Source organism: Callospermophilus lateralis, unplaced genomic scaffold, assembly GCF_048772815.1.
Source record: "Callospermophilus lateralis isolate mCalLat2 unplaced genomic scaffold, mCalLat2.hap1 Scaffold_72, whole genome shotgun sequence".
Taxonomy (NCBI): domain Eukaryota; kingdom Metazoa; phylum Chordata; class Mammalia; order Rodentia; family Sciuridae; genus Callospermophilus; species Callospermophilus lateralis.
This window is the reverse complement of record NW_027515276.1, coordinates 5,985,704-6,057,792: the sequence shown is the minus strand read 5'-3', so window position 1 is coordinate 6,057,792 and position 72,089 is coordinate 5,985,704.

Here is a 72,089-nt window from a genome sequence, read left to right as displayed (position 1 = left end):
ATCGAAATTCATCATGAAATATATATCATAAAGATGCAAAAACATTCATTTTACTGAACATGGGTTTATGTATAATGTTGTTCTACTGGGAAGCTCACCCATAGGTTGAATTTTCAGTTCCAACAGGGTTTAGGAGGAGTGGTCACTTCTCACACTTTGTATCTGCTAAGTCATGTAACTCACAAGAATGTACGTGTGATATCACGCAGGATTCTATTTGTGCATATAAAAATACATGTGCTGAATAGGCTCCAGAGAATGGGAGACAGTAATTCACATATTTGTTAAGTTTGAAAACACATGGAGAACTATTTCAATTAAAAATTGACTAAATTTATAACATCTACGCTTTATCATGCAAATGGCAAGTCGAACTCTGAACTGCATGTACTTATGTACTGTTTGGGTTATTTTTCTCCATCATATTAGGATTAGTAGTCAGAGTCTAGTAGAATATGGCTTAGTGTCAGGGATTCAGAATTTCGAATGGAAAATAGGAAAATTAATCCAATGTGTATGCAAATATGTGCTACAACAAATCTTCCCAGTCTCATCCAGAACCATGCCTTGACATTACCTTCGCCCCAAGTAAGACACAATTAGAGGAGAAGAGTTACAAAATCTGTGATTACATTTTTGGAATGGAAAATGCTCAAGAGTGCACAAACTTGGAGGTGGAATAGGAGTTTCCAAAAATAAGGACAGGGTACACACTCCACAAACATGGAGCTCTGCTTGCCTAAAACTTTTTGAGAAACTGCCACTGAGGTTGGGCACTGAAATATAGGTTGTTGTCACGAGTTAAGCTTCCTTTGTAGTGAGACCCTCAAAGCTGGGTCTGCATCTATGTGACCAGGAGGACAAAGTTTCTTATTTTACAATGAACACGAGGCAGCAGTGCTGAATTCTCTCTTTGTAGGTAAACTGTGGCCACTGGGGCTCAGTGCCTCCAAGTGTGGACTGTGAAGCCATATGGTCATCCTCCATTTCGTGGTGTTTCTTCCTGCTGCACTGGGAGTTTGGTATTTGCTTCACGAAATACAAGGAGTTCAACTGCGACAAAGTGCAAGAGGGAGTTCTGTCACGTGTGGTGGGTCAGGGTCTGCAGGATGATACAAGAACCAGGCTTCTATCCCACATAGCTTGACCCCTTGACCATAGCAACCTGATTCTGAACAATATCCTGAAATCGCTCGATATAACAAGTTGCCTTTACACAGAAGGTTCTGCTGGCTGTGCCATGTCTGTCACAAGCCATTTGGAAGCCAATGGCAGATCCACATGGCCCCACCACAGAAGTTTTATCACATACCTGCCCAACACTGCTCTAGGCCCACTACTCAACAGAGTCCAACTTACTGACATCTCTGTTCTACACCATTTACATGAAACCCAGTAAAACAAGACACTGAAATATTCATGACCAGCAACAGGTCATCCAAAGGTTCTCCAGTGCCACCTGGTGATGGGAATTTCAAAAATTTCATGGCATTTATCTAGCCATTTTTCAAGGATGAAGTTGGAGGCACTGTGAGTTTCAATTCATTCAGGAACCATTAAATGGTTAGGAAGCTCATTTCAATGAAAGCTCTTGAGAACACTCACAGGTAAGGCTTCCCAAAGAATGGTGAAAAGATCACATGATGTTTAGCTCATTTAGCTCTACAATGTGAGGTCCATATGAGTTTTGACTCTCAACAATGGGTGCCAAGTCTTTCAGAATAAAATCATGTGGTATCCTGGCTGAGAGGCCCAGTGCTCTGTGGAAAGCCACCCTGGGCCTAGAACTCAGTTTCCAAGGGCGACACTCATGCCTGGCTTCCTAAAATCTCAACACTATTCATGGCAATACTTCTCTGAGTTCAGTTGCAGAACTCAGTCTCTAAGGAAATCACACCAGAGTTCAAGCACATGTGGACCAAGTCATCTCTTCTAACCGCCACCCAAATGACCACAATTTAAACCAAAACACTCCAACGTGGCGCTCATCTTCTTCCATATAGACACACATAACAACCTGTGGCTAGTGTTTTCCATGAGGGGCACAGCTCAAGTCCGTGTCCAAAATAAGCTCTCTTGCACCTAAATTGCCTAATTCAGGGTGGCATGGACACCCTTCTTGTGAACCAGGAGAGATCAAATAGGCCTCCCATTAATACTGCTCCACTTCTTCAATTTGAGGTCAACTGACTGTGGGGTTTGGATTCTTTATGTAAATTGGAGTCTTGAGAAAACCCAAGCAACCATGGGCTAGCCTCTGCAGGGCTTCGAAGATCTCATTTGACCCAAAGGATCCCTATTCTGACTTGATGGAGTTCAGGAAAGTTACAGAGGAAGGCGAGAGACTTCATCCACAAGGACTGCTCTGTGGCCATTTTGGTCTTGGATGTACACATGGGATCTTTCTTTATATCCATCAGAAGGTGAGAATCTAAGCCACAGCCTCACACAGGGCAAATAGGCTGATTCAGACACATCCTCTCCAAAGCAATTAAGCAAAGAACCACAGGTAATACCCATTCATTTCCATTTGAAAACTGTTTTCTTCAGGCTTCACAAAGTGGTGGCCTGAGGAAAAGACCTTCCTGACATTCAGGGCAACAGAAGATTAGGTAATCAAAAGGCCCCAAGCAGGGTTTCTCCACTGAGACTTTACTGGTAACACTGATATCTGAGTTTTCTGAGATGCTCGCCATTCCCTTTAGCTATCTAGTACATGGTCATTTCAAAGAGCTTCGTGGTTGTACATATCTTAAACACAAAACCATGAGCCTATTCTGGAGAGTGGCCAGAATTCAGGAAGAAAACAGGATCTTAGAAAGATAGTAAGTGTTGCCCATCAATAAGGCAAGCTGCAGTCCATTAATAAATTGGGAAGGATGAATGCTGGGAAGCTTTCTAGCTGACAGGACATATTCATTGATGCATTCTCTCTTCTAATGTCTACAACCACGGGCACAGTGGGATACACTGACATAGAAACACTCGCGTTGTCAAACGACTTACTAGAAACCGTTCACTCCAAAAAAAAACAAACCTTCTTTCATACCTATTCTCAGAACATGAGACAAAACCACAAACTCACACCCACATCACAAAGGCACCTCCTTCCCCCATGTAGGTCTGTGACTATCCGGAGAGTCCTCTGACTGGTGGGCCATACTATGTTCCAGGAAATGGCCTGTTCTTTCTCAAATCTGGTCTTTTTGGCCAACTCTGTGAAGTTTTTAGGATCCAGTGTTGAGCCAATGCCTGCTTTCTCAGGAAAGCCCCCTCTTCATAGCTTTTCTTGCATTTGGCCATCCTCACATCAGTAGGTCCCAAGAAAGACTGAGTCTGTTCTTGGTAAATCAAAATAAGTTTGACAACTGGGACTGGGACTGTGACTGGCTCTGGGTGCCAGGCTTCCTGGATTCCAAGTTCAGAGAGTTACATCACCATAGAAGTTAGGTGAGGTCACTTTCTTTAGGAACTGAATGAGGTCACTGATTGACAACAACTTTGTCCTAACAGTTGCTTCCAAGGTTCCCATGAGAAGGAGGCTGCCCCTACTTTCTGTGACACTTTCACAAGTTAGAATGGTATGTCACCCATTGGCACGCAGGAGCAGCTCTCAACACATCCCTGCTTTGGTCCATCTTCTCTACATTAAGAAGAGAGTGGCTGATTCAGACACATCCCTTCATCATGAGCAGGTTGTTTGCCATGGAAGACTTTTGCTCTCTCAGGTCCTTCATAGTTGACTACATCTTCTCCAGGGATCATTTCTTCAAGGACCTTTGAGGTTCTCAGCAGGTGGAAGATCCTCTATATTCCTGTATTTTAAGACCAACTCTGTCCCCGCTCTTCTGTAAAATTAGATTGAGAGAACAGTGTATGGTTAGGGTTAATAACAGGTTCAATTTGGGTGAGAAAAGAAACTACATGGTTGAGCAAACAGGGTCCTACAGTTAACAATAATATGAGAATTATTAATGGACCAGCCTGGGTGGATAAAAGTGTAGTTAACTAGGTGGACTATGTGAACCAAGACTCAAACCTCCCTTTGGGGGCCTCTGTCTTTCTTTGACACTCTTCAAGTAATTTTCTTAATTTACTCATAGATTCTTTTACAACTCCAGTATTGTCGGCATAAAAAACATCATTCTTTCCTCAATGCAAGCAAAAAGGCACCCTTCTCTCATGAAGAGGAGGTCCAACACTCGCCTGCTCTGTAAACAACTTCAGAGAGAGAGAGGTTAAAATTCCTGTAAAGCTGTGATGTCGGTTTTTAATGTCTTTAAGCTTTGGTCTATTTCTGCTTCTAATTGTGTCTTTGTTGTGTCTCATGGACTAGGGCAGTTGTTCCTGTGCCCACCCCTTCAGCAACTATTATTCCTAATAGGATGGCTAAAGTGAGGGATACAGGTTCCCGGTGGAACCGGGTTGTATGCCCCCCCTATTTGATCTTTAAATGAACCTGCGTCCTGATAGAGCACTCTGGAAAACATCTGCATCATTACATAATTAATCGCAACTATTGACCACTTTATGAAAACATAAATAATGTTAAAGTGTATAGAATTATACTGTTGTAGAGACGGACAAGGAAAGGCACCTAAGATAGCACCAAAGCAGGAAAGGAGTTTTATTTGTTTGCATCCGTATTGAGAGGGCATTGCTTCTGTTGTAATCAATTAATCCCCTGAACCCCAAGTTTTGGTAGTTTTAGTATTTGTACCCAACATGTAAGGGAAGGGGCTCAGAAGTTCACAGTCTGCAGAAATTCACACAAATCAGTTTTTGATTCTGTTTTTTTTTTCCTCTGTTCTGTGCACGTTAACTTTTCAATTACACCTTGGAATGGGAGAGCTTTTTTGTCTCTTTTTTTTCCTCCTTGCCAGCTGTCACCATGGAGCCCAGTTGGTAACTTTTTTATCTTAGAAATGTAGCAATCTCTCTGAAGCCCCAGCTCAAGGCCAGAGTCCTTGTTCACATATTTTGTGAAAAACTGGTAAGGCGATGTCTAGCTTAGGGGTGGTGATTTTTCCAGCCAGTGGCCAAGTAGAACAGGGCAACATGAAGAGTGGAAGTTTATCTCCATTGAACTTTTTCAGAGGGACTCTTTTGCTGAAAGCCCTAAAGTAAGCCTTGGTAAAGACTTCTGGAGAAGGTTATTTAAGACATTTCTGTGGACCTGGTACAGAGGGGGATGACAGGGAAGGCGATGCTGAGAGCAGCTCCGTGGATCTGAGAATGAGGAAGGAGAGATGCCAAAGAATAATGGGAAAGGGGTTTGGGATTTTCCTAGAACAAAAACTTGAGCAGTAGAACAGGTAGAGCAGAGGGAAAGACGGGAGTGAGTATTCCAAAAAGCCTGTGAGGGACTTTAAATTCTTAGAAACCTGTTTTCAGTGATGACAAATCAACTTTAAAGGTCATTTTCATTACATCTTGGATAGGGGTCTGAGGGCTCTTCTCAGCTGGTTTGAGCTTTGGCTAAGCTTGCTAGAGGACTTGGTGGGACCTAGTGCAGACACTGACAGGAAAAGAGAGGAGTGGGTGGAGGGGTACCTCGGTACCTGCTTCCTCAGCAAGGGGGCAATGTTCTGAGATCCAGCGGAGGTTTGGGTTTTTGATCTAGTAATTGGAGGGGAGAAATCAGGTTGCTGAGGTGGGAGTGAAAGCAGAGAGTCTAGAGCAGAAGGCTGAGGGTGAGGAACTATTGGGGAAGCATAGTACAGGATGTGAGCGAAGGAGGAAAAAGGATTCCACATAGGGGAATTTCCCCCTTTTGAGCACTTGCCGAAGTTAAAAATGTCATGCAGAATTTGAGGATCTAGAGAACCCTCTGGGGGCCATAGTTTTTGGTTGTCTAATTGGTAATATGGCCAATGCTGTGTACTGAATTTGATGAGGAGTTTGGGTTCCACCAGGCAGCCCCTGTATGCTCACATCCCCATGACTTACACAAGAAGTCGGCTTTTCCCCCACACAGCGATGGCTGTTTGTCACTTTGATAGTCTGCCAGGCATACATAGTAATATAGGCTAGCCAACCTGCATCTGGCTCGCGTGTCCCTGCATCCATAATGTTTGTTTCAATTATCTATGGTACGGAAGGGATTTAATGGAATTTTAGTGAGATCCTCTTCATCAGGCATGTCTCAATAGGAAAGACCTATACCGAGCTGAAAAATGTCTGGGTGGAGAGATAGTCACCAGGTCCCTAAGGGGGCCGTTAAGGTCTCTTTAATGGTTCTATTTATTTTTTCTACCTGTCCTGAGTTCTGGGGTATATAAGCATAATGTAACTTCCAATTAATCCACAGGGTCCTGGTTAACACCTGACTTACCTGGGCCATGAAAACCAGTCCATTATCAGTCCATTAGGCAGATCGTATCTTGGAAAAATATCTTTCAGGATCTTCTTGAAAACCATTTGCGCCATTTTCTTTTTTTTTTTTTTTTTTTTTTTTTTTTTGTGTGTGTGTGTGTGTAAGGCTTCAATCCATCCTGAAAATGTATCTACAAAGACTAGGAGATATTTAAATCCATACCTTGCTGGCTTAATTTTAGTAATGTCCACTTCCCAGAATTGTCCTGGTCTGGTTCCTCATAGGTGCTTTCCTCTAGGAAACTTGGAAGGGTAAGCATTACCCAATTGACGGACCCGACAGGCTTTTGTTACCCGTTCAGTTATTTCCTTTCACTGTGAGTTGGTTAGTGGAAAACTCTGTTCTTAATCTTACAGTAATGCCTGCAGTTTCTTTTAACCAAGGTGAGTGAGTTGATGTACATTTTTAACGTAGTGTAGGGCTTGCTCTAATTGCAGGCTGAGCTCAGTGAAGTTGAGGCGTTCAATGTCAGTGTCCTTAGATGTTATCAAAAACTTCCTGGTCCTCAGGGTTTCATTGGAATTGGGCATCTTCCTTTAACAGCGGGTATAATGGAGCAGCTAAGGACGCAAACCCAGGCATCCATAACCTGCAAAAGCCAGCAGTCCCAAGAAATTCTCTGAGTTGTCTGCTGTAAGATGGGGGTGGTATCTACATAATGGTTTGTTTTCTGGGCTCAGTGAGCCATCGTTTACTGCCCCTAAGGGAATAGCCCAGGAAGATTACTTCATGCTAGCAAATTTGGGCCTTTTTGGTCGAAACTCTATACCCGAGTTGAGCAAGCTCATATAATAGTGCTTGGGTCCCAGACTCACAGTTTTCCTTGGTGTTGGCTGCCAGTAGCAGGACATCCACGTATTGAAGCTGGGTAAATTCAGGGTGCGTAGTTCTGAAGTTGTTGAGATCTCTGTGGAGGGCTTCATCAAAGAGAGTGGGGGAGTTTTTGAACCCCTGTGGGAGTCTATTCCAAGTTAGTTGACCAGACGTTTTGGTTTCTGGGTCTACCCACCCGAAAGCAAACAGCAACTGACTATCTTTATGCAGAGGCAAGCAAAAGAAAGCATCTTTTAAGTTCAGAACAGTATATAATCTCCCCTCAGGTATCAGAGTGCTAAGCAGATTGTACCGATTAGGTACCGTGGGGTGAATGTCCTGCCCTCTTTTGTTGATCTCTCTTAGCTCTTTAATGGGGCGATAGTTCCCGGTCCCTGGCTTTTTTTTTCTTGTAGCAGGGGAGTGTTCCAGGCCAATTGAAAGGGCCTTAGGACCCCTAATGCCAGATATTTCTGAATATGGGGCCTTATCCCACCTTTAGTTTTTTTGCTTAGAGGATATTATTTGACATTGACTGGGGAGACTGAGGTTTTTAACTCCACTGTTATTGGAGATTGTTTCACGGCCAGGCCTAACCCAGCAGTTTTTGCCCAGGCATCTGGGTAATCTGTTATCCATTTTTGGGGTAGCTTGCCTGTTTGATCAGACTTGGGGCATGTGAATGGTGGATGTTCATCTTCTACTAATATAGTTAAAGCCGTGACTATAGGAGTTTTTGCTGAAGTATTTAGAAATTTCATTTGGGGGCCTTCATGGTTAAAAGTTATTTTGACCCGGATCTTGATGAGCAGATCTCTGCCCATCAATGGGTCCAGGCATTCTGGGATTCCTAGGAAGGAGTGATGGATTTTTCCTTTCCCCAGGTCCATGATCCTCTTAGTTGTCTAAGCCTGATATTTACTGTCATCATCCCTTTGAACTAGAGACCTTTTATTTGATAGAGGGCCCAATGGGGCCTTAAGGGCTGAGTATACTGCTCCTGTATTCACTTCAAAGTTTACTGGAGTCCCCTCCACTTCAAAAGTTACCCTGAGCTAGGGGATGGGTTCTGAGCCCTGACTTTCTTAGTCATCCTCCAGAGTCAGAATGGCCAGCTGGCGTGGCTGTCTCTTTATAGGGAACTCTATGGCCCAGTATCCTTTTTCTTTAGAGTAGGCACACTGATCTGAGGCCAGGGGTGGCCTCTGGCATGGGCCCTTCCTGTCACCCTATGTCTTAATTTCTGGCCTCTTTCTTGTTGTGATCAGGACCTTAGTCAATGCCTTAGTCTGTCTTTTGGTTCTCTCATCCTCCCTTTGCTCCCTTTCTTTCTCCCTGTTTCTCTCTTATAGTATACTTTCTTGGCTTCTTTGACAAAATCTCTCTTTTAATTTTTTTTTTTTTAATATCCATGGCAGCTTGCTCAATTAAGGCCATCGTGACAGATGCCTTTTAATCTGCTGCCTGAGGATCGAATGGAGTATATCTCTTATATGCCTCCATGATTCTCTCTAGAAACATAAATGGAGATTCATCAGGCCTTTGAATAATTTCTCTTACCATGGCCAAATTAGTTGGTCACCCAGCGGCCACTTGGAGACCCGCTGTTAGAGCCTGGCAATAATTGAACAGATGCTCCCTATCTTCAAAGGTGTTGGGGTCCCAGTTGGGTGGGTTTAAGGAGAAGCCAGCTTTGATTATGTTGGGAAGTTGTGTTGGTCGCCCATCAGGTCTGAGGATATTTTTTTCTACATTCCAGGGGATTTTTCTCTCATTGCTCTGTCATGAAGAGAGTCGCTAAGTGGTGTTGGCAGTCACCTCAAGTAGGCAGGTGTGAAAACGTCGGTGAGTTCTCTGAGTTCTTTTAGCCGGGCCAGCGTCCTCCAGGGAAGGAGGGGCTGTGTGTGCCGCGGGACAGTCATCTGGATGACGCTGGGCCAGCCTAGCTTCCTCGAATGGTGGAGAGGCTGAGTCAGCAGAAGGGGAATCACTTAGAGGGTGTTAGGGGTTGGGAGACGAGGGCAGATGATAAGGAGGGGGTGGTGAGTCCAGTAGAGTCTTGAGACTCAGGGAGAACAGAGGGTGGAGGAGGAGGAGCAGAGAGGTTGAGATAGAATCGTGGGGGAAGGAGTAGGAGCAGGTGCAGGGACAAGGAAAGGCTTGACCCATGGAGGAGATTTGTAGAGGTACTGACAAGTTAAGATATATGGCTGTTGATCTGGATGTCTATGTGGCACCTGCTGAAAGACAATATCTCGGAATTTTCAAATAAGTGCGAAGTTGAAAGATCCTTCTAGGAGCCATCCGACTGCAATGGTGGGTCATTCTGAGACACAGAATCTGCCAGGTCTGGCGTTTTACTGAAAAAGAAAGATTCTGAGCCCTTAAGCAGATTTTGGTCCAGTGATTAAGGGTCAGGGACAGAGGCATTGAAATGATCTGTCCCATAATGAAATATACACAGACAGTGAAAGCAACGACACACAACACAGACAAGACAAGACAATAAAGACAGGCAATGGACGTCCAATACTGAGACCAGGACTGACTAGTCGGCAAAACCTGAAGGGCTGGCAATACCGAATTAGAAACAAAATATCACTTAGTCGAGGAGACTATTGTTCCACGATTTCCCGAGTCTATCCCCCAGGGACATGGCCTGTGGCTCTGTGACATGTGTGTCAGCCACCATGGGAGAGAGCTCACGCTCTTTACCAATAGCCGTTTTGCCATACCCTAACCTGAAGCCTGAAACGAGAAAGATGGGCTTTATTTACCCCCAGAGGAGCCCGTTGGGGGTATTTTGTCTGCAGCTTTCGGATCTTGCTAGGGCCACCAGATGTAAAGGTTGGGCGAGCATCTGCGGCAGAGACCACTAAGAGATTGTCTCATGCAACAGCAAAGGGTTTATTGGGAGTCCGGCATGAAGGGCTCAGAGATCACTTGAACAGAGCAGAGAGCCCTGAGAACAGCTTAAGAAATGGTTATATATTTTTCTTGGAGAGGGCAGGGAGAGAAATTTATTGATGGGTAATGGCGAGTGTCAGTTTGCGAGCAACTGGTTGACGGAGTACATTCTGCAGTTTGGCAGTTTGGGACAGCACATTCTGGGAACAAGAATAGTAAACAGTTCTCAAGATTTCAATGGTGTTTTGTTAAGCATACAGAAAAACAGGAAATGACAAGTATCTATTTTATTAACCTTTCAATATAAATATGAAAATAGAAATCTAGTTAAGATTTGAAGTTCAGAAGTTCATTTGGCCCTTGATTGGTATACTTAGCATTGAATTACGTTCTGTAGAGATGTCCCAGAAATATGGATATACAATGTCATAGGACCTTGTACCTTCTCGGAGGTCAGTTCCAAAACACAGTCTCTAAGGGGAATCACACCAAAGTGCAAGCCAAGTTGGACCCAGTTATCTCTTCCAACTTCCACACAAATGACCGCAGTTAAAACCAAAACACTCTCACATGACACTCATCTTCTTCCATATAGACACTCATCATAACTTCTGGCAGGAGGATTCCATGAGAGGCGCAGCACAAGACAGTGTCCCAAGTAAGCTCCCTTTCCCCTCATTTACCAAAAGTCAGGGTGGCCTGGACACCCTTCCTGTGAACCAGGAGTGATCAAATATGCCTGCCGTTAACACAGCTCTGTTCTCCAATTTGAGGCCTACTGACTGTCGGTTTAGATTCTTCATTTGAATTGGATTCATAAGAAAACCCAAGAACCTATGGGCTAGCATCTGCAGGGCTTTGAATAACTCATTTGACCCATTGGATCCCTATTCTCACTTGAGGGAGGTTAAGAACCTTATGGAGGAATGCGAGAGACTTCATCCACAATGACTGATTTTTTGCCATTTTGATTTGGATCCATACATGGGATCTTTCTTACGATCCATCAGGTGCTGAGAATCTAAGCTCTAGGCTCACACAGGGCCAAAGGGCTGATTCAGACACATCCCTTTCCAAAGGAATTAAGCAAACAGCCACAGGTGATGCCCATTCATTTCCTTTGAAAACTCTTTTCTTCAGGAATCTCGAAGGCGTGGCCTGATGCAAAGACCTTCCTGACATTCAGGGCAACAGAACAATAGGTAATAAAAAGGCCAATTGCAGGGTTTCTCCACTGAGACTATCCTGGTCACACTGGTATCTGAGTTTTCTGAGATTCTTGCCAATTCCTTCAGCTATCCAGTACATGTCCATGTCACGGTGCTTGGAGGTGCTACATATCGTGGACACAAAAGCATGAGTCTATTCTGGAGAGTGGCCAGAATTAAGGAAGAAAACAGGAACTTAGGAAGATAGCAGGTGTTGCCCATTGATAAGGCAAGCCCTAGAGTATTCATTAATTGGGCAGGATGAATGCTGGGAAGCTTTCTAATAGACAGGAAACATCCATTGATGCATTCTCTTTTCTAATGTCTACAACCACGGACACAGTGGGATACACAGACATAGAAACACTCGCCTTGTCCAACAACTTACTAGAAACAGTTCACTCCAAACCAAACAAACCGACTTTCCTACCTATTCTCTGAACATGAGACAAAACCACAAACACACATCCACACCCACAAAGTCACCTCCTTCCCCCAAGTAGGTCTCTCACTCTCCAGAGTGTCCTCTGACTGCTGGGTCATACTGTGTTCCCCCGATATGGCCTGTCCTGTTTCAGATCTGGTCTCCTTGTCCAACTCTGTGAAGTGGTCAGGAGCCAGCTGTGAGCCACTACCTGCTTTTTCAAAAAAGGCCCCTCTTCCTGGCATTTGGCCATCCTCACATCAGTAGGTACCAAGAAAGACTGACTCTGTCCTTGCTAAATCGAAGCAAGTGAGACCACTAGGACTGGGACTGGGATTTGCTCTGTGTGCCTGGCTTCCTGGATCCCAAGTTCAGAGAGTTCCATTACCAAGGAAGTGAGGTGAGGTCGCATCCTTCAGGAACTGAATGAGGTCACTGCCTTGGCAACCACTTTGTCCAAACAGTTGCTTCCAAGAGTACCATGAAAAGGAGGCTGACCCTACATTCTGTGGCACTTTCGCAAATTAGGATGGTATATCAACGATAGGCACCAAGGAACAGCTCTCCACTCAGGCCTGGTTTGGTCCATCTTCTCTATATTAGGAAGAGAGCCTTTAGTCCCGGGAGCATTGCAGTGAACCTCTGCACTAAAACTATTAGCAAGCACATGATGGAGGAGGCCTCCATAGGTAAGTGGCGCCTTTATAACATCTGATATCCGGTTAAGGGAGATTTCTTCTGATGACAGAGATGTGGCCTGGGGAGGCTCACATATACTCCTGTCCAGGACAGTAACAAGAATCGTTCTGTCCTCTGTTCTGTTCTGTAGGAAATTCCTCTGGAAGTGTAGAGAGGTGCCGACGGGCACGCACGCGCTCCTACCCTGGAGCTTTAGCAAGATGTTGCACTGTACCACTGTTTTTCTGTTTAGGCGCCGGGTTTCTGTTTTTCTTTTTGTGTGTGTGTGTGTGTGTTTTGTTCTGCGTTCTATTTTTTTTTGTTTGTTTGTTTGCTTTTGTTCATTTTGTTGTGTGATTTTGGTTGTAAAAACTTAAGGATATTGGACGTGAAAATGGGTAATAAAGAGAGTAAGCCTGACACCCGTTTGAACTGTGTTTTAAGGAACTGCGATGAACATTACCCCCCTTTGTTTAGCAGGATGATAGAAGCCCCTAGCTGGCTGCCTGGAGCACAACCATTGCAGAGGGCAACGCCTGCTGGGGATCTAAGAACTGAGTATCTCCCAGGTTAACAAGTGAAACTCCTTTAAAACCCCTTGTCCCTCCAGATCAAGAGAGTCACAACATTTGGCAGAGTCCCCTGTGTTTCTCCTTTGTTAGCAAAGCAATTAGCCTCCCCTTTTCTTTTTCTCAGAACCCATTCCTCATTATTTAATTGGTATAAATTGGCTTCTAGGTCAGGAACCGAACTTTAAGTTACAAATTTGGTACCCCCCCTCCGCCCCAGAACTTTGTGAGGGCTGTCTACTGAAATGTTAGGAGATGGAGCTTGCTTGGGGTGGAACTGAACCAGAGGAGCTAATCCTGTAAGTAAAAGGAGGGACTGAGGGACCCCCAGCAGCTGCCAAAGCCCTGTTGATTTAGGGAATACCCTCCTTCCTTCCGTGCACTGTAAGGATTATGCCACCTCTGTCTTGTTAAAAAAGAGAAAAAGAAAAAGGGGACACTAAATTCAGTAAAGTCACCATATAGACACTTTATTTTACATTTCAGGTTGCCCCTCTGTTAAAACATCTGGTCCCCCCCGTGGTGCCACTGGTGTAGTAGATTTTTTCTCTTATCTGCTCTGGTTTAAAGGATTCTGTCTGACAACCATAGTCTCTACCTCCTTTCTGTCTGTCTTGTGTCTTTGTTTCTGGTCCTTTAAGACATGTGCAATAATGTGTTGATATTATAAATTTTTTCTTGGGAATGATCTTAGCTGAATGTGTGTCTAAGTGATGATGTTTTATCATAAAAAATCTGGTATCTGAATGGGTTTTTGAAGCATTGCACAATCTTGCAGTTAAAAGTCGGGTTTAGGTCATTGTTTAGTTTAAGATTTCAGGTAATTCATGCCAGAGAACTTAAATACTTAGGATGGAAAACTGAAGAACTCTACTTCCAAGTTGGCAAGTAACTTCCCAATCATTCACTTTTTTTTTTTTTAACCAATTTTGAATTCGGTAGCCAGAGAAAATGTCACTGTGTGTACCAGTGCATTAATTTGGACAAGGATAGTAAACCATAGTATGGTATCTGTTGACAAAATAAGATGTAAAGACATAAAATTTTGTGAATTGTATCTTGAACTTGTATCATAATTTTCAACACCCCAACCGGAAAATTATGGTTAATATGCCTTAGGCCTGAGGTGTCTGCTCAGAATAGCAGTTTTTTTCCTGCTCCTTCCAGACCTCAGCCATGACTCATGTTGAAATGCAAATGAAAAAAGCCTGCAAGCTTAGTAGGAGACTGATTTGATGCCTAACGGAAAAAAAAAGTAAATTGTATGGTATTTACTAATTACTGGCCAGTCATTTTTTTCTAGGACTCTTATTGTTTTCCTTAGATACTTTATTATTTTTGAGCTCATGATTCTGAGCATACAGACCTAGGTTAATGTTTTTCTGATCAGTTCTATCTTTGACCAACTGTGGACTTTTTGAAACATTGCAATAGATATTTAACCTGTGAAAAACTACAAGGCCTTTACTATTATTATGTGTGCACAATTTTGTTATGTGTTGTCTGTCTATATAGACATATATCCGTATATCATATATATGATACACAAATTAACATATATAAGGAGCGCTCATTAAAAAAAGCGCTCATAAAAACAAATTTTAAAAAGTGGATCCAAAGATCTTTAGTTCACGTGGTTTAAATGTTTCAATTTAAATCGGATAAACAGATAAAAAATAAATGTTTTTAAATTTAAGCTTAAAAATTTTTCTAGGTGTTCAAAAATCTAATAAAATATTAATATCTACAAAACGTCTAATGTGCCTTGGTTCTAGAACATTTTCTTCAACATAAAAATGGTTTACACTGTTCAATACATTTCTCTAATATTTTGATAAATAAGTAAAGTAAATTTGATATGGGATTACTCATTCGTGAGTACTTTTGTTAGAAATCTGATTCATTTACTAAGGTCTGTATAAGTTTTTACTAAACTCTATATAAGGTTTTAAAAATCAGTCATGTGTTAATGAGACAAAAATTTTTTGAAACATAAGTTTACCCATAACATTGTGTTTATTAAGTTTTATTTTTTCTAGAGCAAGGAACCATAAAAATTAAAAAAAACTTATTAAATCAGAACTGTTATTTTAGAGCATTGTACTGCCATTTCTTTAAAAGCTAAACTTGGTTAATGTAGAAACATCAATGTAATTGTGATGCTATTAATGTTTTCATATCTTACAGGTATGCAAGTCTGTAAGGTAGAAACTTTAAAAGAGCATTATATCAAGCTGGTGTTCTGAAGTTGTATGGTAAAAAAATATATTGGAGATTTATTTACCTGTTATCAATAAGATATGTAAAGTTTTATGTTACTTTTTACATTGTGGAACAATTTAAATGTATTTTTAAGTTAATGAGAGCCTAATCTATGTAAAAGTTGAAAACTTTCAGGCTTTCTTTAATTCATGTTTTAAATGTGATATCATATGGTGTTAGCTAATGTTCATGAGACCACAAACAATTTATGTAAACTTTGTCAATGTTGCTTTTAATTTTTACTTTTTAATAAAAACAACCCCATACCATTATTGTCATCTGGTAATAACAAAAGGGTAATCAAAGCAATATAAACAAATACTTTAGGATTATACTCCTAAACAAAAACACCTAAAAAAACAAAACTGCCTTCTCAAAAATTCATGACTTCATTGATCATTTCTAGTTAGAGACCCTTGGTAGCAGAGTAATATTATCTCCTTTTGGTACACAGTGACCCAGTTCTGTTCTTTACTTTGTTTTAAATCAATTTCTTCTGCATCATCTGATGAGAGGTTCATATACTTCTTAAAACCAATGATTGAGCCCTCAACCTGCACATTCACTTGCTCATAGAGCCAAACCTGAAATTGGGAACTATTTTGCAAGTGTCTGAAGATGAAGTTGATGGGTTACACCTTCACTGTCTGTACATTTTGACCTTGGCCACAGTACACTAAAATGGAAGTTCACAAACACCACAATGACCTAGAGGCTCCTCACATAGAAACTTACAGATCTGGTATACTGTTTTCTAGAAACCCTTCCAAATTATAAAGTAATTCTAATAATCCATGTTTATCATAATTTTTCCTACCAAAAACCAATCCTGAGTATGAACTATTAGTTTCTTAAGGAGTAGATCTTCCCAGACCCCCAAACAAAAAAAAATAAAGATCAGCTTTAGAACTAAAATGCTTAAGATTTATAAAGAGCCCTGCCTTACCTGAGATAAGGCTGTGTGTCCCATCTTACTATATGTGAGAATGACTATGAAACAACTACGTCAGATAATATTTCTTTAAAGTTATGTTAAAAACATAAAAAATGTCAAGATTCCTAGGATCTCAAACAGGGGATATAAGGTAATACTCAGCCTAAAAATTTAGGGTAGCTATTACACGAACTAAGTATTTTTACTTTTGTTAATTTTAGTTGAAATTTTCTTATAAGTTATCTAAAGATTCCCTGTTAGTGTTTTACAAATGTGTTGCTTTAAGAACACAACATGGGTTAATTCAAGATAATAAGTCATCACCTACAATACAGACAGAATAATACAGATCCCAATTAATAAAAAGATACTTATAAAGTTATAGACATTAAAGTCCAGTACTCTTAATATAAGGCTGTTAAAATTAATTTGCTGGATGTTTAAGATTAGGATTTAAAATTAAAGTTAAATGAAAAGGGCCAAGAAAACCAATATTTGGCTCTTACCCTCTGAGTCAATCTGAATCCAGGGAACAGGGGACTTCTCTAAAGAGCTTTGCAACTCTGAGCCACATAACCTCCTGATCAGGGAGATTAATGAGACCACTGGAGAACAGAAAGCCAATCAGTGCATTTGTTATGAAGAGGAGAGTCATCAGAGAAAGGAGATATCCCTGATGCTTCTGAGGGAAGATAAATGGTCAAGCAAGACCTGGACCCACCTAGCGCAAATGGCACTAGCAGAATTGAAAATGTGCTCTCATTTTTCCAGAATTGACTCCCATAAAGCTCAGCTGACTGTTAACAATAGATGGAAACAAAAATCCGTTTGACTGCTTCATCTTAAACACTTTGGAAAGACAGTTAAGACGAAAATTCAGCCATTCCTGGGCATTTTAAATAATAATAATAATAATAATAATAATAATAATAATAATATTTTAAGGTATGCACTTTATTTTAGCCTCCCAAAATAAGTAAGACTGGAGGCTACAAAGAAGAATTCTCAGACAGGAATGCCTGATACTTATAAAAAGAGACTATCAAGAAGAGCTGCCACAGGCAGAAATTTTTAATTTAAAGCCTGCAGATATTCCTAACCAACACAGGTAGGCTTGGTGTTTGCTAGTACGATTATCCAGCCCTGAGTAACAGAATTAAAGGTTTCTCTATTAGACGCAGAGGTCATACTAGAAAAAGGATTTTACAAGATCAGATGACATTACATTGTTAAACTGTATCTTATGGGGAAGGACAACTGTAACACTAAAAGTTAAATATTAATTTGATAGTCCTGATAACTGGGGATATTAAAGACTGGTGAGGGAACTTCTATACAGTAACATGTTCCGGCTGCTGCAACATTATTCAGTACTCATGGTTTTTGTTTCTCTCATAGAAGAACCCATCCCCAGATGACTTTACAACCTGTTCTTCCCCAACCAGACTTCAATCCGAAATGACTTCTAAAAGGCAACTCATGTCCCCCAACTGACTTATAAAAGGCAACTCATGTCCCTCACGCCATGCCCACTCACTTCACCCTGTCTCAGGTCAGAAGAAGAAATAATGATTGACGCCACTCTTCTTACAACAATGAAGAGAAAGATAAGTAGACTATCAATATAAGTAATTAATTAAGTCTGGTAAAATCAGGGAGATCGGTTTTGGGTAAGTTCTAAAAATTTGGAGAATCTTACCTGAGGGATTAAAATTTCCTCAGTGCTCTTCCCCTAATCTATTAAAGATTTTAAAGGGACACAGAGAAAAGGGGGAAATGATAGACCCAACCTGATCTTTTATTAAAATTGAGAGCCATCTTGCCACAAAGCCATGAAAAGGTAATTTTGGCTTTACCATAAATTACTGCAAATTCTGAACCTGCTTGAAATGCCTGCCCGTGCCTTGAACTCACGCATGCCCGGCTCTCTGACCAGATAGCAGCCCTCTCTGAAACTTTAGTGACACATCATAAATATTTGCCTTCTCTGGCCAGACAACATCCCTCTCTGAGGCTCTAATGGTCCTCTGAATTCTGATGTAGGGACAGCGAAAAAAACCTAAACTACCATTAGTGTGATGCTTGTCAGAGTTCTGTTATCTGTAACACCCCTTTTGTGTAACTTTCTGGGCTATAAAGCTGGGCTGTAGGAAAGCTGGGGTTGCTGTCTTGTTCCGGCTGTTTTGGGAGGGGAGGCAGCATGAAAGGTAGAAATAATAAGATTAATTTAATATGATTTTAATTAGAGTCAGTGGTCTTTTCTTGTGTCGTGGTCTAACAATTAACACTCCAAAAACATGGAGCTCTGACGGCCTAAAGACTTCTTGAGGAACTTCCTCTGAGGTTGGGCACTTGAAATATATGTTGTTGTAAGGAGCTTTAGCTTCCTTTCTAGTGAGACCATCAAAGATGGGTTTGAATCTATGTGACCTGGAGGACATGGTTTCTTGTATTCTAATGAACATAAGGCTGCAGTGCTGAATTTTCTCTTTGTAGGTAAACTGTGGCCACTGGGTGTTAGTGTCTCCCCGTGTGGACTGTGAAGCCATTTTTTCATCCTCCACTTTTCGTGGTGTTTCGTGCTGCTGCACTGGGAGTTTGGTATTTGCTTCATGAAATACAAAGAGTTCAACTGGGACCCAGTTTTGGAGGGAGTTCTGTCACTTGTGGTGGGTCAGGGTCTGCAGGAGAATGCAACAACCAGGTTATATCTCACAGAGCTTGCCCCCTTGTACATAGAAATCTGACTCTGAACTTTGCCCTGGAACCTCTCCATGTAACAAGATGCCTTTACATAGAAGGTTCTGCTGGATGCACAATGTCAGTCACAAGCCATTTGGAAGGCAATGGCAAATCCTCATGGCCACACCACAGATGTATTATCACACACCTGCCCACCACTGCAATAGGCCCACTACTCAGCAGGCTCCAACTTACTGGCATCTTTGTTCTACACCATTTTCATGAAACCCGGTCAATCATGGCATTCTCTTGTACACTAATGATCAGCAACAAGACATCCAAAGGTTCTCTAGTGCCACCTGATTATTGGAATTTCAAAAATTTTATTGTATTTATCTAGCCATTTTTCATGGATGAAGTTGGAGACACTGTGGGTTTCAGTTCATTCAGGAACCATTAAATGGTGATGAAGCTCATTTCAATGAAAGCTCTGGAGAACTCTCCCAGGCAAGTCTTCCCATAGAGTCTTCAAAAGGTCACATGAAGCCAGGCCCATTGAGGTCTTCAATGTGACGTCCAAGGGTGTTCTGATTCTCAACTATGGCTGCCAAATCTTTCAGAATAAAATCATGTGATATCCTAGCTGAGTTTCCAAGGCTCTGTGGAAAGCCACCCTGTCCTTGATCTCAGTTTCCAAGGGCGAATCCCATGCGTGGCCTCCTAAAATCTGAACACAGTTCATGGCAATATTTCTCTGAGATCAGTTCCAGAACTCAGACTTTAAGGGGAATCACACCAGAGTTCAAGCCCAGGTAGACCCAGTCATCACTTCCAACCGCCACACAAATGACCACAATTAAAACCAAAGCACTCCCACAAGGCCCTCATCTTCTTCCATATAGACACTCATCATAACCTGTGGTTCGAGGTTTCCATGAGGGGATCAGTCCAAGACAGTGTACAAAATAACCTCCCTTGCCCCTCATTTGCCTAAAGTCAGGGTTGCCTGGACACCCTTCCTGAGAACCAGGAGTGATCAAATAGGCCTGCCATAAATACTGCTCTGCTTCCCGAATTTGAGGCCTACTGACTCTCGGGTATATATTCTTTATGTGAATTGGAATCATGAGAAAACCCAAGCACCTATGGGCTATCTTCTGCAGGGTTTGAAGAACTCATTTGACACAAAGGATCCCTATTTTCAATTGATGGAGGTCAGGAACCTTACAGAGGAAGGCGAGAGACTTCGTCCACAATGACTGCTTTTTTGGCCATTTTGGTTTTGGAAGCACACATGTAATTTTTCTTTAGATCCATCAGGTTCTGAGAATCTATGCAACAGCCTCACACATTGCCACGAGTCTGATGCAGACACATCCCTTTCCAAAGCAATTAAGCAAAGAGCTACAGGTGATGCCCATTAATTTCCATTGAAAACCATTTTTTCAGGCTTCACAAAGGGGTGGACTGAGACAAAGACGTTTCTGACATTCAGGGCAACAGAACAATAGGTAAGCAAATGGCCCAAAGCAGGGTTTCTCGAATGATATCTGAGTTTTCTGAGATGATCCCATTCCCTTCAGCTATCCAGTACGTGGCCATGTCACAGAGCCTGGAGGTGGTACATATTGTGGACACCAAACCATGAGCCTATTCTGGAGAGTGGCCCGAATTCAAGAAGAAAACAGGAACTTAGGAAGATAGTAGTTGTTGCCCATCTATAAGGCAAGCCACAGTCCATATATAAATTGGGCAGGATGAATGCTCTGAAGCTTTCTACAAGACAGGAAACATCCATTGATGCATTCTCTTTTCTAATATCTACAACCACAGATACAGTGGGATAAACAGACATAAAAACACTCGCCTTATCAAAAGACTTACTAGAAACGATCCAATCCAAACCAAACAAAGCGACTTTCCTACCTATTCCCAGATCATTAGACAAAACCACAAACTCACACGCACACCCACAAAGTCACCGCCTTCCCCCAAGTAGGTCTGTAACTATCCGGAGTGTCCTCTGACTGATGGGCCATACTATGTTCCCCCAAAATGGGCTATCCTATCTCAGATCTGGTCTCCTTGCCAACAATGTGAAGTTGTCAGGTGCCAGTGGTGAGCCACTACCTGCTTTCTCAGGAAAGGCCCCTCTTCAGAGCTCTCTTGGCATTTGGCCATCTTCACATCAGTAGTTACCAAGAAAGACTGACTCTGTCCTTGGTAAATCCAATCATGTGAGACCACTGGGACTGGGACTGGGACTGCCTCTGGGTGCCTGGCTTTTTGGATCCCAAGTTCAGAGAGTTCCATCACCAAGAAAGTGATGTAGGTCACTTCCTTCTGGAACTGAATGAGGTCACTGCCTAGGCAATCACTTTTTCCTAACATTTGCTTCCAAGTGTCCCAATAGATGGAGGCTGCCCCTACTTCCTGTGACACGTTCACAAGTTAGAATGGTATATCAAACATAGCACCCGGAAGCAGCTCTCCACACAGACCTGGTTTGGTCCATCTTCTCTACATTAAGAAGAGAGAGATTGCTTCAGACACACCCATTCATCCTGACCAGGTTGTTTGTCGTGGAAGATGACTTTTGCTCTCTCAGGTCCTTCATAGCTTCCTCTATCTTCCCCAGGGTTCATTTCTGCATGGACCTTTGAGGATCTCAGCAGGTGGAAGATCTCTTATGTTCCTGTATTGTAAGACCAACTCTGTCCCTGCTCTTCTGTAAAGTTAGATGGAGGGCAAAGAGTATGGTTAGGGTTAATAACATGTTTGATTTGGGTTAGGAATCATTCTGCTGGATGAATAATGGTATTGGGAACCTGCGATATTTGTAAGTATATATAGAGGTGAAATATATGTATGAAAACAGAAATCTAGGTAAGATTTGAAGCAAAGAAGGGCATTGGATCCTTGATTGGGATACTTAGCTTTGAATTATGTTCTGCACATGTGTCTCAGATAAATCTATACACAATGGTATAGGATCTTGTACTTGGATGATTGAATGTCGAAGAGAACATCCAGTCTAAAAAGGATAGTTGGTAGGATTAGGAAGATAGTTGGTAGAATTAGAAAAAAAGAGTGAGTATAGGATTTGAAAAAAAAGTTCTTTAGCAATAGGGTTTCAGGTAGAGAGAAAATGTAAATGTCAGCACATGTGAAGAGTTGGTCACAATGATGAATTGGGGAAAATATGTAGGAAAGCAGATATCAATAGAGACATAGGAAATCAGGCAAATGATAAAGTGATTTATTGGATTAGACATTTTCAGCAGGCTTGAAGTTGAATATATAATCTTAGGAAGAAACACATATGTAGTCACCAATAGGATTGACATTTGAGAGAATTAGCCAACCTGGACACGGGTGATTTTTATAATCCATACTCATATTCCATTTAGGCTTTGGTACAATCGTAAGTGTGACTTTGCATTTTCTTGCCAGAATATTACTGTGATAAAATGTATATGTAGATCAGGTGACATGAGTATTTCTTGCACCATTTCTGGGAGCAATATTTTGAAGAGGTATAAATTAGTATTGGGGGCACAAATAGGTGTACCATGTGTGTATGAATATAGAGAGAATGATTGAATAGACCATACTGTGAATAAATAATATAACTTGTTCCAACTTTACAAATTGGAATAAATTAATATCTCAAAATACATAGCAAATCTTATATTGATATACATACATTCATTCCAACCAGTTATACATCTAATGGTAATATTAGGGTTGTAGTTTATCATAAATTCTGTGTGAGTTTTGCTTCAAAATTGATTATGGAAATCGAAAATAATGTGTTTGGAAAGAAGTCTCATGAAATGAGCAGTCAAAAACAAGTAGGAATATATGTGTTCTGAAGCAGGAAGTGATTGAATGTGTTACAAATGTCTTTAAATTTGTGAACTTGTGGATGAAATGTACATTTTATGATGTACAAAAACTGAAGAAATAGAAATGTACCAGTGTTGAATAAAATTGAACGTCAAAATACACATCATGTCCCGTAGGAATCTACTAGCATTGATGTTAAAGTGGGTCAGTTACTGTAGAAATATAAGGATTTGTTTGCACCATTCACTGAAGTAAGTTTTCAGTACTAGAAAACAAATATGTATTTCAGGTGGATGAATGTTTCTGAAAATAATCTCATGAAAAGTTGATTATAAAACCACATACATGAACATTAGTGAATTTAGGGAGTGTATAATAAGACACATGTATTTCATATTTTGAAAAATCTAGAGTGTATATATATATATATATATATATATATATATATATATATATATATATATAAATATATATATATATACACACACACAAATACATTGGAAAGTAGAAAATATATGCCAATCAAAATTCATCATGAAATATATATCATTCACAGATCCAAAAATATTAATTTTACTGAACATGGATTTATGTATAATGTTGCTCAACTAAAAAGCTCACTCATAGTTTGAATTTTCAGTTCCAAAAGCATTTAGGAGGAGTGATTTCTTCTCATACTTTGTATCTGCCAAGTTAGCCACCTCACAAAAATGTACGTGTATTCCAGGTAGGATTTTGTATGTGCATATAAAAATACATGTGCTGAATTGGCTACAGAAAATGGGAGACAGGAATTCACATGTGTGTTAACTTTAAAAACACAGGGAGAACAATTTCTTTTTTTTTTTTTAATTAATTTTTATTGTAGGTTGTTCAAAACATTACATAGTTCTTGATATATCATAATTCACACTTTGATTCAAGTGGGATATGAACTCCCATTTTTACCCCATATACAGATTGCAGAATCACATCAATTGCACATTGATTTACATATTGCCATTCTGGAGTCTGTTGTATTCTGCTGCCTTTCCCATCCTCCACTATCCCCCCTCCCCCCTCCCCTCCCCTCTTCTCTCTCTACCCCCTCTACTGTAATTCATTTCTCCCCCTTATATTTTCCCTCCTTTCCCCTCACTTCCTCTTGTATGTAATTTTGTATACCCCTGAGGGTCTCCTTCCATTTACATGCAATTTCCCTTCTCTCTCCCTTTCCCTCCCACCTCTCATCCCTGTTTAATGTTAATCTTCTTCTCATGCTCTTCTTCCCTACTCTGTTCTTAGTAACTCTCCTTATATCAAAGAAGACATTTGGCATTTGTTTTTAAGGGATTGGCTAGCTTCACTTAGCATAATCTGCTCTAATGCCATCCATTTCCCTCCAAATTCTATGATTTTGTCATTTCTTAATGCAGAGTAATACTCCATTGTGTATAAATGCCACATTTTTTTTATCCATTCGTCTATTGAAGGGCATCTAGGTTGGTTCCACAGTCTTGCTATTGTGAATTGTGCTGCTATGAACATGGATGTAGCAGTGTCCCTATAGTGTGCTCTTTTTAGGTCTTTAGGGAATAGACCGAGTAGTGGAATAGCTGGATCAAATGGTGGTTCCATTCCGAGCTTTCCAAGAAATCTCCATACTGCTTTCCAAATTGGCCGCACCAATTTGCAGTCCCACCAGCAATGTACAAGAGTACCCTTTTCTCCACATCCTCGCCAGCACTTGTTGCTGTTTGACTTCCTAATGGCTGCCAATCTTACTGGAGTGAGATGGTATCTTAGGGTGGTTTTGATTTGCATTTCTCTGACTGCTAGAGATGGTGAGCATTTTTTCATATACTTGTTGATTGATTGTATGTCCTCCTCTTAGAAATTTCTGTTCAGGTCCTTGGCCCATTTGTTGATTGGGTTATTCGTTATCTCATTGTCTAATTTTTTTAGTTCTTTGTATATTCTGGATATTAGGGCTTTGTCTGAAGTGTGAGGAGTAAAGATTTGTTCCCAGGACGTAGGCTCCCTATTCACCTCTCTTATTGTTTCTTTTGCTGAGAAAAAAATTTTTAGTTTTAGTAAGTCCCATTTGTTGATTCTAGTTATTAACTGTTGTGCTATGGGTGTCCTATTGAGGAATTTGGAGCCCGACCCCACAGTATGTAGATCATAGCCAACTTTTTCTTCTATCAGACGCCATGTCTCTGATTTGATATCAAGTTCCTTGATCCACTTTGAGTTAACTTTTGTGCATGGTGACAGAAAGGGATTCAGTTTCATTTTGTTGCATATGGATTTCCAGTTTTCCCAACACCATTTGTTGAAGATGCTATCCTTCTTCCATTTCATGCTTTTAGCCCCTTTATCAAATATAAGATAGTTGTAGTTTTGTGGATTGGTTTCTCTGTCCTCTATTCTGTACCATTGGTCCACCTGCCTGTTTTGGTACCAGTACCATGGTGTTTTTGTTACTATTGCTCTGTAGTATAGTTTGAAGTCTGGTATAGCTATACCGCCTGATTCACATTTCCTGCTTAGAATTGTTTTTGCTATTCTGGGTCTTTTATTTTTCCATATGAATTTCATGATTGCTTTCTCTATTTCTACAAGAAATGCCGTTGGGATTTTGATTGGCATTGCATTAAACCTATAGAGAACTTTTGGTAATATCGCCATTTTGATGATGTTACTTCTACCTATCCATGAACAGGGTATATTTTTCCATCTTCTAAGATCTTCTTCTATTTCTCTCTTTAGGGTTCTGTAGTTTTCATTGTATAAGTCTTTCACCTCTTTTGTTAGGTTGATTTCCAAGTATTTTATTTTCTTTGAGGATATTGTGAATGGGGTGGTTGTCCTCATTTCCATTTCAGAGGATTTGTTGCTGATATACAGGAATGCCTTTGATTTATGCGTGTTGATTTTATAGCCTGCCACTTTGCTGAATTCATTTATTAGCTCTAATAGTTTCTTTGTAGACCCTTTTGGGTCTGCTAGGTATAGAATCATGTCATCTGCAAATAGTGATAATTTGAGTTCTTCTTTTCCTATTTTTATGCCTTTAATTTCTTTCGTCTGTCTAATTGCTCTGGCCAGTGATTCGAGAACTATGTTGAACAGAAGTGGTGAGAGAGGGCATCCCTGTCTTGTTCCAGATTTTAGAGGGAACGCCTTCAGTTTTTCTCCATTCAGAATGATGCTAGCCTGAGGCTTAGCATAGATTGCTTTTACAATGTTGAGGTATGTTCCTGTTATCCCTAGTTTTTCTAGAGTTTTGAACATAAAGGGATGCTGTACTTTGTCGAGTGCTTTTTCCGCATCTATCGAGATGACCATATGGTTCTTATTTTTAAGCCTGTTGATGTGGTGAATAACATTTATTGATTTCCGTATATTGAACCAACCTTGCATCCCAGGGATAAATCCTACCTGATCATGGTGCACAATTTTTTTGATATGTTTTTGTATCCGGTTCGCCAGAAGTTTATTGAGGATTTTTGCATCTAGGTTCATTAGAGATATTTTTCTGTAGTTTTCTTTCTTTGAAGTGTTTTTGTCTGGTTTAGGAATCAGGGTGATGTTGACCTCATAGAATGAATTTGGAAGTTCTCCCTCTTTTTCTATTTCCTGAAATAGCTTGAAAATATTGGTGTTAATTCCTCTTTAAAGGTTTTGAAAAACTCTGCTGTATACCCATCCGGTCCTGGGCTTTTCTTAGTTGGTAGTCTTTTGATGGTATCTTCTATTTCCTCAATTGATATTGGTCTGTTTAGGTTGTCAATATCCTCCTGACTCAATCTGGGCAAATCATATGACTTAAGAAATTTATCGATGCCTTCACTATCTTCTATTTTATTGGAGTATAAGGATTCAAAATAATTTCTGATAATCTTCTGTATTTCTGAAGTGTCTGTTGTGATATTGCCTTTTTCATCCCGTATGCTGGTAATTTGAGTTCTCTCTCTTCTTCTCTTTGTTAGCGTGGCTAAGGGTCTGTCGATTTTATTTATTTTTTCAAAGAACCAACTTTTAGTTTTGTCAATTTTTTCAATTGTTTCTTTCGTTTCGATTTCATTAATTTCAGCTCTGATTTTAATTATTTCTTGTCTTCTACTTCTTTTGCTGTTGTTTTGCTCTTCTTTTTCTAGGATTTTGAGTTGAAGTATTAGATCATTTATTTGTTGGTTTTTTCTTTTTTTAAGGAATGAACTCCAAGCAATAAATTTTCCTCTTAGAACTGCTTTCAATGTGTCCCATAGATTCCGATATGTTGTGTCTGTGTTTTCATTTATCTCTAAGAATTTTTTAATTTCCTCCTTGATGTCTTCTATAACCCATTGATCATTCAGTAACCTATTGTTCATTCTCCAAGTGATGCATGATTTTTCCTTACTTCTTTTATCGTTAATTTTCAATTTCATTCCATTATGATCAGATAAGATGCATGGTATTATCTCTACTCCTTTATATTGTCTAAGAGTTGCCCTGTGACATAATATATGATCTATTTTTGAGAAGGATCCATGTGCTGCTTAGAAAAAAGTGTAACTGCTTGATGTTGGGTGGTATATTCTATATATGTCAATTAAGTCTAGGTTATTAATTGTGTTATTGAGCTCTATAGTTTCCTTATTCAACTTTTGTTTGGAAGATCTGTCCAGTGGTGAGAGAGGTGTGTTGAAGTCTCCCATGATTATTGTATGGTGGTCTATTAGACTCTTGAACTTGAGAAGAGTTTGTTTGATGAACATAGCTGCACCATTGTTTGGGGCATATATATTTATGATTGTTATGTCTTGTTGGTGTATGGTTCCCTTGAGAAGTATGTAGTGTCCCTCTTCATCCCTTTTGATTAACTCTGGCTTGAAATCTATTTTATTTGAAATGAGTATGGACACTCCTGCTTGTTTGCAAAGTCCATATGAGTGATATGATTTTTCCCAACCTTTCACCTTCAGTCTATGTATGTCTTTTCCTATCAGATGCGTCTCCTGAAGGCAGCATATTGTTGGGTCTTGTTTAGTGATCCATTCTGCTAGCCTGTGTCTCTTAATTGGTGAGTTAAAGCCATTAACATTTAGAGTTATTATTGAGATATGGTTTGTTCTTCCAGCCATATTTGTTTATTTATGTTACTAAACATGGTTTGTTTTCCTCTTTGATTATTCCCCCCCACCTTTACTGTACTACCTCCCGCTGTTGGTTTTCATTGATATTTTCCATTTCCTCTTCCTGTAATATTTTGCCGAGGATGTTTTGAAGAGCTGGTTTTCTAGCTGCAAATTCTTTTAACTTTTGTTTATCATGGAAGGTTTTAATTTCATCTTCCATCCTGAAGCTTAATTTCGCGGGATACACAATTCTTGGTTGGAACCCCTTTTCTTTCAGTGTTTGAAATATGTTATTCCAGGATCTTCTAGCTTTCAGAGTCTGTGTTGAAAGATCAGCTGTTATCCTGATTGGTTTACCCCTAAATGTAATCTGCTTCCTTTCTCTTGTAGCTTTTAAAATTCTCTCCTTATTCTGTATGTTGGGCATCTTCATTATAATGTGTCTAGGTGTGGCTCTCTTATGATTTTGCACATTCGGCGTCCTGTAGGCTTCTAGGATTTGGGATTCTGTCTCATTCTTCAAGTCTGGGAAGTTTTCTCGTATTATTTCGTTGAATAGATTGCTCATTCCTTTGGTTTGGACCTCAATACCTTCCTGTATCCCCATGACCCTTAAGTTGGGTCTCTTTATGTTATCCCATATTTCTTGAATGTTCTGCTCATGGTTTCTTAACAGCTTTGCTGAGCTGTCTATGTTCTTCTCCAGTTGAAATACTTTGTCTTCATTGTCTGATGTTCTATCTTCTAAGTGTTCTACTCTGCTGGTAGTAATCTCAATTGAGTTTTTAAGTTGGTTTATTGTTTCCTGCATTTCCAGGATTTCTGTTTGTTTGTTTTTTATAACCTCTATCTCCCTGTATAATTGATCTTTTGCTTCTTGGATTTGTTTGTGTAATTTATTGTCGAAGTGGTCGAAGTGGTCTTTCATTGTCTGATTTTGCTGTCTAATGTCTTCCTTGAGACTCCAGATCATCTGAAGCATGTATATCCTGAATTCTTTATCTGACATTCCATCTGCTGCAGATATTACCTCTTCTAAAGTTGAGTTGACCTGCATTGCTTGTGGTCCTTTCTTTCCTTGTCTTTTCATACTGATCGCGTTTCTTTCTGCTTGGTGAAACTGTTGTGTTATTGATTTTTCCCCCTATATATTTATATTGCTCTTGTATAGCTGCAAAGTCTCCCTCGCAGGCTTTGGCGGTGGCTCTGCCCCTCCTCCAATTGAGGCAATGTGCCTTCCACGCCAGGAGGCCGCTGTACCTGTACTTTCGATGGGCCTGTTCTTTCGGTGGTCACAGGTCCGCCTACCTTGCAGGCGTGAGCAGCAGCTTTGCCCCTCCGCTGGCCACTAGGCCTGTTCTGTCTGTCGGTTGCAGATCTGTCTAACTGAAAGGCGCTGGTGGCGGCTCTGCCCCTCCCCCGACCATGGCGATATATCTGGCGGGCCACTGGGCCTGTTTTGTCGGTGGTCACAGTTCCGTCTACCTTGCACACGCGTGGAGCAGCTGTTTCATTAGTGCCTGGGCACACTCTCCTTGTTTGCCTCCCTCAGGCCCTAAGTTTGTAGAGCTTGGGGCTGAGAACCCCAGCAAATTTGCTTACCTTCTGGTAGCCACGCCCCCGTATCTGGTGCTAGAGACCTCAGTTGTCAGCACTGGTGGCGGCTGTAGCTGGGAGACCCGCGCCGCGCGGCTCCCGCCGGCTCCTGCGTCAGCGCCGCCTCAGCTCCCGCCGGTTCCCGTGCCGCTGCCGCGGTTCCCGCCAGCTCCGTCCGGCTCCCTCGCCGCTCCTGCTAATTTAGAGTCCGCTGGGAAGGAATCTCTTTGGCCGATCTTTGGTGACTTCCCCTCTCTGCTATGGCGGGCCCCTGGCTCCTTGCAGGAGTGACCGAAGGGAGAGGTGGAACTGGCTTGTCTCTGGTCTGATACAATCTCTGGTTTTAGATCCCAGTTCGCTAATTCATAGAGGCTTGGTTAGATTTCCTTCCCATCCTCTCAAGGGGGGGAGCCCTTTCCTGGGTGGGCAGGGCCGTTAGCAGAGCCGGAAGGGCACGTGCCTTCTGTCGGGCCAGGCGGGGACCCTTCTGGCTGCGCTGGGCCGCCGGGGGCGCCCACAGAGCCAGGCAGATGGCGCCCGCGTGGCTAAGAGCCGGGCGGGGTAACCCTTCGCAGAGCGGGCGGGCCGCCAGTAGTGCCGGGATGGAGGGAGCTGTCTGCCGGCCGGGCAGGGACCCTTCTCGACCAGCAGGGCCGCTGGGGGCGCTTGTAAAGCCGGGCGGCTGCAGCCTCGTGGCTAAGAACCAGGCGGGCGGGGTGGCTGTTTGCAGAGCAAGAGTGGAATGGCGGGAGCTGTCTGCCGGCAGGGCGGGGACCCTTCTCGCAGAGCAGGGCCGCCGGGGGCGTTTGTAAAGCCGGGTGGCTGCCGCCGCGTGGCTAAGACCCAGGCGGGCGGGGTGGCTGTTTGCAGGGCAAGAGCGGGACCGCCAGGGTAGCCGGTATGGCGGAAGCTGTGTGTCGGCCGGGCAGGGACCCTTCTCGCCGAGCAGGGTTGCCGGGGGCGCTTGTAAAGCCGGGCGGCTGCAGCCTCGTGGCTAAGAACCAAGCGGGCGGGGTGGCTGTTTAGGGAGAACAATTTCAAGAAAAAAATTGACAAGATTTATAACTCCTACCCTATATCATGCAAAAGGCAAGACCAACTATTCACCATGCCTCCTCTGAACTGCTTGTATTTCTATTCTGTTTGGGTTATTTTTCTCCATCATATTAGAATTAGTAGTCAGAGTCTAGTAGGGTATGGGTTAGTGTCAGAGTTTCAGTATTTCGAATGAAAAATTGCAAAATGTATCCAATGTGTATGTAAATATGTGCTACACAAAAGTCTTCCCACTCTTATCCAGAACAATGTCTTGACAATACCTTCGCCCCAAGTAAGAAACAATTAGAGGAAAAGAGTTAGAAATTCCGTGAACACATATCTGGAATGGAAAACAATCAGGAGTTCACAATCTTGGAAGTGATAGAGGAGTTTTCAAAAGTAAGGGACAGGGTAAACACTCCACAAAAATGGAATTCTGCTGGCCTAGAGACTTCTTGGGAAACTCTCTGTGAGGTTGGGCACTTGAAATATATGTTGTTGTCAGGAGCTTTAGCTTCCTTTCTAGTGAGACCATAAAAGCTGGGTCTGCATCTATGTGACCTGGTGGACATTGTTTCTTTTTTTCCCAATGAACATGAGGCAGCATTGCTGAATTCTCCCTTTCTAGGTAAACTGTGGCCCCTGGGGGCTAAATGTCTCCCCATGTGGACTGTGAAGCCATATGGTCATCCTCTATTTTCGTGGTGTTTTTTGCTGCTGCACTGGAAGTTTGGTACTTGCTTCACGAAATACAAGAAGTTTAAATGGAACACAGTACGGGAGGGAGTTCTGTCACGTGTGGTGAGTCAGGGTCTGCAGGAGAATACAAGAACCAGGCTTCTATCCCACATAGCTTGCCCCCTTGACCATAGCAACCTGATTTTGAACAGCGTCCTGAAACCTCTCCATATAAAAAGATGCCTTTACATATAAGGGTCTGCTGGTTTGACCATGTCAGTGACAAGCCATTTGGAAGCCAATGGCAGATCCACATGGCCCCACCACAGATGTTTTATCACACACCTGCCCACCATTGCTCTAGGCCCACTACTCAGCAGGATCCAACTTTCTGGCATCTCTGTTTAACACCATTTTAATGATAACCAGTCAATCAAGGCACTGTCTGGTATACTCATTGTTGGAAAAAGTATAAACGGCAGCCATACCCCAGAGAAAAACCCCAACATGGCGCCTAAGGACTTCTTCTTCCTACCTTCTTCTTTTCTGAAGTGGCGCGAAAAGTTCCCGCCCGGGTGAACTCTCCCACTGGTGCCAATTTCAAATCTCACTGGCGGGGAACCTTAGCCCCAATGAGAACTAACTCCTGGGCTCCGGAGCTGATATCTGAAAGAACTTGCCAATAAACGGGTTGCCTGCCATTTATCTAAGTCCTTTCATCTCCTCCTTAGTTCTATATAAGCACACAGCTTTTTGCAATAAAATTGGAATTCTCCCGGAGAAGTGCCTTTGAGTGGGGAGTTCTTTCATTCTGGTGCCCCGTTTGAGGATACGGGTGAGCTCTTTCCAACAAGAGTCCCGTCCCCCCTTCCGCCCAGACACTCCGTCCTGGTCCGCTCTTTTCAGACGCCAGCTTCCTGCACTCACCACTGATCTGATGTATGTAAGCTTCCCCTGACCCCGGCTCGCCAACTTCCTTCGGGCTACCGCTAGTTTTGTGACCCTGATCCTCCAGCACACTCTAGACGCCCGGTAGGGGAGAGGGAATTCCTCCCACCAAGACCTTTACTGGTCACAGTGGACCCTCTAGTGATCCGTTTCCCTTTGGGGCATGAGGGTTCTGAGTTTACACGAGAGGCTCTGTGGTTTTTCCTCCTTTGCTGCCACTGCTGCTGCCGGCTAGATTTGCTGTTTCCTGCAGGGCTGCTGTGTCTGGCTGAAGCTGCCTCTCTGCTCAGGGAAAACTGAACTCCCGTCCTAGAACTGCATTCTGCTGGAGCTGGAGTTCTGTTTTCATTACTGACTTCTTCAGCTGCGTTCGAAAACTTTCCTGCCGTCAGGTTGCCCATGGCTCCAAACCCATTGGGTCTTCCAGATCGCACTTCACTGGTGACGACCAGGTAGTACCCTCTGTATTTCCTCGCGACAGCTGGTCATTTTGGGGATACCCACGTGACCCCCATTCGCCCTGAATTTCCTGGAAGCCATTCCAGCTCGGGTTTTCTCTTTGTCTCTCTCGCTTACTCTTATTCTCTCTCTCTCTCTCTCTCTCTCTCTCTCTCTCTCTCTCTCTCTCTCTCTCTTCCATCTCTCCCTGTGACAATGGGCACCTCTTCATCTGTACCTGAAGCCTCACCTCTCAAATGTTTAATAAAAAATCTGGCCACACTCTCCCTCACACCAGACATCGAGCCCAAACTTTTAATTAAATTCTGTACCCAAGATTGGCCTCCATATCCACTGGATAATGGCAATCATTGGCCTCCAGAAGGCTCCTTAGATCCAAACCTCCCCTGGGACCTTTTTAACTACTGCCAGCGTCTGGAAAAGTGGAGGGAGATTCCCTGCATTGAAGGTATTAGCCTTCCCACACAGCACCTTGTCTCTGCTCCTCCTGCCCTCCCCCTCAGGTCCTCCTTGCTTGCAATCCCCTCTCTTTCCCTACTTCTACTTCTGACTTCACAGATTCTTCCTCATTCAACCCAGCAGATGAACCCCCACCTTCTCCCCAGCCCCATCTGCCCCTTCTCTTCTGCAATACCCTCCTCATCCTCTGCCTGATTCCATGGATCCTCAGCCTTCCATTTTATCCCCCTCCCCTCCGTCCTCTTCTGCCTGCTCCACTTCGTCCTCTTCCAAAGAGACACTCCCTTCCCCTCCCTCTCCTTCCTGTCCTCCGCCTGCCTCTCTCAGTCCTCCTTTTACCAGGTCTAAAGGACTCCTTCCCACCCCTAAGACAATTGCACGCCTTCGTGAGGTAGCTGGTCCCGAGGGTGTCATCAGAGTCCACGTGTCCTTCTCCAGGTCAGACATTACTCAGCTAGAGAGCAAGTTAGGCTCAATCACCACTAAACCCACCACTTACATTCGGGAGTTTCAATGGGTCCTGCAAGCATATAGCCTCACTCATCATGACATATACATGCTCTTGGCGAATACACTTCTCCCCGAGGAAAGGCAATGGGTCTGGGAGCTAGCCCAAGCCCATGCTGATGAAAATCATAGGACCAATCCTGACCACCCCACGGGCTCTCATGCTGTCCCAGAGCAGGATCCCTATGGGATTACAACACCCCTGAAGGCTTACAGACTCATGACCTTTTTACATCCTGCCTCTTGGCGGGCCTGAAAAAGGTGACCCACAAGGCTGTTAACTTTAAAAAGGTGCAGGAGGTCATTCAAAGGAAGGAGGAAACACCTTCAGAATTCCTGGATAGACTAACCAAGGCCCTTCAACACTGCACATAACTCGACCCAGAAACCCCTGATGGCCGTCATCTCTTAATGACAAATGTTCTGGCCCAAAAATACTCTGACATTAAAGCCAAGCTTAAAAACTTGAACGGGGCCCTGCTACTCCTCAGACCGAAATCCTCGCTGTCTCTTTAAAGGTTTTTCATGGTAGAGAGGATGAAAGTGAATGCCATAGGCAGAGAGCTGAAAATGCCAAATTCCAAATGTTGGCCCAGGTCATTCAGAGAAGGCCATCACCACGCCGTCCCAATGTGACACCCCCTGGAGCTTGCTTCAAATGTGGTAAGGATTGTCCTTCGCCGAGAACACCCTACAACCCCTGCCCAACATGCCATCAAAGGAGACACTGGGGGGCAGACTGCCCAACAACCCGGAAGGGAGGTTGGTCAGCCACCCGGCAACCCCAGCCTCTTCTGGGCTTGGCAGAGGAGGAATGATGGAGCCCTGGGCCTTCCCTCCAGACTATTACCATCAAGAATCAAGAACCTAGGGTCACCTTCCTGGTGGATGGACGCTTCATTACCTTCCTTTTGGATACTGGTGCCACTTTTTCGGTCTTGAGGGAGTATTGGGGTTCTACCACACCCTCAAAAACTCCTATTGTCGTGGTAGGAGGTAAACATATTTTCCCTCAAAATCCCTTTTGTCCTTCACTCACTCCTTTCTCGTTATGAGCCATTGCCCCATTCCCCTTCTGGAAAGGGACATACTCTCACTATTAAAAGTCACCATTCACATATCACCCCACACCTCTCCTACCTCTCATTTCCTCATGATGTTCCTAGGGGCAGATACACCTCCTCCATGCACTCTCCCACGATTATCTAAACCAGTTAACCCTGAGTTTTGGGACACAACTACACCTTTTATGGCTAAATGCAGTCCTATTCATATTGTCTTACTGGACCCTTCAAGATATATTAGTCAACCATGATATCCACTCACAACCACAGCCTTCCTCGGATTAGAAGCCATCATCCAGGATTTATAATGAAAGGGGTATCTTAGGCCTACACACTCTCCTTTCAACACCCCCATTCTGGCAGTTAAGAAACCTAACGTGTCCTACAGGCTGGTTCTAGACCTTCCCCTTGTCTACTCCTCTGTGGTCCCCATCCACCCGCTAGTGTCCAACCCTTACACCCTCCTCTCTCAGATCCCTGCCACTACTACCCACTTCTTGGTTCTAAATTTGAAACATGCATTCTTTTCTATTCCCTTGTTCTCAGAATCTCAGGATATCTTTGCTTTTACTTGCACTTACTCTCACACCCGCCATTCTCATCAGCTTACCTGGACTGTCCTCCCACAGGGATTCAGGGATAGCACCCATCTCTTTGGCCAAGTTCTTGCCCAGGACCTCACATCCTTTCACCCGACCTGTCCTGACTCTACTCTCCTTCAATATGTCGATGACCTTCTTCTATGTAGTCCCTCTGGGAACACTCTCAATCCCACACTGCTCAGCTTCTTAATTTCCTAGCAGACAAGGGAAATAGGAAGTCTCCCCACAAGGCCCAGGTTTCCCAGTCTTCTGTCACCTTTCTTGGTTTTTGCCTTACACCCAGAAAAAAGGAAATAACACTGGATAGGAGGCAACTCCTCTCTGATCTTCCAGTGCCCCATACAAAAGCCAAAATACTATCATTCCTAGGACTAGCAGGTTATTTTAGGGCCTGGATCCCAAATTATTCTCTTCTATACAAATCCTGTATGAACTAGCAATGGGACCCCTTAGTGAATCTCTTGCCTCCTCCCCAAACTACCACTTGCGCAGGCTTCAGCAACTTGTCTTAAAGGCACTTGCCCTTCACCTTCCTGATCTTTCAAGACCATTTCATGTATATGTCCATGAAAAATGGAGGCAAGAACTTGGGGTCTTAGGTCAAAACTATGGGCCTACATTTGCACCTGTGGCATATTTGTCCAAGCAAATTGACCCTACCATCCGTGAGTGGGCCCCTTGCTTAAGAGCTCTGGCTGCTGGACAAATTTTACACAAAGAAGCCTCTAAGCTTACTTTTGGGGCCCCTTTAACTATCCACTCCCCACATCACTTGAAGGATCTTTTAGCTTATAAGGGCTTTCAAACCCTTCCTCCATCCAGAGTTCTGTCACTCCTCACTTCCTTTCTGGAAAACCCTAATATTACTTTCCTCCCCTGCTCTGCACAGAACCCTGCCTCACTGCTCTCAATGACTCCCACGTCTAACACACCAACTCATAATTGGTTGGAAACCTTAGATGATTTCCTCCCCTGTCATTCTTCCATTTCTGAGAGACTACTAGCCAAGCCTGACCTTATCTGGTTTACTGATGGCAGTTCCTTTAGGCAGAATTGCACTCATTACTTTGGATACACTGTAGTTTCAGCCACTGAGATTATAGAGGCCAAAGCTCTGCCTTCAGAAACTACCAACCAGCAGTCTGAACTTATAGTAGCCACTCGTGCCTGCCTTCTAGCACAAGGCAAATCCCTAACCCTTTATACTGATTCAAAATATGTCTTCCATATCTTATCCCATGCTGCAATATGAAAGGAGCGAGGCCTACTTACCACCAAAGGTAATGTGATCACTAATTCGGCTCTTATAACCAATCTGATAAAGGCCTCCCACTTACCCACCCAGGTGGGAGTTGTCCATTGTAGGTCTAATTAGAAGGACATCTCTCTTATCACTGAGGGCAATGCCAAAGCTGACCAGGCGGAACAAATGGCTGCTACCACTTCCAATGATGGACCCCCTGGGGGACATATAATGGCCACTTTAGACAGCTCATCTGAAGCCCCTACTTCTTCCAGTAAGAAAAAGGATCTCTTCAAGTTCCTTCATACTCTATTTCTTTCCAATTCTCAGTCTTTGACCCTCTTTTTACAGAGCTTCTTCTCGCTCACCCTCTCTGACAAAGCCATGCTACAGAATATAGCCTCTAATTGTCAGATCTGTCAGTGGACCAACACTTATACTCCTTTAAGGCCCAAACCTTTTCCTTCCCACCAAGCCCAGGGACACATTCCCACTGCTGACTGGCAGGTAGACTTCACCAACATGCTCACAGTATGGCGCACTAAATACCTCCTTGTCTTTGTGGACACTTTCTCTGGTTGGATTGAGGCATTTCCCACTTCCAATAAAACGGCTTCCACTGTAGCTTTAATCTTACTGACAGATATCATCCCCAGGTTTGGTATGCCCACTTCTCTACAATATGACAATGGCCCTGAGTTTATTTCTAGAATCACACAAAAGGTCTCTCAAGCCCTCTCCTTCAAGTGGCATTTCCACTGTCCATATTATCCCCAAGCTTCAGAGAAAGTGGAAAGGGTAAATTGTACTCTAAAGGAAGTCCTTACCAAATTGACAATGGAATTAAACTTAGACTGGGTCAAACTCCTTCCCTTGGATTTGCTTCGAATCAGAGCTCTCCCTAAAAACCATCTTTACTGTCTCCCTTTGAGATAATGTATGGAAGACCTCTTATACCCCCTGGGTTGGTCATTTCACAAGGACCTCTCACCCGAGATTTGTCTTTGCCTCTTTTGTATCATCTCAGCTCGGAACTCTGGAAATATCAGGACTGGCTTCATCCGGACCCAGTGTCCTCTCCAAACACTCCTCCCTTAACACCTGGGAGTCTAGTATATTATAATACCCCAGAGGAGAAAGGGACTCTTGCCCCAAAATGGGAAGGCCCCTATCCTGTCATTCTCTGTACCGCCACTGCCGCCAAACTCTCCTTACCAGACAACCGTCTAACTCCCTGGATTCACATTTCCAGGTTGAAGCCATATCACCAGGAGGCCCCACCTGCTGACGACAGGACCAACCCAGAGGAACTCCAAGAATCACCTCCTGAACCTCCCATTAACTCCTGCTCTCCACACTCATCTCACCCATTTAAGTTGCGGCTCACACGGTGTTCCATGCAGCCCAATTCCTCTTAAAAAAGTCACAATGGGCTCTCTCAACACCCTAATCTTCTGTAACTGCTTGTTTTTTGTGCTCTGCTTATTTTCTGTGCTCTATCGGGACTGGTCTTTACCCTCCTCTCCTACCATGTATTTATTCACTCTTCAGGAACGATACTCAGAACATGGCATGTAGAAGGTCCGTGCAGTGGATGCAACTACTTGCTTCATCCACAACTGCACCTCTATTTCCCTAAAATTGTCACCTTCAAGGACCTTCGTCCCTGGTAGCTGGAACTGGCTTTTCATTTGCTTCCTTTTTGATCAAACAAAAGACTATTGTCATTGGTGGCCTGAGATATATAATGGGTGCCCCTATTGGTCATGCAGGTTCCATGATGAACATGGTAGCTATTCTTACCACTCACTTGGTTACCCTAAAGTGTGGACTTCTAGTTACCTAAAGTGGGATAAAGTCTCTTTATCTGATAACAATGGATGGTATACTTTAGATATACCTGACCCCATGGCCAAACGTTGGGACTATGTTGAGTTTGCTGTCTATGCTCGGACAACCTCAGCCAGACCCACAGGGTGGATGACAGTTGGCCGCACCCTGATTATGCCACCTAAGGCAACCATCCAGGTAGTCGAACACATTAAGGAGTCAGAATCAAAACTTTTAGATCTTATCCATAGCTCATCCACAAAGGATTCAGACCCTTCAACCCCCTCAGGTCCCCCTGACACATGGCTCAATTTGTTACACCAATCTCTTCGATTATTAAACTCCACCCCTCTTTCTGTGCCTCCTTCTCAGTGCTTTCTCTGTGCTTCACTTAGTCCCATTAGCGGCAGGAAATATTTCAGCAAAAACCTACAATTTCTCTAAGAAAGGACAACCCCTACATGTGACACGTATCCCACTGTGGGAAAGTTATTTCACCAATACTTTATTTGCTTTCATCTGTTTCCACCTGCCAATAATGAATCCTTTACCCATTTGTTCCTTGAGCTTAAGCACCCAATCGAGCCCTGCATTTATGCAACCTGGACATTTCCTCTGGTGTAATGGGTCTTTAAGTACCTCAACGATCAATGTCTCTGGCACCTGTTTCTTGGTTACTGTAGTTCCTCAGCTGTCTTTGTATACTCCCACCAAATTCCGACAGTTGGCCCTACCTTCCTGAACCGGTAGGGCAGTCTTTCTGCCGGTTCTGGTAGGCCTCACTTTAACAACCTCAGTGGCGGGTCTCGGACTCTCTGGTGGAGCTATAGGTCATGCTCTATGGGCATTCAAAGACCTGCAACAAAAACTGCAGGAAGCACTCGATACCACTGCTGAGTCTCTGGGCTCCTTGCAGCGCCAGGTTACTTCATTGGCACAAGGGGCTTTACAGAACCAAAGGGAAATTGATCTTCTCACTGCAGAAAAAGTGGGTACATGCCTATTCCTCAGAGAGGAATGTTGCTCTTATGTTAATGAATCTGGGCTGATAGAAAAAAATGTTGTTAAATTGCAGAAATTATTGACCAAATTGCTCAAACCTAGCTCCTCCAATCCCATAACAGGGTTCTTCCAATCCTATCTTGCCATGTACTTGCTACCTATCTTGGGGCCCCTTATTGGGATGCTCCCTTTTTTTGCTCTCTTGCCATGCATAATGAAGTTCCTTCAAACCCAACTGCAAAAAATTTCTAATCAAAATTTCAACCAGCTTTTGCTTAGGCACTACCATCCTCTGATGACCGATGAACCCCTAACATCTCCAAGAGAACAGTTCACTCAGTGATGAAGCTCACTACCAGGCACGATGGAATGCAACGTACATCAGACAGCGGGAGGCAACGAGCTTGGAGAACCTCTTAATCTGCCATCCTGGATTCATGAGTCTTTATGACCTTCTAAGCTTCCTCATGGCCCTTGGCCTCTTCTATGTCAGTCCCCCAACATGGAACTTCTGCCAAAAATTGACCTTTGCTTTAATTTTTATCTTCAATCTGTTTTTATTCGCTCTGATCTTCTTCAAGTGCTGGTGACGCCATGACCAGGCAACGCTTCCAGTATTTCCTAGAGTCTCTGTTACAGGACCAGTAGCTGATACCAACAATCTCCTCCATCCAGAACTGGTTTCATGCCATCGACATCTTGTGGCATCAGGGAACTTTCATAGACTTTACCCCTACTGAAGTAGCTATCTATACCACTGGCTTTTATTTCTGGCTGCCATGATATCCCCAGACCTAGCCCCCGAGCATTTGTCCACTTCCCTTTCTAGGCCCCACAGCACCCCCACACAGCAGGCAGCAGCCAGAAATGACAAACAATGCCCCACTTTCTAAGAAAACAAAAAGGGAGCAATGTTAGGAAAAGTATAAATGGCAGCCATACCCCAGAGAAAAACCCCAACATGGCACCTAAGGACTTCTTCTTCGTACCTTCTTCTTTTCTGCAGTGGCGTTAAAAGTCCCCGCCCTTGTTAACTCTGCAGCCAGCGCCAATTTCAAATCTCACTGGTGGGGAACCTTAGCCCCAATGAGAATTAATTCCTGGGCTCCGGAGCTGATATCTGAAAAAACTTATTCTCAGAACATGAGACCAAATCACAAACCCACAACCACACCCACAAAGGCACCTCCTTCCCCCAAGTAGGTCTGTGACTATTCGGAGTGTTCTCTGACTGCTGGGCCATACTATGTTCCTCCGAAATGGCCTGTCTTGTCTCAGATCTGGTCTCCTTGGTCAACTCTGTGAAGTTGACAGGAACCAGTGGTGATCCACTACCTTCTTTCTCAGGAAAGGCCCCTCTTCAGAGCTCTTCTGGCATTTGGACATCTTCAAATCAGTAGGTACCAAGAAAGACTGACCCTCTCCTTGGTAAATCCAAACAAGTGAGACAACTGGGACTGGGACTGGGACTGGCTCGGGGTGCCTGGCTTCCTGGATCCCAAGTTCAGAGAGTTTCAACACCAAGGAAGTGAGGTGAGGTCACTTCCTTCAGGAACTGAATGAGGTCACTGCCTTGGCAACCACTTTGTTTTAGCAGTTGCTTCTTATGGTCCCTTTAGATGGAGACTGCCCCTACTTCCTGTGACCCTTTCATAAGTTAGAATGGGATATAATCCATAGGCTCTCAGGAACAGCTCTCCAAAAGGCCTGGTTTGGTCCGTCTCCTCTACATTAAGAAGACAGAGGCTGATTCAGACACCAAACTTCATCCTGCCAGGTTGTTTTCCATGGAAGATGACTTTTGCTCTCTCAGGTCCTTCATAGCTGCCTACATCTTCTCCAGGGATCATTTCTGCACATACCTTTGAAGTTCTCATCAGGTGGAAGATCCCATACATTCCTGAATTGTAAGACCAACACTGTCATTGCTTTTCTGTAAAGTTAGATTGAGGGAACAGTGTATGGTTAGTGTTAATAACATTTTCAATTTTGATTAGGAACCATTCTGCTCGATGAACAATGGTATTGGGAACCTGTGATATTTATAAGAATATAGAGGTGAAATATATGAACGAAAAGAGAAATCTAAGTAAGATTTGAAGCCCAGAAGGTCATTGGGTTCTTGATTGGGATACTTAGCATTGAATTACGTTCTGCACAGATGTCTCAGATAAATCGATATACAATGGCATAGGACCTTGTACCTTGGATGATTGAATGTAGAAGAGAACATCCAGTCAAAAAGGGATAGTCGGTAGGATTAGGAAGACAGTAGGTAGGTTTAGAAAGAAGAGTGAATATAGGATTTGGACCAAAGTTTTTTAGCAATAGGGTTTCGGTTAGAGAGTGAATGTTAGTGATAGCACATGTGAAGATTCAGTCACAATGATGAACTGGGGAAAATATGTAGGAAAGCAGATATCAATAGACACATTACAAAATCATTCAAAGTGTAAAGTGAGTGACAGCTTTAGACGTATTCAAAGGGTTGAGTTTGAATATATAATCTTTGGAAGAAACAAATATATAGTCACCAATAGGATTTTCATTTGAGATCATTAGGCAACCTGGACATGGATGTTTTTAGTAATCCAGGATCACTTTCCATTTAGGTATGGTACAATCATAAGTGAGAACTTTGCTTTTTCTGTTCAGAATATTACTGTGATAAAATGTATATGTAGATCAGGTTACATGTATTTGTTCCACCATTTCTGGGAGCAATATTTTGAAGACGTATAAATTAGTATTGGGGGTACAAAGAGGTGTACCCGGTGTCTATGAATATAGAGATAATACATGAATAGACCATACTGTGAATAAATAATATAACTGGTTCCACTTTAAATAATGGATTGAATTGATGTCTGTAACTAAGTAAGAAATCTTATATTGATATACAATCATTCTTTCCAACCACTTATACATTTAAAGGTAATATTAGGGTTATGGTTTATCATGACGGGTGTTTTGCTTCAAATATGATAAAGGAAATCGAAAATAATGTGTTTGGAAAGAAGTCTCATGAAAAGAGCAGTCAAGAAACATGGAGGAATACATGGGTTCTGAAGCAGGAAGTGATTTGAAGTTAAACAAATGCGTATAAATTTGCTAAATTGTGGATGAAATATTTATATATCCTCTGATGTGCATAAACTGAAGAAATAGTAATGTTCCAGTGTTGAATAAAAATGAACGTCAAAATGCACATCATGTCCCATAGGAATCTAATCTACTTGCATTGATGTTAAACTCGTGTCAGTTACTGTAGAAATATTATGATTTGGCTTTTTTTTTTTTTTTGGTGTTATAATACAATTTATTTTAGTACTAGCATGCCACAGAATGTAGAGGAAGGAACAATCGATTATTATTATCATTGTGATAATTTAAGGTTTTATATCACATTAAGCTATAATATGGCATAATATATCTTATGAATTAGAGAAAAATTTTTTTAAAAAACCTATTATTTAAGGACCATATGCACTGATAATTTAAATGACTTTCTCGTGATTTCAATTTCTATCAATTGTGTATTAATTGCCAAATATTTATTTTAGTACTTTTCATATTCATAATTGATATAAAGTCAATTGTTTAATTCTTCTTGTAAGTAGTTACTTATTACAGCAGGGACATTATTAATAATTCTAAATCTTTATAAGAAAAATGGTACAAAGTTATTTTCATGCAAAATTAAGAATAATTGCCTTCTCTGAATGTTTGATTGTTAATACATATAACAAAGAGCTTTTGATGAGTCTCTTCCCCAGTAAAACATAAAATGCAAAGATATAGTTGGGTATGTATGTCCAAATAAAGATAAGAAGAAATACACATTATTAGCTAGAAACAATTAAATAAAAGATGAAAAGAAAAATCCAATACATTGTACGAACTTGTCAGATGAGGTAGTATTCTGGAAGAATAGCCTAAGGCTAGACATGGTCCATGACAAAATATTAACTAAAAAAATGAAATATGAAAAATATAGGAAATGCTATGAACTTTTCATGAAGGTAGGTGAATTATCCTTTAATCTCATTTTATGTGCATTTTCAAAAGCCAAATTTCTGGTAAAATAAATTTGTGATAGTTACAACTACACAAAACAAAGTTTCTGCTTAGCAAAATGAATGCATCTCAACCCTTTTTTAGCTGATTTCTTCCCACTCAATTTTAAACCTTTATTTATTTATTTATTTTTATTGGTTGTTCAAAACATTACAAAGCTCATGATATATCATCTTTGATACATTTTTCTCATTTGGTTTATGAACTCCCATTTTTTCCCCAAATAAGAATTGCAGAAACACATTGCTTACACATTCACATTTTTACATAATGGCATATTAGTGACTGTTGTATTCTTCTACCTTTCCTATCCCCTACTATCCCCGCTCCCCTGCCCTCCCATCTTCCCTCTCTACCTCATGTGCTGTTGTTTAATTCTCTCCATTATTTCCGCCCCATTTCCCCTCACAACCTATTATGTGTAATTTTGTGTATCATTGAGGGTATTCTACCATTTCCATATGCTTTCTGTTCTCTCTCCCTTTCTCTCCCCCCACACGTCTTTGTATAATGTTAATCTTTTCCTCATGCTCTTCCTCCCTTTCTGTTCTTAGTTGCTCTCTTTATATCAAAGAAGACATTTGGCATTTGTTTTTTTAAGGATTGGCTAGCTTTGCTTAGCATATTCTGCTCTAATGCCATACATTTCACTGCAAATTCTATGATTTTGTAATTTTTTAGTGCTGCGTAATACCCAATTGTGTGTAGATTCCACATTTTTTTTTATCCATTCATCTATTGAAGGGCATCTAAGTTGGTTCCACAGTCTAGCTGTTGTGAATTGTCCCGCTATGATCATTGATGTGGCAGTATCCCAATAGTACCCTGTTTTAAGATCCTCAGGGAATAGTCCAAGAAGTGTGATAGCTTGGTCAAATGGTGGATCCATTCCCAGCTTTCCCAGGAATCTCCATACTGCTTTCCAAATTGGCTGCACCAATTTGCAGTCCCACCAGCAGTGTACAAGTGTCCCCTTTCCCCACATCCTTGCCAACACTTACTGTTGTTTGACTTCCTAATGGCTGCCGATCTTACTGGAGTGAGATGGTATCCTAGGGTGGTTTTGATTTGCATTTCTCTGACTGCTAGAGATTGTGAGCATTTTTTCATGTACTTGTTGATTGATTGTATGTCCTCCTCTGTGAAGTGTCTGTTCAGGTCCTTGGCCCATTTGTTGATTGGGCTATTTGTTACCTTACTTTTTAATTTTTTGAGTTCTTTGTATATTTTGGATATTAAGGCTTTATCTGAAGTGAGAGGGGTAAAAATTTGTTCCCAGGATGTAGGTTCTCTATTTACCTCTCTTATTGTTTCTCTTGCTGAGAAAAAAAAAAAAAAAAAAACTTTTAGTTTAAGTAAGTTCCATTAATTTATTCTTGTTATTAACTCTTGGGCTATGGGTGTCCTATTAAGGAATTTGGAGCCCGATCCCACAGTATGTAGATCGTAGCCAACTTTTCCTTCTATCAGATGCAGTGTCTCTGATTTGATATCTAGCTCCTTGATCCATTTTGAGTTAACTTCCTTGCTTGGCGAGAGAAAGGGATTCAGTGTCATTTTGTTGCATATCGATTTCCAATTTTTCTAGCACCATTTGTCCTTCGTATATTGCAGGTTTTTAGCCCCTTTTATCAAATATAAGAAAGTTGTAATTTTGTGGAATGGTTTCTGTGTCCTCTATTCTGTACCATTGGTCCACCTGCCTGTTTTGGTACCAGTACCATGCTGTTTTTGTTACTATTGCTTTGTAGTACAGTTTGAAGTCTGGTATCGCTATACCTCCAGATTCAAACATCCTGCTTAGAATTGCTGTTGCTATTCTGTGTCTTTTGTTTTTCCATATGAATTTCATGATTGCTTTATCTTTTCTACAAGAAATGTCGTTGGGATTTTGATTGGCATCAATTTAAACCTGTAGAGAATTTGGGTAATATCGCCATTTTGATGATGCTAGTTCTGCCTATCCATGAATTGGGTATATTTTTCCATATTCTAAGATCTTCTTCTATCTCTTTATGTTTCTGTAGTTTTCATTTATAAATCTTTCACCTCTTTTGTTAGGTTGATTCCCAACTATATAATTGTTTTTCCAATTATCTTATTTTCTTTGAGAATATTTTGAATGGAGTGGTTTTGCTCATTTCCATTTCAGAAGTTTTGCTGCTGATATACAGGAATGCCTTTGATTTATGCGTGTTGATTGTATATCTTGCCACTTTGCTGAATTTATTTATTAACTCTAGCAGTTCCTCTGTAGACCCTTTTGGGTCTGTTAAATATATTATCATGTCATCCGCAAATAGCGATAATTTAAGTTCTTCTTTTCCTAGTTTTATTCCTTTAATTTCTTTTGTCTGTCTAATTGCTATGCCTAGTATTTCAAGAACTGAATTAAATAGAAGTGGTGATAGAGGGCATCCCTCTTGTTCCAGATTTTAGAGGGAATGCCTTCAGCTTTTCTCAATTTAGGATGATGCCAGCCTGAGGTTTAGCATATATAGCTTTTACAATCTTGAGGTAAGTTCCTGTTATCCCTAGATTTTCTAGTGTTTTCAACATAAAGGGATGCTGAACTTTGTCGAATGTTTTTTCTGAATCTATCGATACGATCATATGGTTGTTGTCTTTAAGTCTATTGATGTGGTGAATAGCATTTATTGATTTCCGTATAATGAACCAGCCTTGCATCCCAGGGATGAATCCTACATGATCATGGTGCATAATTTTTTTGATATGCTTTTGTATTCAATTCACCAAGATTTTATTGAGAATTTTTGCATCCAAGTTTATTAGAGATATTGGTCTGTAGTTTTCTTTCTTTGAAGTGTCTTTGTCTGGTTTTGGGATCAGGGTGATATTGGCATCATAGAATGAATTTGGAAGAGTTCCTTATTTTTCTATTTCTTGAAATAGCTTGGAAAGTATTGGTATTAATTCCTTTTTGAAGGTTTTGTAGATCTCTGCTGTATACCCATCCGGTCCATGGCTTTTTTTGGTTGGTAGTATTTTGATGGCTTCTTCTATTTCTTCCTTTGTTATTGGTCTGTTTAAATTGTGTGTGTCTTCCTGACTCAATCTGGGCAGATCGCATGACTTAAGAAGTTTATTGATATCTTCACTATCATCTATTTTATTGGAACATAGGGTTTCCATATACTTTCTAATTATCTTCTTATTTCTGTAGTGTCTGTTGTGATATTGCCTTTTTCATCCCGTATGTTAGTAATTTGAGTTCTCTCTTTTCTTCTCTTCCTTAGCATGGCTAAGGGCCTGCAAATCTTATTTATTTTTTCAAAGAACCAACTTTTAGTTTTATCAATATTTTCAATTTTTTTTGTTTCAATTTCGTTGATTTCTGCTCTAATTTTAATTATTTCTTGTCTTCTACTACATTTGCTGTTGTTTTGCTCTTCCATTTCTAGGTTTTTGAGGTGTAGTGTGAGTTCATTTATTTGCTGATTTTTCTTTTTTTTTTTTTTTTTTGAGGAAAGAACTCCAAGAAATGAATTTCCCTCTTAAAACTGCTTTCATTGTGTCCCATAGATTCCAGTATGTTGTGTCTGTATTGTCATTTGTCTCTACGAATTTTTTTATCTCCTCCTTTATGTCTTCTGTAAACCATTGATCATTCAGTAGCATGTTGTTCATTTTCCATGTGATGTAGGATTTTTCCTTCCTTCTTTTATCATTGATTTCCAGATTCATTCCATTATGATCAGATATTCTGCATGGTATTATCTCCACGACTTTATATTTACTAAGAATTGCCCTATGGCATAATATATGGTCTATCTTTGAGTAGGATCCATGTGCTGCTGAGAAGAACGTGTATCCACTTTTTGATGGTTGATATATTCTATATATGTCGGTGAAGTCTAGGTTACTGATTTTGCTGTTGAATTCTATAGTTTCTTTATTCAGTTTTTGTCTAGAGGATCTGTCTAATGGCTAGAGCGGTGTGTTGAAGTCACCAATAATTATTGTGTTGTAGTTTATTTGACTATTGAACTTGAGGTGAGTTTGTTTTATGAGTGTTGCAGCTCAATTGTTTGGTGCATACAAATTGATAATGGTTATGCATTGTTGGTGCAAGGTTCCTTTTAACAGTATATAGTGTCCTTCTTTATCCCTTTTGATTAACGTAGGTTTGAAGTTGATTTTATTCGATATGAGTATGGCCACTCCTGCTTGCTTCCGAGGGTCATGTGAGTGGTATGATTTTTCCCAAACTTTTAATTTCAGCCTCTGTATGTCTTTACCTATCATATGAGTCTCCTGAAGGCAGCATATTGTTGGATTTTTTTTTTTTTTGATCAAGGTTACTAGCTTATGTCTCTTGATTGGTGAGTTTAGGCCATTAACATTTAAGCTTACAATTAAAATATGATTTCTACTTCCAGTCATGTTTGTTTGTTTGTTTATTTATTTATTTATTCATTTACTTATTTATTTTGGTTAGTTTTTACTTTTTGGTTATTTTCCTCTCCCTTTACTGAGATACCTCCTGCTGCTAGTTTCAGGCATTACTTTTCAAATCCTCTTCTTGTAGTATTTTGCTCAAAATGCTTTGCACTGCTGGTGTTCTGGCTGTGAATTCTTTTAGCTTTTGTTTATCGTGAAAGACTTAAATTTCATTGTCAAATCTGAAGCTTAATTTTGCTGGATACAGTATTCTTCGTTAGAATCCATTATTTTTGAGCGTTTGAAATACTTTGTTCCAGGATCTTCTTGCTTTCAAAGTTTGTGATGAAAAAAATCAGTCGTTAACTTAATTGGTTTACCCCTGAATGTAACCTGCCTACTTTCTCTCGTAGCTTTTAATATTCTCTCTTTGTTCTGTATGTCCTTGTTCTGGCTATCTTCATAAATATTTGTCTTGGAGTTGGTCTATTATGGTTTTGAATGCTTGGGGTCCTGTAGGCTTCCAGGATTTGGCAATCCATTCCATCTTTCATCTCTGGGAAATTTTCTAGAATTATTTCATTTAATATGTTGTCCATTCCTTTGGTTTGAATCTCTATGCCTTTTTCTATCCCGATGACTCTCAAATTTTTTTTTTATGACATCCCATATCTCTTGAATAGATTGCTCATGGGATTTAAGCATCTTTTCTGTGTTTACTCTATTCTTTTCAAGTTGATAAACTTTGTCTTCATTATCTGACGTTCTAACTTCTTCTTGATCTAGTCTATTTGTAATACTCTTCGTTTGAGTTTTTAATTTGGTTTATACTTTCCTGCATTTTTAGGATTACTGTTTGATATTTCTTTTTAATGTCTCTATCTCCTGGTAAAGCTCATTCTTTGCCATTTGAATTTGTTTGTTTATTTGATTTTCAAAATATACTTTTATTGCTTGGACTTGCTGCCTCATGTCTTCTCTAATATTCCTTTCCATCTGAGTTAGGTATGCCTTGAGTTTTTTCCCTATCCCTATTTCTGATGCTTCACGGTCCTCCTTTAGAATTTAGTTGTCCTGCATTTTTTGCACACCTTTTTTTCCCTTGTTTTTTCATGATGTTCACGTTACTTTTCAGCTCAATTTGATTGCTGTGTTTCTGCTTTCTTCAATAGATTTGTTTTGGTTTTATATATCTCTGTTGTCTCTCTTTTGTGTTTGTAGACTATGCCTGCAAAAGTGGATTCCACTTGGAAGGAATTCCGACAGCTGAGCTCCAGTGATGTCACCTGTCTGCTATGGCGGGCCCCAGGCTCCTTGCCGGGGTGTTTGAATGGGGGGGTGGGACTGGACTGTCTCTGGTTGGTTTCACCTCCCGGTCGCTGGCGGGCGGGCGGTCTCCAGCCATCCAGTCGTGCAATCAGCGAATGGGCTATCACCGGCGGGCGGGTGATCTCTAGCTGCCCAATTGCGCAGGCAGCCAGCGGGTGATTGGTTGCTGGTGGGCAGGCGTTCTCCAGCCTCCTAGTCACGCGTGTCTGTCCTCTGGTCCCCTGGTTTCCTCTGCGAGTCCTGATTTCCCCTGCTACACCAGATTTCCCCTGAGTGATGCCTCTTGGCAGCTCAAACTGTACTCTTTGCCTGCCGTTCCTTGGGTGTGGAGGGTGTCTATTGGGAACACTGGCACTCTATTGTTTTGATTTTTTCCGCTTGCCCCACCCATTGCGCTGGCTAGACAAGTTTTGTTTTCACCGGTGATGGGAGGAAGGTTGAAGGTCAGGTGCCACTAGTTTTCCCCCCGTCTTTATGAAGGCTTTCTCTGGTAATCCCTCCCCCGGAAAGCCTAAGAGAGAATTTTTGCGAATTACCTGCTGTATGGGAGATAAGCTGAGTAACACACACCTGTTTTAATGTTGCAATCTGTCGGAGAGTGGTGGTGGATACTTCAGCTCTCCAAGATGGTGGCCGTTGGTTTCCTCGGTGGAGTTTCAGTTGTGGGGGATAGAACTGTAACACTTTCTTCCCCATCTGAAATCCCGAACTTAGCCCCGGGCTCAGTGGTGGGTGAGCCAGCCGGATTCCACAGAATCCGCAGCAACGTTTCTCCCTGCATGCTGGTTGCTTCACGGTGGAGGCCCGCCGTCTGTAGCCACGGCATGGGCCGCACGGATCAGCCACCCCATATCTTCGGTCGCATAGTTGGCTCTTGTTTGAGACTCAATTACAGGACCTCGGTGGTGGAAATCATTCTTCTAGGTTCCAGGCACACCCATTTTTCTGTAAGATCCTAACAAGATACTTTTTCGTCATTCTAACTCCTTATTCACATGTGAAGTTGCGCAGTACAAAGGGTGTGATGCACTCTATTCATGGCCATCTTGCAATGTCAAAATATTAGGATTTCTATGCACCATTTACTGAAGATAGTTTTCAGTACTAGTAAACCAAAATGTTATTTCAGGTGGATGAATATTTCTGAGAATAATCTTTTGAAAAGTAGATTATAAATCCACATACATGAATATGAATGAAATTTGGGAGTGCATAATAAGACACATATATTTCATATTTTGAAAAATCTGGAGGATATATATATATATATATATATATATATATATATATATATACAGACACACACAGAGAGACATTAAAAAGTAGCATTATATATGCCAATCGAAATTCATCATGAAATACATATCATCCACAGATTCAAAAATATTTATTTTACTGAACATGGATTTATGTATAATGCTATTTAAATAGGAGGATCACCCATAGGTTGAATTCTCAGTTCCAACAGCTTTTAGAAGGAGTGATATCTTCTCACAATTTCTATATGCCAAGTCATCCAACTCACCAAAAATATACGTGTGACACCAGGTATGAATCTATATGTGCATATAAAACTACATGTGCTAAATAGGCTACAGAGAAAGGGAGACAGGAATTCACATATTTGTTAACTTTAAAAAAACATGGAGAATTCTTTCAACCAAATAATTGACTAGATTCATAACTCCTACCCTATATAATGCAAAAGGCAAGTCCAACTATACACGATGCCTCCTCTGAACTGCTTGTATTTCAATTCTGTTTGGGTTATTATTCTAGTCAGAGTTTAGTAGCGTAGGGGTTAGTGTGAGGGATTCACTATTTTGACTGGAAAATTATAAAATGAATCCAATGTGTATACAAATATGTGCTACAAAAAATTGTTCCCACTGTCATCCAGAACAATGGCTTGACATTACCTAGTCCCCAAGTAAGACAAAATTAGGGGAGAAGAGTTAGAAAATCTGTGAATACATATTTGGAATAGAATATGCTTAGGAGTTTCCAAAAGTAAGGGACAGGGTAAACACTCCACAAACTGGAGCTCTTCTGGCCTAAAGACTTCTTGTGGAACTGCCTCTGAGGTTGGGCACTTGAAACATATGTTGTTGTCAAGTGCTTTAGCTTCGTTTCTAGTGAGACCAATAAAGGTGGGTCTGCATCTATGTGATCTGGAGGACATGGTTTCTTATTTTCCACTGAACATGAGCAGCAGTGCTGAATTTGCTATTTGTAGCTAAACTGTGGGCCCTGGGGTCTAAGTGTCTCCCCGTGTGGACTGTGAAGCCATTTTGTGATCCTAAAGTTTTCATGGTGTTTCTTGCGGCTTCACTGGGAGTTTGGTATTTGCTTCACAAAATACAAAGAGGTCAACTGGGACACAGTGCTGGAGGGAGTTCTGTCACGTGTGGTGGGTCAGTTTCTGCAGGACAATGCACCAACCATGCTTCTATCCCACATAGCTTTCCCCATTGACCATAGCAACTTGATTCTGAAACTTTCCCTGAAACTTCTCAATATTACAAGATGCCTTTACATAGAAGGGACTGCTTGCTGCACCATGTCAGTCACAAGACATTTGGAAGCTAATGGCAGATCCACATGGCCCCACCACAAATGTTTTATCACACACCTGCCCACTACTGCTCTAGGCCAAGTACTCAGCAGGCTCCAATTTATTGGCATCTCTGTTCTACACCATTTTCATGAAACTCAGTCAATCAAGGCACTGTCTGGTATACTCATGATCAGCAACAGGACATCCAAAGGTTCTCCAGTGCCACCTGGTCATGGGAATTTCAAAAATTTCTTGGTATTTATCTAGCCATTTTTGAAAGATGAAGTTGGAGGCACTGTACGTTTCAAATCAATCCAGAACCATTAAATTTTGAGGAAGCTCATGTCAATGAAAGCTATGGAGAATTCTCACAGGCAAGGCTTCCCAAAGATTGGCTAAATGGTCACGTGAATCCAGGCCCATTGAGGTCTACAATGTGAGGTCCATGTGTGTTTTGACTCTCAACTATGGCTGCCAAGTCTTTCAGAATAAAATCATGTGATATCTTGGCTGTGATTCCCAGTGCTTTGTGGAAATACAACCTGGGCATACATCTCAGTTTCCAAGGACGACTCTCATGCGTGAACTCATAACATCCCAACACAATTCATGGCAATACATCTCTGAGGTCAGTTCCAGAACTCAGTATCTTAGGGGAATCACACCAGAGTTCATGTCAAGGTGGACCCAGTCATCTCTTCCAACCACCACACAAATGACCACAATTAAAACCAACACACTCCCACATGGCCCTCATGATCTTTCATATAAACACTCTTCATAACCTCTGGTTGAATGTTTCTATGAGGGGTGCAGACCAAGACAGTCTCCAAAATAATCTCCCTTGCCCCTAATGTGCCTAAAAACAGGGTGGCTTGGACACCCTTCCTGTGAACCTGGTGTGATCACATAGGCCTGCTGTTAATACTTCTCTGCTTCTCCAATTTGAGGACTACTGACTGTGGGGTTTAGATTCTTTGTCTGAATTGGAGACATGAGGAAACCCAAGCTCCTACGGGCTAGCCTCTGCAGGGCTTTGAAGAAATTATTTGACCCAAAGCATTCCTATTCTAACTTGATGTAGGTCTAGAACCTCACAATGGAAGGGGAGAGACTTCATCCAGAATGACTTCTCTTTTGGCTATTTTGGTTTTGTATGCACACATGGGATCCTTCTTTAGATCCATCAGGTGCTGAGAATCTAAGCCTAAGCCTCACACAGGGCCAAAAGGCTGATTCAGACACATCCTTTCCAAAGGAATTAAGCAAAAAGCCTCAGGTGATGCCCATTCATTTCCATGTGAAAACAGTTTTTTTCAGGCTTCAAAACGGGGTGGCCTGAGGCAAAGACCTTTCAGACATTCAGGGCAGCAGAACAATTGGTAATTAAAAGGCCCAAAGCAGGGTTTCTCCACTAAGACTCTCCTGATCACACTGATACCTGAGTTTTCTGAGATGCTCGCCATTCCCTTCAGCTATCCAGTACATGGCGATGTCACAGGGATTGGAAGTGGTACTTATATTGGACACAAAACCATGAGCCTATTCTGGAGAGTGGCCAGAATTCAGGAAGAAAGCAGAAACTTTGAAAGATAGCAAGTGTTGCCCATCGATAAGGCAAGCTGAAATCCATTCATAAATTGGGCAGGATGAATGCTGGGAAGCTTTCAACTAGACAGGACATATCAATTGATGCATTCTCTTTTCTAATGTCTACAACCATGGACACCGTGGATACACAGACATAGAAACACTCGCCTTGTCAAACGACTTACTCGAAACAGTCTACACCAAACCAAACATACCGACTTTCCTACCTATTCTGAGAACATGAGACAAATCCACAAATCACACCCACACCCACAAAGGCACCTCCTTCCCCGAAGTAGGTCTGTGACTATCCAGAGTTTCTCTAATTGTGGACCATATTTTATTCCCACAAAATGGCCTGTCCTGTCTCAGATCTGGTCTCTTTGGTCAACATTTTGAACTACTGAGGAGCCAGCGGTGATCCAATACCTGCTTTCTCAGTAAAGGTGACTTTTCAGAGCTTTCTGGCATTTGGCCATCCTCACATCAGTAGGTAAAAAGAAAGACTAAATCTGTCCTTGGTAAATCCAAGCAAGTGAGACCCCTGGGAGTGGGACTGGGACTGGATTTTGGTGACTGGCTTCCTGGATCCCAAGTTCAGAGAGTTCTGTCACCAAGGTTGTGAGGTGAGGTCACTTCCTTCAGAAATTGAATAAGGTCACTGCCTTGGCAACCACGTTGTCCTAACAGTTGCTTCAAAGAGTCCCATGAAATGGAGGCTGCCCCTACTTCCTGTGACACTTTCACAACTTAGAATGGTATATCAACCATAGGCACCCAGGAACAGCTCTCAACACAGGCCTGGTTGGGTCCTTCTTCTCTAAATTAAGAAGACAGAGGCTGATTCAGACACATTCCTTCATCCTGACCAAGTTTTTTACAATGAAAGATGACTTTTGCTCTCTCAGTTCCTACATAGCTGCCTACAACTTCTGCAGGGATCATTTTTGCATGAACCTTTGAGTTTCTCAGTAGTTGGAAGGAATCCTACATTTTTGTATTGTAAGACCATCTCTGTCCCTGCTCTTCTGTAAAGTTAGATTGAGGCAACAGTGTATGGTTAGGGTTAATAACAGGTTTGATTTGGGTTAGGAATCATTCAGCTGGATGAATAATGGTATTGATGACCTGCGATAATTACAAGAATATATAGGTAAAATATAAGTATGAAAACAGAAATCTATGTAAGATTTAAAACCCAGAAGTGTATTAGGACCTTGATTGTGATACTTAGCTTTGATTTATTTTCTGCACAGATGTCTCAGGTACATCGATATACAATTGCATTGGACCTTGTGCCTTGGATGATTGATTGTCAAAGATAACTTCCAGTCAAAAAGTGATAGTCGGTAAGATTAAGAAGATAGTCGGTAGTTTAGAAAGGAGAGTGAGTATAGAATTTGCACCAAAAGTTCTTTAGCTATAGCTTTTCGGGTATAGAGTAAATGTAAATGTCAGCACATGTGAAGAGTCAGCCACAATGATGAACTGGGAAAAATATGTAGGAAAATAGATATCAATAGATACATTAGGAAATCTGGCAAAGTATAGTCGTTAGTGAAAAGTTAGTAAAATAGGTAGTTGTCTCTTCATGTTTTTCTGTATACTTAACTTCCCTCCCTGCCCTCCCCAAGGAAAGTATATAAGCCCTGTTTGAGCTGTTCTCAGGACTCTCTGCTCTATTGAAGTGAGCTCTGAGCCCCAGCATGCTGGACCACCAATAAACCCTTTGCTTTTGCATGAGACAGTTTCTTAGAGGTCTCTTCGCCTGACACTCATCCGACCTTTACATATGGAGGTTCCACCGAGTTCTGGCAGCAGCGGACGAGAGACCCCAACTGGCTCCTCAAGGGATTTGTAAGGCGCCTCTTTCTGGTGTCAGGTTTCAGGTTAGAGCTGGGCAAAATGGCTGTCAATGAAGAGTGTGAGCTCTCTCTCACGGTGGCTGACAGATGTGTCACAGAGCCACAGGCCACCACCCTGAGGGACACCCCAGAGGACTCTGAAAATCAAGGAACAATAGTCTCCTCAACTCAGTGATATTTTGTTTCAGATTCAGTATTGCCAGCCCATCAGGTATTGCCGGCTACTCAGTCCTCGTCTCAGTGTTGGACGTCCATTTCCTGTCTTTATTGTCTTGTCTTGTCTGTGTCATGTGTCGTTGCTTTTACTGTTTGTGCATTTTTCATTATGGAAAAGAGCACTTCAATGCCTCTGTCCCTGACCCTTGATCACTGGACCAAATTCGGCTTAAGGGCTCAGAATCTTTCTTTTTCAGTAAACCGCTGGACCTGGCAGACTCTCTGTGCCTCAGAGTGGCCCACCTTTGGATTCGGATGGCCCTTAGAAGGATTTTTCTACTTCTCACTAATTTAAAAAGTCAGAGATATTGTCTTTCAGGAAGGGCCACATAGCCATCCAGATCAAAAGCCATATATCTTAACCCGGCATTACCTCTGCAAATCTCCTCCATGGGTGAAGCCTTTCTTTGCCCCTGCCCCCGCTCCTAATCCTTCCCCCACGATCTCTCAAACCCTCTGCTCCTCCTCCTCCTCCACCCTCTTTTCTGCCTAAGTCACAAGATTTAACTCTACTGGACTCTCATCCCTCTCCTTATCCCTTGCCCTGGTCTCCCAACCCCCAACACCCTCTAAGTGATTCCCCTGCTGCTGACTCAGCCTCTCCGCCATTGGAGGAAGCTAAGCCAGCCCAGCACCCTCCAGAAAACTCCCCCGCGGCACACACAGCCCCTCCTCCCCTGGAGGAACCTGGCCCAGCTAAAGGAACTCACCATCAATGAAAGATTGAAAACCCTGGAACTCCCGTGATGCTCCCCCTCCGTCCCTATGTGCCAATGATTGATGATGGCCATGGGGAAAAATTGCAAGCCTACCAGTATTGGCCTTTCTCCTCTTCAGACCTATGTAACTGGAAAAATAACAATCCCCCCTTTTAAGAGGACCCCACTCGTGTCTCAGGTGTGGTTGATTCATAGATGTTTTCACACCAGCCTACTTGGAATGACTGCCAACAACACCTAGGGACTCTCTTCATGACAGAGGAACAAAAGAGAATCCTCCTGGAAGCTAGAAAATAATATCCTCGGACCAGATGGGTGACTGACACCACTTCCCAACATATTCAACCCGGCTTTCCCTAGAATCGACAAAACTGGGACGCCAACACCTTTGAAGGTAGGGAGCATCTGTCCACTTATTTCCGGGCTCTAATAGCGGGTATCTTAGTGGCTGCTAGGCGACCAACTAATTTGGCCAAGGTAATAGAGTTTATTCAAGGGCCTGATGTATCTCCCTCTATGTTTCTAGAGAGAATTATGGAGGCATATAGGAGATATACTCCTTTTGATACTCAGGCAGAGGCTCAAAAGGCATCTGTCATGATGGCCTTTATTGGGCAAGCTGCCATGGATATTTAAAGAAAGTTACAACACTTAGATGGATTACAAGATATGACTTTGAGAGATTTAGCCAGAGAAGCCAAAAACGTATAATATACGAGAGAAACTGAGGAAGATAAGGAAGCAAAGGGTGGATAAAAGAAACAAAAGACAGACTAAGGAATTGACTCAGGTCCTGGTCACAACAACAAATAGGCCAGAAATAAGAAACATGGAGACAGGAAGGGATACCTGGGCCCAAACTAGAGGCCACCCCTGGCCTCAGATCAATGTGCCTACTGTAAAGAAAAAGGACACTGGGCCAAAGAGAGCCCTAGAAAGAGACAGCCACGCCAGCCAGCCATCCTGACTCTGGAGGATGACTAAGAAAGTTGGGGATCAGATCCCCTCCCCGAGCTCAGGTTAACTTTTGAAGTGGAGGGCACCCCAGTAAACATTGAAGTGTATACAGGGGCAATATACTCAGCCATTAAGGCTCCCTTTTGCCCTCTATCAAATAAAAGGTCTCTAATTCAAGGGGCTAATTGCAGTAAATATCGGGCTTGGACAACTAAGAGGACCTGGGACCAGGGGAAAGGAAAAATCCATCACTCCTTCCAAGTAATCCCAGAATGCCCGGCCCCATTGATAGGCAGAGTTCTGCTCACCAAGCTCCGGGCCAAAATAACTTTTAACCCTGAAGGCCCCCAAGTGGAATTTCTAAATCCTTCAGTAAAAACTCCTATATTCACAGGTCTAACTATGTCAGTAGATAATGTACATCAAATCACTCACCTTAGTTTAAAGAAACTACATTCATTTATGAAGGATCAAGAACAGAGTTTTCCACTAACCGACTCACAGTTAAAGGAAATAACTGAATGGTTAACAAAAGCCTGTCAGGTCCATCAAATGGTTAATTCTTATCCTTCCAAGCTTCCTACAGGAAAGCACCTATGAGGAACCAGACAAGGACAATTCTGGGAAGTGTACTTTACTGAAATAAAGCCAGCAAGTTATGGACTTAAATATCTCCTAGTCTTTGTAGATACATTTTCAGGATGGATTGAAGCCTTTCCCACCAAAAAAAAAAAGAAAGAAAAGGAAAAAAAGAAAAAAAAAGAAACAGTGCAAATTGTGGTGAAGAAGATCCTGGGAGATATTTTTCCAAGATACGGCCTGCCTAAAATAATAGGGTGTGATAATGGACCGGCATTCATAACCCACATAAGTCAGGGGTTAGCCAGGACCTTGGGGATTTATTGAAAGTTACATTGTGCTTATAGACCCCCGAGTTCAGGACAGGCAGAATGAATGAATAGAAACATTAAAGAGACCATAACGAAATTAAGCTTAGAGACCGGCATAAAATATTGGACTATGCTCCTGCCTTATGTACTATTTCATGCAAGAAATACTCCCTCTGTTTCTTTGTGTAACCTCACCCCCTATGAAATTTTCTATGGTGCCCCTCCTCCAGTAAGGGACCTAACCCCAACTCTAAGACCTAACGATTTCTTTCACACCCATTTGCTTTACAGACTTAAAGCTCTTGAAAGAACTCAGGATACCTGTGAAAACAGATGGCCACTGCCTAACAACCTGGGGATGAGAGGACTCCAAATCAACATCAATTAAGATACTTCTTCTATGTAAGATGACATCAGGTGTCATCCCTGGAACCCCGCTTGAAAGGACCATACCAGGTGCTACTTATAACACCTACAGCGGTAAAGGTAGACAGAATCATTTCCTGGATCCATACCTCTCATCTCAAGCCTGCGGCCTGTTGAGACTCTGGCTGGAAACTGGAAAAGACTGGTAACCCTTTCAAATTGTGTATTCGCCATGTGGATAAAGCTATAGACTCTCCCCTTGACCACCAGTAGTTCTAACCCTCATCAGCCCGTTCAGCAGCGATGGCTGATCACAAATCCTACTGGAAAAGAATTATGGTCTATCTCGTATACAGCCCAATTAGGTAACTAGTGACCATCTCTCTACCCAGACATTTATTAGCTGGCTATACGTCTTTCCTATTGGGATATCCCTGATGAAGAGGATGCCACTAAAATTCCATTAAATCCCTTCCAAACCATAGACAATGGAAACAAACCTAATGGATGTAGGGACAAGTGAGCCAGATGAAGGTTGGCTAGCCTAGATTACTATGATTGCCTGGTGGACTATCAAAGCCACATGAAATCACGGCTGTGTGGGGGGAAAGCCGACTTCTTCTCTAAGTCATGGGGATGTGAGCATACAGGGACTGCCTGATGGATCTCAAGCTTCTCATCAAATTCTGTAGAGAAAAGGGAAAGAAAAGAGAAATTGGATGGAAATGGAAGGAGACCCTCATTGTTATACAAAATTACATATAAGAGGTTGTGAGGGGAATGGGAAAAAAAATAAGGAGAGAAATGAATTACAGTAGATGGGGTAGAGAGAGAAGATGGAAGGGGAGGGGAGGGGGGATAGTAGAGAATAGGAAAGGTAGCAGAATACAACAGTTACTATTATGGAACTATGTAAAAATGTGGATGTGTAACCAATGTGATTCTGCAATCTTTGTAATGTTTTGAATAACCAATAAAAAAAAAATTCTGTACACAGCATTGGCCATATTACCAATTAGATAACCAAAACCGATGGCCCACAGTGGGGTCTCTAGGTCCTCAAATTCTGAGTGACATTTTTAACTTCTGCACATGCTCAAAAGGGTGAAAGGAGATTCCCCTATGTGGAGGCCTTTTCCCTCCTTCGCTCACATCCTGACCTATGTTTCTCCAATAGATCCTCACCCTTAGCCTTCTGCTCCAGTCTCTCTGCTGTCACTATCACCTCAGCAACATGATTTCTCCCCTCCAATTACTAGATCAAAAATCCAAACCTCTGCCAGTTCTCAGACCATTGCCCAATTGCTGAGGTAGCAGGTAATGAAGTACCCCTCCACCAACTCCCTCCTCTCTTCTGCTATCAGTGTCCGCACTGGATCCCACCAGGTCCTCTTACCAGCTAACCCAAATCTCAAACCAGCTGAGGAGAGCCCTCAGACCCCTATCCAAGATGTAATGAAAATGGACTTAAAAGTTTCTTTGTCATCACTGAAAAACGGTTACTCAGAATTTAAAGTCCCTTACAGGCTTTTAGTGATACTAACTCCAGTCTTCTCCTCTGCTCTACCTATTCTACTGCTCAAGTTTTTGTTGCTAGGAAAATCCCAAACCCCTTTCCCATTATTCCTTTACATCTTTCCTTCCTCATTCTCAGATCTTCAGAACTGCTCTCAGCCCCACCTACCCCATCTGCCCCCTCTGTACCAGGCCCACCGAAAAGTCTTATCTGACCTTCTTCAGAAGTCTTCATCATGGCTGACTTTAGGACTTTCAGCAAAAGAGTCCCTATAAAAGACTTCAGAGTAGATAAAATTCCTCTTTACGTGTTGCCCTGTTCTACTTGGCCACTGGCTAAAAAATCTGCACTCCTAAGGTAGACACCCCCTTACTAGTTTTTCACAAAATATGTGTACAAGGCCTCTGGCCATGAGCTAGGGATTCACAGAGATGGCTACATTTCTAAGATACAGAAGTTACAAACTGGGCTCCATGGTAACAGCTGGCAGGGTGAAAATTAAAGGGAAGAAAGAGCTCTCCCTAACCCAGGTGTCCTTGAAAAGTTAACTTGCCAAGAACAGAGGAAAAAAACAGAAAAATAAACTGCTTTTTGTGAACTTCTGCAGACTGTGAACTTCTGCGCCCCTTCCTTTACATGTTGGGTACAAAATTCTGAAACTACCTAAACTTGGGTTTCAGGGGATTTATTGATTACAACAGAAGTAATGCCCTCTGAATCTGGTTGCAAACGAATAGGACTGTTTCCCTGTCTTCGGTACTATCTTAGGCGCCTTGCCTTGTCTGTCCCTACAGCAGTATAATTCTATATACTTAAACATTTTTTATGTTTTCATGAAGTTGTCAACAGATATGATTAATTGTGTAATGGTGCAGATGTTTCCCAGAGTGCTTTATCCTGATGCATGTTCATTTGAAATTCAAATAGGGGGAAATAAAACCTGGTTCCACTGGGCACATATATCCCTCACTTTAGCCATCCTATTAGAAATAGGAGTTGCAGCAGAGGTGGGCACAAGAATCACTGCCTTGGTCCATGGGACACAACAAATGACACAATTAGAAGCAGCAATAGACCAAAACTTAAAGATATTAGAAACCTCCATCACAGCTTTGCAGAAATCTTTAACCTCTCTCTCTGAAGTTGTTTTACAGAACAGTCAAGGGTTGAACCTCCTCTTCATGAGAGAAGGGGGCCTTTGTTCTGCATTGATGGAAGAATGTTGTGTTTATGCTGACCATTATGGAGTTGAAAAAAAATCTATGAGTAAATTAAAAGGACAACTTGAAGAGTGTCAATGAGAGAGAGAGGCCAAAAAAGGGTGGTTTGAGTCTTGGTTCACACAGTCCCCCTGTTTAACTACGTATTTATCAACCCTGGCTGGTCCAATAATAATCCTCATATTATTGCTAACTATAAACTCTGTTTGTTCAACCATGTAATTTCTTTTCTCCAATCTCAAATTGGACAAGTTAAACTTATGTTAATACCCCACTAGCAGACATAAAATGTGACACCCCCCAATGATCACTTTTATGACTAAAAGTAGCCAGAAGAAAAAGTGGGGAATGAAAGGTTAATAAAATAGGCACTTGTCACTTTCTGTTTTTCTGTACGCTTAACAAAACACTGTTGAAATCTTGAGAAATGTTTGCTAATCTTGTTCCCAGAATGTGCTGTCCCCAACTGCCAAACTACAGAATGCACTCCCTCACCCGGTTATGCGCAAACTGCCCACTCGCCTTGATCCATTAATAAAAATCCCTCCCTGCCCTCTCCAAGGAAAGTATATAAGCTCTGCTTAAGCTGTTCTCAGGGCCCTCTGCTCTATTCAAGTGAGCTATGAGCACCAGCACGCTGGACCCCCAATAAACCCTTTGCTGTTGCATGAGGTAGATTCTGGGTGGTCTCTTCCTCCGACGCTCACCTGACATTTACTTGGATGACTGAATGTAGAAAAGAACATCCATTCAAAACGGGATAGTCAGTAAGATTAGGAATATAGTTGGTAGGTTTAGGAAGAAGAGTGAATATAGGATTTGGAAAAAAAAGTCCTTTAGCAATAGGGTTTCATATAGAGAGTGAATGTAAATGTCAGCACATGTGAAGAGTCAGTCACAATGATGAACTGGAGAAAACATGTAGGAAAGCAGATATCAATAGAGACATTATGAAATCAGGCAAAGCATAAAGTTAGTGATAGGATTACACATTCAACATGTTTGACTTTAATTATATAATCTAAGGAAAAAAGAAATATGTAGTCGTCAATAGGATTGACATTTGAGAGCATTAGGCAAGTGGACATGGATGATTTTAGTAATGCAGGTTCACTTTCCATTTAGGTTTTGGTACAATCATAAGTGTGACCTTTGCATTTTGTTTTCAGAATATTACTGTGATACAATGTATATGTAGATCAGGTGACATGAGTATTTCTTGTACCATTTCTGGGAGCAATATTTTGAAGACGTATAAATTAGTATTGGGGGTACAAAGAGTTGTACCCTGTGTCTATGAATATAGAGGTTTCCTGGCCTAAAGACATTTTGAGAAACTGCCTCTGAGGCTGGGCACTTGAAATATATGTTGTTGTCAGGAGCTTTAGCTTCCTTTGTTTTGAGACCATCAAAGCTAGATATGCATCTATGTGACCTGAAGGACATGTGTTCTTATTTTCCAATGAAAATGGTGCAGCAGTGATGAATTCTCTTTTTGTAGGTAAACAATGGCCATTGGGGCTAAGCGTCTCCCCGTGTGGACTGTGAAGCCTTTTGGTCATACTCCACTTTTAATGGTCTTTCTTGCTGCTACAATGGGAGTTTGGTATTTGCTTCACAAAATACAAGGAGTCCAAATGGGTCGCAGTGCTGCACGGCATTCTGTCACATGTGGTTGGTCAGTGTCTGCTGGAGAACGCACCAACTAGGCTTCTACCCCACATAGCTTGCACTCTTTTCCATAGCAACCTGATTCTGAACATTTCCCAGAAACGTCTCCATATACCAAGATGCCTTTTCATATAATTGTCTGCTGGCTGCACCATGTCAGTCACAGGACATTTGAAAGCCAATGGCAGATCTACATGGCCACAGCACAGATGTACTATCACACACTTGCTAACCACTACTCTAGGCTCACTACTCAGAAGGCTCCAACTTACTGGCATCTCTGTTCTACAGAATTTTCATGAAACCCAGTCAATCAAGGCACTGTCTGGTATACTCCTGATCAGCAATAGGACATGGAAATGTTTTCCAGTGCCATCTGGTCAAGGGAATGTCCAAAATTTCATGGTATTTTTCTCGCCATTTTTCAAGGATGAATTTGGAGCCACTGTGTGTTTCCCATTCATCCAGGAACCATAAAATTTTGAGGAAGCTCATTTGAATGAAACCTCTGGAGAACTCTCACAGGCAAGGCTTCCCAAAGAGGGGGCAAAAGGTCACATGAAGCCAGGCCCATTGAGGTCTACAATGTGAGATCCATGTGTGTTTTGTCTCTTAATTATGGCTGTCAACTCTTTAAAAATAAAGTCATGTAATATCCTGGATGAGATTTCCATGGCGATGTGGAAAGCCATCCTGGGCCTAGAACTCAGTTTCCAAGGGCGATTCTCATGCGTGGCCTCCTAAAATCCCAACACGACTTCATGGCAATACTTCTCTTAGTTCAGTTCCAGAACTCAGTCTTATGGGGAATCACACCAGTGTTCAAGCCCAGCTGGACCCAGTCATCTCTTCCAACCACAAACAAATGACCACAATTAAAACCAAAACACTCTCAAATGGCCTTCAGCTTCTTCCATATAGACACTCAACATAAATTATATAACTGGTACCAACTTTAAATAATGGATTGAATTGTTATCTGAAAATATACAGGAAATCTTATATTGATATACAATCATTCATTCCAAAAAGTTATACATCTAATGGTAATATTAGGGTTATGGTTTATCATGAAGAGTGTGGGAGTTTTGCTTCAAATTTTTATGGAAATCGAAAACAATGTGTTTGGAAAGAAGTCTCATGAGAAGAACAGTCAAGAAACCTGGAGGAATACATGTGTTCTGAAGCAGGAAATGATTGAAAGTGAAACAAATGCCTATTAATTTGTGAACCTGTGGATGAAATATATATCCTTTGGTGCGCATAAACTGAAGAAATAGTAATGTACCAGTGTTAAATAAAATGAACTTCAAAATACACATCATGTCCCATAGGAATCTATTTGCATTGATGTTAAACTGGGTCAGTTACTGTAGAAATATTAGGATTGTATGCACCATTTACTGAAGTTACTTTTCAGTACTAGGAAACAAATATGTATTTCAGGTGGATGTATATTTCTGAGAATAATCTTGTGAAAAGTTGATTATGAATCCACATACATGAACATGAATGAATTTGGGTAGTGTATATAGGACACATATATTTTATATTTTGAAAAATTTGGAGAGTATATATATATATATATATATATATATATATATATATATACACACACACACAAAACACAAACACAGACAATGAAAAGTAGCAATATATATGCCAATCGAAATTTTTCATGAAATATATATCATCCACTGATGCAAAAATACTAATTTTACTTAGCATGGATTTATGTATAATGTTTTTTTTTTACTAGGAGGCTCCCCCATAGGTTGAATTTTCAGTTCCAACAGCGTTTAGGAGAAGTGATCTCTTCTCACAATTTGAATCTGCTAAGTCAGCCACCTCACAAGAATATACGTGTGATACCACGTAGGATTCTATATGTGCATATAAAATACATGTGGCAAGTAGGCTACAGAGAAAGGGAGACAGGTATTCACATATTTTTTAACTTTAAAAACACATGGAGAACTATTTCATTTAAAAATTAGCTAGATTTATAACACCTACCCTAGATCATGCAAAAGGCAACTCCAACTATACACCATGCCTCCTCTGAACTGCTTGTATTTCTATTCTATTTGGGTTATTTTTCTCCATCATATTAGGATTAGTAGTCATAGTCTAGTAGGGTATGGGTTAGTGCCAGGTGTCCCGGCCGGCAGGACACATCAACGTGGGCATCGAACATAGTTGGGAAGGAATGAAGGGACAAGAGACAGGACAGATGACACACAGACAGGAGTTCTGATCAAGCTGCAAACTTTTATTGTTCTCACAGGGTGTTTATATGCTGCTGATGGGAAAGCTCTCTTATCGGCAGTTGCTGGATGTCTTCACAGGGTTAGATAACCTCAGGATATTTCAGGAAGACAGATGGCGACAGGATGTCTCAGGGAGATAGATGGTTGTGGGATATCTCCCAGGCAGGATGTCTCCCAGGGGGCTGTTTCTTGTAAGTGTCAGGCTATTCTTTGAAGGAGAACTTCCTTTTAGCCCCTGACATCTCCCCCTTTCTTATATAAAATATTTGACCTACCTTACCGGCCATGTTTTTAGGGGGGGGGTTAGAGGCTCTGTTTCTCTAGGAGGCCTTAGAATATCTCCTGATCCGAGCGAGCATCTTTACTAACAGATTTCGTGGTGGCCTTGGCATGTTTTTGGAGGAGATGGCCTTGAAGGGGAAGCATGCCAACCGCCATGCACCAGAGCATGTCACTCACAGGTCTTGTGTTTGGGGATCCGTGGATCCATCCTTTTGCAATCCTTCCTGCACCCTCCGATATTATGGCCTAACATCCTCACTCCATGGGTGCGTCTTCCCCCAAGCCAAAGGGCCCATGTAGACGAACCCTTATGACAAGGCCAGAAGATGGTTTGTCAGAGCTGTTACTTATAGTTTTATGTAAGAAAGAGAGATTTGTGGGGATGTAAACTTAAGAAATAAGCCTGTGAGAAGGGTAGAACATCCTTTTAAAAGTTGACAGCGTGGTCTTCCATCTCCAGATGATGATAGTGAATTTGTAGGGGCTTAGAGGCCATAATATTAATGTGTTCTTTAATAAATTGTACCACACTGTTTATAATGCAGGGTCCTATGGTCACCATTAAACGTAAACCCAACAAAGGGCCTAATAGGGGAAGAAGGTAGGGTAGAAATCCATTAAGCTTTGTCCAGAAAGGATTTTCAAATAGTTCCCTTCATCTCTTTTCTAGATCTTCTTGAAGCTGCTTAAATTTAGTGCATACTATGACTGATTTATTGGCATAAAAGCAGCATCGTTCCCCTAAGGCCAATCAAATATCTCCCTGGTTAGCAGTCAGCAAATCTAAGCCTCGTCTGTTTTGAAGGAACACTTTTGCCAGGAAGTCTATTTGGTCCTACAAATCTTTAATGGTTTCTGATAGAGTTTGTACATCATTTTAAGTTGTTGAGACAGGCGATGGTAAGGGTGTATTGCCGTGCCTAAGCCAGTGTACCTGTGCCCACAGCAGCTGTTATTCCAAGGCTGGCAATAAGTGATAAGGCCTGTATCGCCCGCCTCTGTCTTTTGACTAAGGTGTCTAGGCTAGAGGTTCGTCTCCTGGGACAATAGTTATATCAGGGAGTAATAAGGCAAGAACACAGTCACTGTTCAAATTCGCTGGAAGCCTGGGGAAGGCCACATTTCCTCCACACATAACAACTGTGCCATTGGGGGGACAAAGAGATGGGATGGGTGGGGAATAATTTTGTACTGTTGAGCAATTTCCAAAGGAAGCAATTCCAAAATCCATATCATAGGTATTATTCTGCATCACGCCTAAAAGACGTAATGTAAAAGTGCCTATAGGCTGTACTTTAAAGGGAAATCCGGGTTGGCATGTATTATCATTGTCCATAGTAGAATTAATAGGAACTGCCATAGGCATGCTTGCCCCTGTTGTCATGCAGAGCCAGCAATTACCAGCAAGGGTGGGGTTGGAATTATTAAGGAATGAGAAGGTAGTTTGCAAAATATCTAACGTATTGGTATCTAAACCTGGGAACTGGGATTTCGGCTACATTAAGGGATGATATGTGAGCTCAGGGATTTGGGGTTTCAAATCTGAGGATGCTTGACTGCATCAGTGGGTCCTCTACCATCAGAGACCCCTGTAGGGGCCTTAATGGGCCAGTAGGAAGTTTTTCCGACAGTGCCTTGGCACCCAGCTGACTGTAGCTTGGTGTATTTGCCTTCTCCTCCCCGGTCAAAGAGAACGGGGGTATAATGAATAGTGGTCCACCCTGCTTCATGAGTTTTAGTTAGGGAGGCTTCAAAAAATCATTCTCCCTGCTTGTTAACACAAATTGAGGCCGACAAAAAACAAGAGACATGCATCGCCTGGGTATGCGTACGGGTTGCAGAACAATTTTGAAGAGCTTTACTTGTACTAGGAGGAATAATCTTTGGCTTGTTAACACATACCCATTTAGGCTGATGAACTCCTCTGAATTTATGGTCAACCTCGGCACGGAGGTAAGCCACCTTAGTCATGCAGTCAGCAGTCTGGTTCCAACTAGTGGGAGCCTGAGTCCAAGATCCTCCCTTGCCTTCACGGGGGGAGGGGGGGGAAGGTACTCCATGATGTTGGAAGGTGGAGGGCCCAGGCCTCCGTGCACAAACCTGTTCAGCAGAAGTGCCTTAAGCAGGATCCTCACACAGATTGTTGGATGGATCCGAAAAAGGGGAAAATTTGTACTCAGGGAGAGGGCCTCTGTCCCCGTTTTGAGGTAAGTCATTAACCTGTTTAACCAGACATTCTGGTAACCATCTTGGGGCTGCTAGCTCTTGGTCCAAAACACAAGCTGAGCCACATTCCCAGATGAGGACAGGATGTGGGCATTTCCATTTATTTGTAAGGGGATTTCGCCACATAACAGGTGGCTGATCAGAATTGGAAAAGGGATGCCAGTGTGTGTCTGCAGCCGAAAGGCCTTCACTATCTAGGGTAAGAAAAGAAAGGGCAAATAATGCATGGTTAAGGCAATGCCTGTGAGTGGTAAATACAAGGGCGGAAGCCTTAAGGCGAAATAGCCAAGTCTTTAAGGTAAGGTGGAATATTCCACAATGCCTTGGCCCTGAGGTTTGTATTGAATTCCAGTAGGATGACAAAATTGCAAGGTAGCACAAAACTGTTTAAACTTGGCACTGGTATATGGAGGACAATTATCTGTTTTAATATGTATTGGTTTACCCATTATGGAAAAGGCTGAAACAAGATGAGAAAGGACATCTTTGGTAGCCTCTCCAGAATGTGGTGATGCAAAAATAAAGCTGCTGAAGGTATCGATAGAAACGTGTATATATTTGGTTTTTCCAAATTCAGGAAAATGAGTAACATCCATTTGCCAAACCTGATTTGGCACTAATCCTCGGGGGTTAACTCCCAAGTGTTGAATGGGGAGGGAGAGAGCGCAAGCAGGGCATTCTTTTACTATTTCTTGTTTCTGTTGCCTGGTAATTTTACAAAGTAATCGAAGTCTCTGGGAATTTAGTTGGTGAAGATTGTTTAGCTCCGTGGCCTATTGAATGGAGCCACCAAAAATTGGAAAGATGGTAGGAGTTGCTGCATCAGCTTGAGCATTACCTGTGTTAGAGGGCCGGAAAGATCAGAGTGTGCCCTGATGTGTCCTAAGAAAAATGGGTGTTGTCTGGCCTGAATTAGCTGCTGAAGCTGGTGAAACAGAAAGGCCGCATTGGAAGAAGCTTTAATGGCGGGTGAAATCTCCAGCAGGGGCACAGAATGAGCAATGTAGGCACTGTCTGTATGAATATTAACAGGATTATCACAAAATGTTATAAAAACTTGTGTTATGGCAAACAATTTCACAAACTGTGCTGAATGATAGACAGTATCAAAGGTTGTAGGCTGGTTATTGACAACAAAGACCGCACAGCCATTACTGGAACCGTCTGTAAAGACAGTAAGGGCTTGGAACTGGGAGCCTTTTGAGTAATTTTGGGAAAAATAAATCAATGTATCTGGACAAAATGTAAAAGGGTGTCATTGGGGACGTGGTTATCAATTGTTCCCAAATGGCCTGATTGGGCAATACCCCATTCATCCCCTCTCTGTAGTAAAAATTGGGTTTGGTCATTAGTATATGGAATTAAAATATTATCAGGGTCTTTGCCAAAATGTTGTCGAGAAAGCAAACGACTTTAATAATAATAGAAGCTACCTGAGCAAGACAAACGGTAATAAACTTGGAGGATGTGGTGGATAAATGGACCCAAAGCAAGGGGAGGCCTTTATTTTTAAAATATGGATATCACTGCCAAAATTTTCCTGAGGGTATATGAGGAGTGTGTAAAAGAACCAGAACCAGAGGAAGGTTATAAGAAATCTGTGTAACAAACTGTTTGGCAATAGCCTCTGTGACTTGGTTTAATGCCTGTCATGCCTCGGGAGTAAGCTTTTGAGGGGAGGAAGGGTAGGAATCACCTCTCAAGATATCATTAAGGGGCAAAAGTACACAAGTGGATAATTTTAAATATGTTCTTAGCCATTGAATATCTCCCAGTAATTTTTGAGAATCATTAAGGGTGTGAAGATGGTTCACACGCAGTTGTATTTTCTGAATTTGGATCTGATTATCTTGAAGTTTAAGGCCCAAATAGGTATAAGGGTCCTGTGTTTAAACCTTATCAGGAGCTATCCGTAGTCTCAAGGTAGTGAGGGTTTTCTAAAGGTCCAAGTAACAATTATTAAGGTCATGGTAATTAGGTGCAGCAATTAAAAATTCATCCATATTATGTAAAACATAAAATTGTGGTCATCACTCTCTCACAGGGTCTACTGCTTGAACAACTTATATTTAGCAAAGACTAGGGCTGTTGGCCATACCTTGGGGAAGAACCTTCCATTGAAATCTCTGCATAGGGCCGTGGAAATTAATGCAAGGGAGACTAAAGGCAAAATAGGGTCTATCCTCAGGATGTAAAGGAATGGTAAAAAAGCAAACTTTTAAGTCAATAACCATTTTACAATAGTTTTGGGAATAGCCATTGGTGTGGGAATTCGAGGCAGTAGTGCTCCCATCAGGCACATAACTTTATTACTGGCACACAAATATTGTAAAAGATGCCGCTTGTCTGATTTTTTCTTGATAACAAAAATAGGAGTAATCCATGGTGAGGTTGAGGGCTCTACATGGCCGGCTGCCAGCTGTTCCTGCACTAACATGGAGGCAGCCTCCAATTTTTTGGGGGGGTAAGGGGCCACTGATCCACCCACACAAGAGTCTGAGTCTCCCAAATAATTTTATCTGCATGGGGTACAGGAGGGCCAGGAACCGACACTAAAAATCAGAATACCCAAGTCCATATGTATTTTTTTTTATGAGTTTTATAGTCCCCACCAGTCCTTGTCTCAGTCTCACAAGGCCTGTACCAGGGACAAAATTTATACGAAGCATTTGATGAGTCACCATGGAATTGGGACTGGCAAGAATGACTTCCATTTGACTCAAAATATCTCGGCCCCATAGGTTAACAGGGAGGTCAGGAACAATGAAAGGAGTGACAGTCACCTTATTACCCTCTTTATCAGTAAAGCTAAGAGCCCTAGAACTGACATGGGGATTTTTTGACTCTTAACCCTTTTAGGTCATTCAAGGATGGGGTGATGGGCCAACCTGATGGCCAGTATTTGTGAGAAATAATTGTGGCATCAGCTCCAGTATCTAGAATTCCTTGGAATTCCTTTTTTTCAATAAGTAAGGTAAGGGTGGGTCTATTGTGAGAAATGGGCTGAACCCAATATACATCAGAGGAGCCGAGGGAGGCTGTCCCCCATTGTATGTTTGGGTGGTGGAAGTGCCTCCTGAATCCAAGGGAAGGAATATTAATTGTGCAAGTCTTGTTCCTGCTGGGATGGCCGCAACTCCATTAATAGCTGTTGCTAGTATTTTTATTTCTCCAGTGAAATCATTATCATTAATGCCAGGGAAGACCTGAACACCATTTAAGGTAGCAGAGGCTCTTCCAAGAATAAGGGCACTCGTATGAGATGAAGGGGGACCCATAATTCTAGTGGGTATTATCTGGTGCCCTTGCATTGAGTCTAATATTGTATCGGTGGTGGCACAGAGGTCCAATCCTGCACTGCCTGGCGTGGCTAGTTGGAGGGAGGCAATTGTGGGGAAGAATTTTGTGGTAGGTTTGGAGTTTGGAAGGGAATAAACCTTATTGCCCCTGGTATTGTCCTGGGGGAGGTAGTGGCCAGGGGCTGGCCCCGCAGGGGGTTTCCTGAGAAGCAGGAAGAAATAGGCTGTCTGAGGCCATTTGTCTTAGATCTACACTTACTGGCCCAGTGATGACATTTACCACATCTAGAACAAAGGGTAGCTGGGGGCGGTTTAGCCCCAGTTTGAGGAGACGATATTCCTAGGCTTTGTTTGTCTTTCAGACACTTGTGTGCAAAATGGCCAGGTTGTTTACAAGTAAAGCAAGTACATGAGCCAGGATTGTGAAAGGCCTTGGTAAAGGGGGCATGTAGGGCGAGACCCATGGCATGGGCTGCACCCACCCCTGCAGAGAGTCTAATAAAGTCCGAAAGTTTCCCTTTTTCCTTATGTGGTCGAAGAACATCCTGACATGCCGGGTTGGCGTTTTCAAAGGCAAGATGTTTTACAAAAGTTCTTTTGCTTTCGCTTGGTCCAAGCAAGCATTCTGCAGCTAGGTTAAGCCGGGGAACAAGGTTTCTATAAGGGTCGTTGGGTTTTTGTCAAATTTTTGCCAAAGAAGTGGTAGCCGAGCCAGTTTGAGGGAGGCATCTCCAAGCATGTAAGCAAGCCATCTGAATCTGCGCCAAAATTCCAGCAGGGAAACGTGCCTATTTAGTTTTAGTGTCAAATGGCGCATAGCCCACTAGCTTAACATAAGTTCAGGATTTAGAGGAGGCCTTAGTTAATTTTTTTTGAGCAGTTTCCTGACAGTGCTCCTCGAAATCTGCATTCCATAACAGGAAATCTCCGGCACTGAGGGTAGCTCGGTCTAAAAATTTCCAATCATTGGGAGTAAGCCATTGTGCGCTGTGGCTTTCTAATAAAGTCAACTTGTAGGGCACAGTGGGGCCATTGTGAGCACATGTCTTTTTATGTTTTTCAAGAAAATGCAGGCTTAATTTTTTTGTATACACTCTGGGTTCCTTCCTGCCTAGGGGTGAACTCCTCATCCTCTGAGTCCTGATCTCCTTGATCCATTTCCCCCACTTCCTCCTCTTGATCCTCATCTAAGTCTTTGACCTCAGCCTGGGCAGGCTTATCTATCTGACTGCGGGTGACTGGGAAGGCGAGAACAGGCTGATGGAGTGGCTTAGCCTTTGTATTAGACCGCCGTGGGCCAGCTTGCATTGACTCCGTGCCTGAGGCTAATGAACAGAGCTCAGAGTCTAGGGATCTTAATTCTTTTAAAAGTTTGATCTGTTCCCGTCTATGTTGGAGAGACTCT